Consider the following 72,089-nt stretch of genomic DNA (forward strand, 5'->3'; position numbering starts at 1 on the left):
AGCTGAAGGCAGGAGGGCTCCAGAATTCATTCTCTAAAAGCTGCCGTCGGGTAATAACGTTATACCACAAGATCAAAAAGGATTTTTCAAAGGTGGTTACAGTACTACAACGAAAAAATAAACCGACTCATTACAAATTATCCCCATTACAACCTGATATCCAATTTACAGAGAAAAATCACCACTGTAACATAAAAAACAAATACTGAACAGGAAGTCTTCATCTCCACAACTAAAACCATGATCATCATCTGTCCGTGTAAAAAATTAAAAGCATTCATGGATATGATCAAAATCCTTAGCCAGATCCAAGCACATTTTGGAGGCAAACACAGTTATCAATATCCTTCAACTTCGGCCAATTCACCTCAGTAATCCGGCCTCTTTAAGAGCCCCTTTATAGTTTTCAACACTTTTTTCTTGCACCTGCATCCCCAGTGACATTGATGAAATAATGTTATGTAAGATGCATGTGTTCATAATTCCACAAGTATACTAAACAAAGTCAAAATCAAAATTTTCAGATTCAATGTTATGCAGCATGGTGCATCATAATCCAAGAACCATTATCAAGTAGCATACCTCAGAAACATGGGTGCCAAAATGGTTCTCAATCTTGGACATGATCTTTTCATCCCTTTGATCACATATCAGGTTAAATACAGCCCCTGTGGGATCAAAAGAAACAAGTGGCAAACAGCTTTATTATTTTGCATCATTACTGAAAATATCATGCATAACTTTATGAAGAATAAAGTTTTGAGTTTACTTCCTTAGGAGTACAATGATAAAATTAAAAATTTGAGATCGTATATGAAGTGGTTGTGTGGCACAACATATTAGAGCACAACCCCATCCGAGCAGGATCAATCAGCCCAACTCAGGGTCTGCTTGGTTGGGTAGGGGAAAGTAAAAATGTATTTAGACACAATAAAGTCCAGAACTATAGATTCATAGTCAATTTTCACGTTTCATTTTTTATATAAATTTTATTGAGCCCAAAATAACATTCACTATACAAATACTCAGCTTGCTTGAAATATTACTAGTTCCATCACAGGTCAATTTTTGAACTAATGATATGTGACAACAAAATTGCCCCTAAGGAAAATAATGCCAACCAAACAGTTAGTGCTCAGATTCAGTGCCTGTTTGGATCCTCTTATTTTTAAGCTAGAAGCTACTTATAAGCATAAGCTAGGCCAAACAGGTTTTGGGAAAAGCTCTTATAACGAAAAGCTCTTTTTTTTATAATGAAGAAAAAAGCTGAAAACTAAAAGCTCCTAGGAGGAGCTTTTTTTTAAGCTCTTATCTATTTTTCTTGAATTGTGTGCTTTTTTTTTAAATGAAGAGTGATAAAGATAGAGAGAAAGATAATTTTCTTGAAATATGTGATTTTAAGTAATTTTTAAGCTAAAACTTTTATGTAATTTCCAAACAGCTTTTAGCTTATTTTTTTAAGCTCTTTTTTTTAACTTTAGCTTATAAGTAGCTTCTAGCTTAAAAATAAGAGGATCCAAACAGGCTCTTACTCTTATAATTATAATACAATGGAAAGCATGGCTAAAGCTAGCACAGTGATTTGTTAGAGATAAATAACCTTTTGTTTAAAACATGCAGAAACTCATCTAAGCAACTTAACTGAGCTACAATAGCAACATATTTAAAAACTAACATGATGAAACCCACTTATTACAACACTTACAACAATTTATTATAATTACACAACAGTAAGCAGACAATGCAAAGAGGCATGAACTAGGATCATACCCTTGCGCCCGAAACGTCCAGCCCTACCAACCCTATGCAAATAAATTTCATAATCAGGCTCAGGTTCACGGGTATACTCAGCAGTATATTTCACTGGAAGATCATAGTTGATAACCAGATTAACCTGAATAAATATGCAATGGAAGGATGTCATCGCATTGAAAAGCAAATGAGTACATACACTAAAAGGGAAGAGAGGGAGATTCAGCACCTGTTGCTGATCAAAGCCACGGGCAAGAACATCAGTTGATATAAGAACCTGAGTCAAACCATCTCTGAATTCCTTGACAACCTTGTCTCTCTCTTCATTCCCAAGAGCGCCTTGTATAGAAGTAACCTCGTAGCCCAAATCAACAAGTGATTTATGTAACATTTTTGCACTATTTCTTGTGCGCACAAATATTATAGTTTGCCCCACATTCTCTCCTATTTCGAGTATGTAATCTTTTATCACTTCGATCTTAGAGAGTTCATCAGGACAATACACTTTATATTGCTTTACAGCATCTAAAGATAGTTCTTCTTTCTTCACAAAAAGTTTATTATGATCCTGCTTAACTGTCCTCGAAACAAAATTCTTGACAATGTCATTGAATGTAGCAGAAAACAGAAGAACCTGGACATACACAATTCAATCAAAATCTTCTTAGATAAGAAAAAAAAATAAGGAAAAAACAACTATCATTTTAAAAGTAGTAGATTGACACAGATATCATGTAGTTATTTAAGGTAAAATGATGATGTGTCAGTGTGTACTTAGCTTAGGCTATGCAACTTGTAGACTAAGTCTATACCAGAATTTCTTGGATGGATGAAAATACCATGCACACAAGCACACAAACACACTACGCAAGAAAGAGTTCAACAAACCTGACAGTTAGAATTGAATTTTTCTATTCCTTTCATTATCCTCAGGGAATCATCTTTAAATCCATCCTGCAAAGTTTACAATAATTAAGCAAGTTAGGACACAGCATATTTAGCAACGGAACTGTGGACACCGCTGCTTTAAAAAAGTATTCTAATTCAGTAAACCATAACAATTCCCGAACCTAAAACTAGGTCCTAGGATCTCTAGAATACTAGTAATTAGTAACTAGAAAAGGATATATATTGTCAAGAGTTAAAACACGCAGTCTACTAGTGCCCTCTTCCCATTTGTCCATCATTAAAGGAGGAGAGTCACAACTACCACTTAATTGTAAGTTATTCTATTAAAAAACAAGGGTGTTGCTAACTCCCCAAAAGATTGTAACAATAATAAGCTCAGGGTGAATGACAAGGCTATGTGCTTGCCTAGTCCAAGGACAATGAAACCTCAAATTCTAAATAAACAACATTTCATTATCACGATAGAATTACCTCAGCAAGCATTTGATCAGCCTCATCAAAAACAAGAATCTTCAACCTTGTCACCCCAAGTTTCTTATAATTCATCCACTTATTAATCGTGCCAGGGGTCCCAATAACCACTTGAGCCATAATCGGTGCCCGTTTCGCTATCGGCAAAGCATCTCTACTGTCTGCTGGTATAGCACATTCTGAGCTAATCCCCGTGTACTTTCCCATCTTTCGGAGAACTTCAGTATTCTGCCACACAACACAATAATCATCAAGCTACAACTAACACAGTCACAATGTTCAATAACAGTGATCAACAAACGAATAAATAAATAAATAAATAAATAAATAAACACAGAACCTTACCTGAATAGCCAACTCCCTGGTTGGGCAAATGCAGAAAGCTTGAGGAGCCTGCAACTTTGGATCAACTCGACTAAGCATACCAAGAACGAAACACGTGGTTTTTCCGGAACCGTTATGCGCCTGTGCGATCAAATCCCTATTCGGAGGATTCAAGATCATAGGCAAGGTTATGGCTTGGATCTTACTAGGTTTCTGGAACTTCATCTCCACGTACAGTCCCTTCAAAAGCTCCGTTGAGAGATTCAATTCTTCGAAGGTGGTAGCTGACGTGTACGGAGTGTCGCCGGACGAAACCTGCACCGAAATTCAAAAACCCTAAACTGTCAATTTCTCGCCGAGAAAGAGGGAGAAGAGAAATTGGGAATGGGGATCGAACCAACCGCTTGGATGTTGGAGTCTTCAGGCTCGTCCAAGAACTTTGGAGAAGGCTTCTTGTTCTCGTCGATCGTTAATCCGTCGACGTTGAGCGACGAGGTTGCTGTCTCGGAGCTCGGCGTTGCGTTGGTTTCTTCGTCTGCTTCGTCGGCCCAGCTCTTCGGCGAGGAAGCCGGCGCCAGCGAGGGCGGAGGAGCATCGCTGGCGGAGGAGGTGTCGGCGGTGGATCGTTCTGCCATAGCAGTAGTAGACGAGACTGAGTGAAAAGTAAAAAAGGAATATAAAATTCGCAGAGGGAAGTAGAAGGTAATGGATTGAGCTTGGCGGCTGTGTGTGAAGAATGATTACATAAAATAAAAACATATACTACTAATATATAGAGAGAGGGGGGTGCTGATTTGGGTTTGAAATGGCGGTGGCCCATAAACCAAAACTAAGATCGCACAGTTAGATGCGTAAACCCAACGCAACTAATTTGGGTTTGAAATGGCGGTGGCCCATAAACCAAAACTAAGATCGCACAGTTAGATGCGTAAACCCAACTTAATAATAATAGGAAAAAATATTTGTTCTTTTAAATGACAGAATTTATATTCTTTTACTTTCACAAAGAAGTGAGATCTATATCTTTATATATATTTTTTTCACTTTCTCTTCTCTTTTATCTATCTCTTTCTCTCACTTAAAATGACACAACTTTACTTCCTGTAAATCGATACACAAACACAATTTTCCCATAATAATAATTGTAACAAGAAGATTTTATATTAGATTGAAATTTTAAAGGATCTCATAAATTCAACGCAAAAAAAATTTACTGATATTTAATTATGATCTTAAAAGATTGAAAAAAATTACTTGATATTCCATTAGGAATTTGATGGTATTCAATTAATATTTTAAACAAAGAAAAAAAATATTGTGTTATCTAAAAATCTGACGATTTTAGTGAATTTTCTAATAGTGTAGATTTCATGACTTTTTAGTGAAAAATATAAATATGATGCCTCTCTCACAATCTCATACTAACCTCTATGATTTCTTGATATTTCTAATTGCAGTGTCTTCTTCTTCATTTGGTGGGTTTACATGCTCGAAATCGGGTTTCGCTATGAGAGCTTCATCAAAACTTAAAAAATAAATTTTTAAACGATTTTAATCATAAAACAACACAGAAATAACAATCCAACAAGGGGGTGTTTGGTTCAGGAGAAATTTTTTTTTTACTACGAAAATGCAATTACAAGAAAAAACGTAGGAAAATAAGTTTGGTAGGAAAGTTTAAAAAAAGTTGTTTGGTACCGCAAAATATTACTAGAAAAATTGGGTTAAATATGCTGAGTGTATGTTTGGTTGAAAATAAAATTTTGATGGAAAAATGAACAGAAATTACGAAAGTAACCTTTTAATAAAATTTTGAATGTTACAACATATATTTTCGAGTCTGTCTTCGAAATGTAGGATGTTCTTTCTATAAAGCCTAGGGCTTCTAATTCAAGGGAATAAATAAAATGAAATGTTTTTCTCGTGTTGAAACAAACAAAAAGTGGATAAGTCCTACTTTTCTCTCTCTATTCTCCTTAGTGGAGTCCACCTATTTTTGTGTGTGTTGCATGAAACAAGATTGTCTCATGTAACATGAGAAACATATTCCAATAAATTAAAGGGGAATGAAAGGGAGAAAGTGAGATGCAATATTATGCTCCTATTGTTTAGAAAGTGAAATGAAAAATTCTTTTATAGTATAATCACATTCATTTAATCTTGTATAATATCATGTATGATATATTTTAAGGGTTTAATCTCTCTTACGTTGTAGGAGATAATTTTATTCCCTACGCACATAAAAATGTATGAGGTTCATATATTCTTGTTCTCTCTTTTATCTTCTTATAACCTCACATGGGTCCCACATAGTTTATACAATAAAAACAAAGATATTAATATTTTAGTTTTTGAAAAAATCTCTGTCACTCTTACATAAAAATAAATAGGTCCTACTAATCTTTTATCTCCTTTCTCTTTACATTGGGACCCACTCACTTTTATGTAAGTGTGGTAGAAAATTTTTTATGTTGTAACTAAAAACAAAAATATTTTTCTCAAAAACAAATTCTTACACACTATATATACTCACATGGGCACACATAGTTTATACGATAAAACAAATTCTTACACACTATAACAGTATTTTTTTTAGTAATTACAAGATTTTTCTTTAATTCCTCATGGATTTATATATATATATATATATATATATATATATATATATATATATATATATATATATATGTGGGTATAATGAGTGTACAATGACTGGATACAAAATTTGGTCCAGTACACTAAGTTCTCACACGAGAACACAGTTATAGCGAATATTATAACTATGTTCTTTCGGGAGAACACCATTATAATATTTAGTGCACTAAATTCGCACGGGAAAACTTAGTGCACTGGACGGTCCAGTGACTGAATTTTCATTTTTTCCTCTCTATATATATATATATAAAAGTAATTTTAGAATATTTTCGAAGCAAATGCAAAAGGTGTTAAAATTCACAAGTGTCTAATTGGTTGTCTCCTCATATTCATCGTAGTTAAAAGTTATCGGTTATCTTAACCTGAATTAAGAATTGCTCACCTCATAATCATCCTATTTTGCCTTTTATTTTTGTTAAAAAAAAAGGAATAAAAGAGGTGTATAGTTTATCATTTGTAATTTGAGAGAATTATTAAATGGCTTTATACATTCATCAGTGAGGTCCACTTTTTTTAAAATAAAAAAATTATGACACACAGTTTGATAAATTTATAGTAGAAGATTATATTTCTGCAAGTATAAATCCCTAAAATATATTTAAACTTTCATATGCAGCGCTAAATCTTTAGAGGCACGTTGAATTTTTATCTCGTTCTTGTTTAGTTGTACCCGATTTATTTATTTTTTATGCTTAGGGTCATATTAGGAATGAAGGATTTCTAAAGAAAGAAAAGAAATATATAAATTCTCATATTATAATAACATCTTATTTTATTCCTTTTATTTCAACTTTCAAATAATGAGCCATTGGGCAACTGTACAGATAGTGACCAGTCTCGCATGTGGGAGAATGGGGCTTTTTTTTTTCTTTTAAAATTTACTACTATTAGTCTATTATGGTTTGCTTTTTTACTTAAAGCAAATTTTGACATAAAATAATGAGTAAAATACCTTTTGGTCCAATTGAACTGAATTTTATTAAAAACTGAATTGAATGGTTTGGTTTAGTTTAAAATTAGTTCGGTTTAGTTTAAAATTAGTTCGGTTCGGTTCAAAATCGATTCAGTTTAGTTTAGTTTAGTTTGGTTCAAAATCGATTCGGTTTGGTTCAGAACCGGTTTGGGGCGACTCTAATATGAAAAGAAAAAAAATTAAACAATTAAAGAAATAAAGTAATAAAAATCACTTCGATTCAGATTAAAAACGGTTCGGTTCGGTTCGTGTTCTGGACAAACATTAATGGGTTACTTTTCTATCTAGTGTCTGTCTTAGAGAGTTTTTCCCCCTTTATATATATACCATATTCGACGGTTATAATAGAAGTGTGCTGTTACTGGTAAAGCCATTATTAAGATCATGGTAGGGTCCATCTATACCAATAACGCTTGGGTTGCTGGCACGTTCCGGGTTCCTTGGCCGGGTTTCGTGCTTAAACAATACTCCTTACCCATTTATCCTAACTCTAATATCGACTTTATTTGGGCTTGCCTAAGCCCATATGACCAACCCAGAATAGTTCGAAAACAGTTGAGTTCTTAAACTGGTTTTAAAAATCAGTTCAGTTCATGAATTGATTCTTTAAAAATCGATTCAATTCATGAATTTGTTTTTAAAAATTGGTTATTTTTTAGTGTAATTCAGTTTGATTTAATTTTTTAGTTATTTTGCACATCTTTACCTTTTGGGTCCTCAAGAAAAATCACAGGACCCATTTTAATTCCTTAGAAAAAAAAGTCGATTTGTGGTCCCTATAAAATTTAAAATAGACTTATTTAGTTGAAATCATGATATATCTAAAATTCAAAGAAGATCCATATTAGTCCCTTAAAAAGATTAACATAGGTCTATTTTGAATTTTAGAGAGACCATGAGTTGATTTTTTTTCCTAAAGATTAAATTAGGCCCTGTAATATTTTTTGAGGACCCAAAAAAATACTTTATTCTAAAATAATCATGTACATGTAATAAAAACTAAAATGATTTTTATAACTCAACACGATTAATACGAATCATATTAAAAAAGAAGAAGAAAAGAAAACTGTGAGATCACTATAGCAAAGGTCATGTTCTTAGAGCCCGTTTGTTTTTCCTTTTTTAAAAAATAATTTTTATCTCTTTCTCATTTTAGGAGTGTTTTTTATAAAAATTAAAGTTATTTATATTTTTATAAAAATATTTAGTTTTTGAAAAAAATATTTGATTTTTGATTTCTGTTTTTTTAGATGTTAAAATTTTTAGCTTATGAATAAAGTAAGTTTTTGATTTTTTTGTGACTTTTTCTTTTTTTAAAAGTAATCCAAACGAACTAAAAATAAGAAGTGCTTTTTTTCAAGAAAAAAATAGCTTTTGAAAAAAAAAAACCTATCCAAACGAGCTCCTAATATTAAAATACTGATGCATTAACAATGATAAATACACAATTCTCACTTCATATATAGTTCATATACCAATGAATCATAGATGTCATAATTCCAAGAAGAAGAAAAAAAACAGAAAACAAACAACCACTTTTTTCCATGTGTTCTTGATAATATTATTAATGATTGGAAATAACACATGTATGAATTAAAATTTGTTTGTCTTCCTCTATTGCTGAATGACTTCTAACTCATTTGTAGTTGTTCTTTTTTGTTGTTTTTACTTTTCATTAGTATCCAAAAAAATTAGTGTTTCTTAATTTCTTTTTTCTGTCCTTCCAACTCCCTAGTCCCTATTATTGAATAAAATCAATGTATGTTTTCCCGCATGTCTCTTTCTATGTTTTACGATCTTGGTATGCCTCAATGGACGTTGTTGCAAATTTCAATCCAAGTTCGTGTAAGGCCCCACAATCTCTTTGCAAAAGATAAATCATATGTTATTGGACAAGTACCCCGTTATATTCTCACTGTGATCCACCACACGAATAGATATTTGATTTAGATCACTTTTTTGGTATAGACATATAAGATAAACAATAAAAAACAACCAAGCGTTAAAGGGTCTCTTTTCATACCTTAATATTTTCGTGATTCATTTCCTTCGTTTAAAAAATCTATTTGTCTATAACATATAAAAGTTATAAATATATAAATGTTCAAAAACAATAGACTCTCCCAAGTTTCAGTAAAATAACGAACAATATATGATTTAAATACTATTTAAAAAGCTTTAATATTTACCACCAAATTTAGATCAATGTTAAAACTTAACACGAGTCCTATATACATATCTGTACTAAAAATTAAGATTTAATGTTTCTTATATAGTAAAAGATAAAAATTATCTTCTATACACATATGAGGTTTATGTTTTCTCCTTCTCTCTTTTTCTTATATGAATCCACATAAATTTCATATATTTTTATATATACGTAAAGATAAATTTATTTCCTAAATACGAGAGGCATTGAATTCTAAAAATTAATAGGAAAATTTTTACAATCATTTTATTTTTACTTGACTTGGTTTGACTATATTAGTTGAATAATTTATGAATGAGGAATATTATTCCCATGTGAAAGAAAAATTCTCTTATTCATTCATAAGTTAAAGGATAGAAAATACAGGAAAGAGAAAAAATATAAAGTGGTTCTTATCTTTAATTTGTGAGTGCGTGAAAGAATTCTTTTATCAGGTAACATGAAGTAATTGTTGTGAAATTAATAAGAACTAGAAGAAGATTATAGAGACAAGAGAAATATGAGAATGAATTCTTCTTCTATTCGTGCTGATAATGTGTTGTGAAATTAATAGAATATAACAAGAATTCATTTCCATGTTTCTCTTGTCTTTATAATTTTTTTTCTAGTTCTTATTAATTTCATAACAATAATATTTTTTCTTTATAAAAAAGGGATAAGATATTGTGATAACCAAATAATGTTACTATCAATGTTATTACCACATCTTAACCGTTGATTTCCGCCAATCAACGGTTATCATTTTTCAAATCAAACTCATTAATTAATTATTAATTCGCAATAAATGATAACCGTTGATTGACGAAAACCAACGGTTAAGATGTGGTAATAACATTGATAGTAACATTATTTGGTTATTACGTTATCAAAATAAAAAAACATAATAATTATTAGGAATATTCCTGCACTTTTGAAAAGTTTGACAGGCTTATGGAATGTGTCACCGTTCATACAACATTACACCAAATAGCTTAAATTTAAACTAAAAATTAAAACAAAGCAAATTATGGTGGGGTCGATATGTGGTAATAGCATCCCAAGTCACAAATTGTTGCCTTATTGTTAATCACTTAATCTAAACACGAGTTCAGCTGATTGACAGTAATCAGCAACTATCATGTTCTGAAGGAACTGTAACTCTCTCTCTCTCTCTCTCTCTCTATCTTTCTAAGTTTAAACTTTTCGATGCACCAAAGCCACCAGCAACGGTTCCATTCCCATTCACATTAGAGAAAACCCAGATAGGAACGAGAATGCGGCGTTGCATTCCGACGTTGTTGGCCTTAGCCACGGTGTTGGTGTCGGTGGCGTGCAGCGGTTTCCTCTCTCTGGAACGGGGCATTCCTCTGAGCCACCGTGTGGAGCTGGAGGCGCTGAGAGCTCGCGACAGAGCCCGCCATGCTCGAATCTTGCGAGGTGTGGTTGGTGGCGGCGTCGTCGACTTCTCAGTCCAAGGCACCTCCGATCCATACTCCGTTGGGTACGGGTAATCCTCAACCTTCATTCTCTTTCTGGGTTCTCTCCCTTTATCATAAAGTTTCTTTTTTTATATGCCCCTTCTTCTTGGTTCCTTTCTTATTTTCATTCTCTTTCCTTTTGTGGGATGTGCATTTTTTGTATTAGAATAAATATGTTACAATATTGTAGTACTGATTTTTTTTTTTTTTTTTTTTTTTTCTGATTGCCCATTTGAAAGTGAGATCATATTTTTATGTTGTCTTGCCTTTAATTGATTGGTTCTGGAAGTTTTATGTTCACATTGTTATTTTGTTTGTTTGAGAATTGCACTATTCTTCTTCATTGTCTTTTACAATCTGTTTAAAGGAAATTAATATGAGCTACTAAAAGCACTATGTATGTGCTCTTTGAACATGGGGGTAATCTTGGTTTTTCTTGCTCAGGCTGTATTTTACCAAAGTGAAGATGGGATCTCCTCCTAGAGAATTTAATGTTCAGATTGATACTGGAAGTGACATTTTGTGGGTTAATTGCAATACTTGCAGCAATTGCCCTCAATCTAGTGGACTAGGGGTGAGAATTTTGAATTTGATGCTTGTTATCTTGCATACTTGTGGTAACTTGGGAAATAAGGTTCTAATTTTTATCTTTATGCCTTGCTCTTCTTGTTACTTGTGTTCTGCACTGTACAGATTGAGCTCGATTTCTTTGACACGGTTGGCTCGTCCACAGCTATGCTGGTTTCCTGCTCAGATCCAATATGCACTTCTGGGGTTCAAGGTGCAGCAGCTGAGTGCTCCCCTCAAGTTAATCAGTGCAGCTACACCTTTCAGTATGGAGATGGAAGTGGGACATCGGGTTATTATGTTTCTGATGCAATGTATTTTGACATGATCCTGGGACAGTCTTTGCCGGCTAACTCTTCGGCTACCATTGTTTTTGGGTGAGCCCTTATGCTTATTATTGTGAATAAGATGCATACATTGATTGTGGGATCGGGAACATATAAAGAATATACCAAGATGGGAGGGTCAGAGAGGAGTCTAGCTTTACAGAGGGAAACCTGGTACATGCTTGGTAGGCGTGAAAATCAGAGGGAATGGGAAGGGGTAGTTAATTGGTAATGTAAGATTTGTCAATAGATTGATTTTTTAATGAAGGGAAGAAAAGGTAAACATATGGGGTTTGCTTGTCATGTTGTTAATTTTTTTGCCTATTGCTTCCCTTTTGGTTGTCTTTGCATTTACTCCCTCCTGTGTTTATGCCAATACTTAATATGGATTTCGGTTTGAAATGAAACATTTTTGGGTGGTTGGTTTGGCAATAGGTGTAGCACCTATCAGTCTGGAGATTTGACTAAGACAGATAAAGCAGTTGATGGAATTTTTGGGTTTGGCCCTGGTGCTCTATCTGTTGTATCACAATTGTCATCACGAGGAATAACACCCAAAGTTTTCTCTCATTGCTTAAAAGGAGATGGCAATGGAGGAGGCATCCTTGTTCTTGGTGAGATTTTGGAGCCAAGTATTGTTTATAGTCCACTCGTCCCATCACAGTATGTTCTCTTAGGCACTTCCTCTCTCATTTTCTTTCCTTAGTTAGTGGACAATTTTCCTCTAATATTACATAAAATTCTTATGAAAGGAATCTACCTGGCATTTCTGAAAGAAACTGATGGAATTAGGTATTTCCATTAGTATCAATTGTCAAACATTACTTTTTAAGTAATTATGATATTATCACTTTGGAGTTTGGAATTTGGTATTATAATATACTAGTGTGGATGACAAGAAATGAAAAATCAGTACTGCCATTTGATCATTTGAAAAGTTATCTAATTAATCATTTTTTTATATCCGCAGTTTATACAAAGCTTATCATTTTTGTTTTGTGCAATATGTTAATGTTTGATGTCTTAAAATTATGTCAATTTTTTAACCTCAGTTGATAATTTCTGTGGGGTGAATTCTGTTTTATCGTTTTTAGCCTAGTACCCTGATTTTGGGTAGTATTCTTGTTATAAAAGTAGTGAGTCTGGAAGATGTTGATATATTTGGGTTCATGTGTCTTGGGGAGAAGAAACATCTTTTGGTTTCTCAAGATGATATTGTCTTAAAGGGATTTGTCAAATCCTCTCTGTAATAATCCCTTTGGTTTCCTTTATGTTTTCTCTTGCACAAAGTTACATTACATACCACACCCTTGGTGAGTATGTGTGAATGAACTTGGTAACGGAAAACCATTTCAAAATTTCTTTTCTTGAAATTAATATTAAAATGAATATAAATGGAAATATAAAATGCGTGTTATGCTATTATTCTTGTTATCTATTAATTTGCAGTTCTAAATGAGATGTATTGCAGTGTATTTGACTTGTTCCTTGATCAAATCTCAGGCCTCATTACAACTTAAATCTTCTGAGCATTGCTGTCAATGGGCAACTCCTCTCAATTAATCCAGCTGTATTTGCAACAGCTAACAACCGAGGAACTATAGTTGACTGTGGCACAACATTGGCATATCTTGTTCAAGAAGCTTATGATCCTCTTGTCAATGCTGTAAGTTTTCTTGTACCTCGTCCAAAATTTTGAGACATTGTACTGTATTTTCTCCTTTGACTTCTCCACGATGAGGATTCGGGCATTGCAAGTAAAATACGAGGATATTTTCTTACACTTTGGCTTGCATGTCTTTTGTTTTATCTATCTCCTGAAATCACAATTTGACATGTTTATTGACTGAATTCTTTTGGATTCTTATACTCCTGTCTCATTTGATCTATATAAAGTTTTATTATGTCAGTTATAGATTAAGTTTGAACCATGCATTGATCTAATTGATAATTGCTTTTATTAAAAATATGGAAATGATTTATTGAGGGCTTGCATGCCGTAAGATACTTAGGCAACCAAACACCATACTGAGGTTTACACCCTCTTTCTTATATTATTATTATGATTATTCTTCTTATTATTATTTTAAAGAAGGTTTGGAAGGGAGGCAAACAAATTCTTCCTTTTGCATATCTATCTTGTATTTTAAGAAATGATGTTTACCTAACCTACAACATATACTGAGTTGAATTTCTAAATGAATGTGTAGATAACTACTGCTGTGTCACAATCTGCCAGACCCATTATTTCAAAAGGAAGTCAGTGCTATCTGGTCTCAGCCAGGTTATTACAAATATGATATTTGTTAGAGTAAATACCCTTTTGAGTCCCTGACAAAAAATACTGTCCTCACTTTAATCCCTCACCAAAAAAATACTCGAGGTTCCTAAGAAATTCAAGGTGGCATTTAGTTGAAATCGTAGTCCCTCACAAATTCTAAAAAGACCCACATTAGTCCCTCAAAAGGACTAAAATGGGTCCACTTTGAATTTCATGGGGACTAGATGACTAATTTTTTTTTTGTAAGGGACTAAAGTGGGAACCGTGTTTTTTGTTAGGGACTCAAAAGGGTATTTATTCTATTTGTTATAAAGATCTTTAAATTCTCTTTCATCTTAAAAAGGTAGTTTGTCCTATTAGGATATGTGATTATCTCATTAGAATTTATGTTTGTTACATATTCAGTGTAGGTGATATTTTTCCTCCGGTCAGTTTAAACTTTGCTGACGGAGCAACAATGGTTTTAAAACCAGAACAGTACCTTATGCATAATGCTTTCCTTGTAAGTATGTCCGTTACACTGTTGGTTATATTCTTACAGAAGGAAGTTATTATTCGGAGTTGTATGCCATTGATAATATGCTGATGTGCCACTTTGCTGTAACAGGATGGTGCTCCAATGTGGTGCATCGGTTTCCAGAAAGTGCAGGAGGGAGTCACAATTTTAGGAGGTTAGATGCTGGATAAATTTAAACTGACTAAAATCTTCAAGGAATTAGAAGAAGTTTAAACTTTCTCTCATTTGATTATGAAATGAGTACTTTAATAAATAGTAAAAAATTATTGAATATGTCTTCTGTATCTGTGGTAAACAGCTAGTGTACCATCATTTCATTGAGAACTTCCGGTTGTTACTACTTCACAATTTCACATAACCCATTATTCTTGGTAGAACTAATAAATGGAAAAACACCCAGTTGTGTTACTAAAAATCTTCAAAACAATAGTCAATATTGATTTTCAGATTTCAGTAAACATTCTAATGGAACTTTAAAATTAACATCAATATCAATATCACTTTTATCTCAGACTAGTTTATTCAGCATCTAAAGAACCTTTAAAATATGAGCTAAAAAAAGGTTAGATTCTCTCATTATTTGTCAATTGTCCCAATCCAAATTCCATAGAGATGCCGGTGGACTCCTGCTCTTATCTTCATAAAGCTAGGCATTCTGATAAAAGTTGATTTTGTTTTTGACTTGAAAACATCATGAACAAGTATGCTAATCTTAAATTAGCCTTTTCATTTTATTTTGTGTAAGTTATGCATCAAATGTATCAGATCAGCAAGTGATCAACTATGTTATTCTGAGAATTGAGTGTATCAACTTTGTTTTTCCTTCTTTTGTAGATCTAGTCCTAAAAGATAAGATATTTGTCTATGATTTAGCACATCAACGAATTGGGTGGACTAACTATGACTGTAAGTTCACCACATGAACTCTCTTTCCTACAAGGAGTATATATGATCCTTCCTTCACTTTGTCTTAAGTTTTAAATTGCTACTAGGTTCCATGTCTGTAAATGTCTCCTTGTCTTAAGTTTTAAATTGCTACTAGGTTCCATGTCTGTAAATGTCTCCGTGACGACAAGCAAGGATGAGTATGTCAATGCCGGGCCGCTGAGTGTCAGCAGCTCAGAGATAGCCATTCTCTCCAAGTTACTACCTGTAAGCATTGTGGCTGTCTCTATGCACATAGTAATCTTCATGAAGTCCCCATTTTTGTAAGTTAAATCCAATATTCAAAAGCTCATTCTTTTTCACCCAACTTTGAGACCTACTTGAGTTGGCCGGTGTTTTATTTATTACTGGTAACCCTTCTCATATTTGGATCGGGAGTGGTAGCTTTTTCTATTCTATATTTATTCTGAATGGCATGCGGATTCATTGTAAAGGGAGAACTGGCAGAAATGTATATTAGTGTATCTGTAGTAGATAAATTGTACTATTTATGTAGTGCTTTGAGGGCATAGAACAGTTCAGTTATGACTTGTGGTGTATAGGAATCTCATATTTGATGGTATTCAGGGAATTTTATGATATTTAAAGATTAAACTTGCACCACAAAAAAGATTAATAAATTGTCACCTTTGTCTGAGAATTGAATACTTTATATTTCACAACAATATGTACTTAAAGTATGTCATTTTGTTTTGTAGAAGAAAGTTGTCTAATGATAATACCCCTTTGCAATCTCTTCCATTAGAAAATAAAGTGGTGTTCTGGATGAAATCGATTTATCAGTTATCACGTAGAGAATTTATACCAACTTGTTAATTCAATCTAATCCAACACGGTTAATCAATGATTGTCACCACTACTTCACGTTTCTTTAATGGATGATGGGCTAGCTGTCGATGTTATATTTCATTTTCATTCTTTTTTTTTAGTAGTGATTTCTTCCATTGATAATATCATTATCGACACTGAATTAATTTAGCCATTCCGAACGTGCAGTTATAGGTTGTACATAAATTCATTTTAAAAGAAAAAAGTTCCTGTTAAAGATTTATGTTTTATCATAAATGTTTTTATTTGTGGTCAAAATAGATAATTGTTGGGATACTTAAGATGTGCATGAGAGTGTATTTAATAAATAATATGTATTTATGCTGATGATATATTTTATGATATTTATACCTAATAAACAATGTATTAGAATAAATTCATTTGAAAGAAATAACTTCTTGGTGACTATTTAATTTGCAATATGGTAGTATGTTACTTTTTTATACTAGCCGAAGTTTTCACCCAATCAATAATATTGTTATTTTCACTAAACTTTCTTAACTTTTGATGCTAATTCCATTTGTCATATGTGCAACGCGAAGTTATTTCCCCCCAATGTTTTTCCTTAGACCTATAATAAGTATAGTAATAAATTATTGCCATTATTTTCCTTGTTCTTTTCTCAATTGAAAAAAAGGTTATGTGTTTTTATAGGTGATACTTTCTACTTATAAATTCTATTGATAATTCAGTAATACTTCATCCCTATCCTCCCAAGTCGGATTTCTGGGAGTGGTTTTTCATTAATACTTCAATAATTAACCACATAACACAAGAAGAAAAGCATCAATTATATGAAGGCTCATATATGAAGGTGTACAAGACTCCAAAATGAAATTTCCCCTTTGCCCTTTTTGGCTTCAATGTTGATAGGATTATATTTTCCGAATCCTCTCTTCACAAAAGATCCATTTTACCCGGTTGTAATGTCTATAATGGAGTGTACAATAGGAGCATTTACCCTAGTTTTCACGTCTCAATCGCCACTAATATGACTAGAGAGAAAATGGGGATCATAAAGAATAAAGGCTCTCGTGTGTGAACAAATTTTCGGTGCACTCGTCACACTAAAGTTCAGTGCGACGATAGTGCATTTTTATTATATGCAGATCATGCATAAATTTTTAAGACTCCAAGATCCATCTACATATCCTAATAAAAATGCATGACCGTCGCACCGAGTTTAATGCGACGGGTACACCTTAAATTTTTTCCTTGTGTGAGCTGTGACCCTAGCCCCACTAATTTCACCATCTTCTCTCTTAAAATACTATAAATATATGTATAACTTCGCCTTATCCTTTACATGTTAATGGCTATTCACTTCACGCGTTATTTCTTCATTCATTCATGAATGCCATGTCATGCTCCCTATAATAACCCTAATTGTATAATTTTGAAATTAGATGATTATTAGGAAGACCTTAGGGTCATAAATGGAATGAGGATGGAATTCTAAGAAGTTTGATATCCATATTGAAGATATTTTACACAGGTAGATTTTCATCTGTTATTTTTGACTGTTGACGCAGTAACAATCAGTAGAATAGTTTCAATTGAGACAATTTGAGATAGAGAGCTATTTTGATGATATGATTATCATAGATGAGTTAATATATGATTTGATGAAGTTTGATACCCATATTGAGGTATTTTGGAAAAGTCACTTATGTCGGGTATTTTTACTGTTGTAGAAGCAGCCGGTAGAATCCCAGAACGGAAAAAAGATGAGAAAATGGAAAGAAAGACCAATATATGCCTAACAAGTCATAATTAGACCAATAATTTTGAAGTTAAGAAGATTATGAAATTCGGGTATAATTAAGAATACCGGTAAAGACTATAGTGCAATTAAACAGCAGTAAGTGGATCTGTGATCTACTAATCAAAATTTTAAGTTATGAACATGATAATTAGACAATTTAATATTAATTACTAAAGTTAGAGTCTTGGGTGTTTTCGGGTAGAAATTTGATAATCGTTCAGAGAAAAATTACACTAGGTGTCATTAAATGACAGAAAGTCACTTAATGACATGGCAAAAACCCTAAAAACATAAGGAGACCCTTCCCCTCATTCTCATCAGCAGCCCAAACACTTCTCTCTCTATCTTGGAGGTTTTCAAATTTTCTCCTCCTTCTCTCTAGATTTCCACATCCAAAACTCCATCAAATCACCAAACACCCTTCACAAAACTTGTTCCCCTCATCCTCCTCTTCAAGAACATATCATTTTTGTTCTTGAAAACCAAATTTTCGTGGTGAATATCCCTCCATACAGTAGCGATTTTTGAGTATGTTCAAGTTATGGTGATGGTGTTTTGAGTTCTCTTTGAAGAATACCACTTTAGTGCTTATTCCCTTGAGTTCTAATGTAAGTCTCTTGAACTTTGTTCTTGAAAAATTCTATCTTTGAGTTGTGTTCTTGAGTCCTAACATAGTGTCTTTCTTAAAGGTGTGTTCTTTGTGGAAAGAAAACATTTTTGCTTGAGAAAGATGGGAGCTTGAAGCCTTGGTGCTCACTTGGAGAAGTAAGCATAAAACCTTGGTGAAATGGTGACCAAAATTCTCCCCCACCCACATGCACAATTCAGCCAACATGTGTTCATCATGGGGTTGATGTTTCAAATTAATAAAAATTGGTTCTTGATGTTCTAAAGTGTGGATAATCATAAGTGGGACCAAGGGAAAGGTTAAAAATGTAACATTTAATCTTAAGAACACTAATTATGATTAAGGAATGTATTTGAACCCTAATAATACCACTTATTCAAATCTGCCCCTTGGAGAATGATTAGGATTTTATGTTCAAATAATTCATGGAATAATGGATTAGTGGACTAATTAAGTGTAGAACTTAATTAATTAAAGAAATGGAGAAGTTGAAGAGTTAAAAACCTTGTTTATAGCATTTAAACAATTCGGTCAATTAGGGTTAGTATGTCAAATATTGGTTCAAGACCTAATTAGGATAATAATCTAAGTTTTAAGTGAGGTGGACCATGCATAATGCACTAATTAATTATAAAATTCTAAAATTGGACCTAATTAAGGTTTAGAAGCACTAACTATATAATTAGTGAAATTAATGAACTAAGACCTAATGTGACTATGTTTGAATGCATAACTGACCTAATAATATAAAAATATTAAAATTAAAGTAACTTAGGGTTTCCAACTAAACCTAATTAGAAATTGCTAATTAAACATACTTTGGTTAAATGACCAGTTTTTAGGCTAAATTTGGGATAGCACATCTCCCGCCACAGAGGTCCAATAGGAATTTACCATATATAATTTTGAAGCTATAGATGTCATATATGTTATGTCAAAATTTGGTACAATTTGAAGATGTGTAGCGTTTTGTAGGTCCGATTGAGTGGAGACTACCCAGGGAGGTCATGTGCAGGGGCTGTACATGTGTGCATCTTTCACGAATTTTTTATCGCTCAGTTCTTAGTGAAATTAGGCTCATGATATATCAAATTAAAAATGAAGGTTTCTATTTTTCTGCATAAAAATTTGAGAGCAATTGGTTTAGTAGATTTTCTAGAATCGTAGAAATGGTGAGGGATGTTTGGGGCTCTATTTGGAGTTGGAAGGCAGTTTTGCTTGTCCAACTTCAAACGGTGATTACTAGATCTAGAGAACTCCAAATGAGGCATGTGATACCTTTTTAGAAAGGTAATTGAGTCTAGATTAACAGAACAAAGATGAGAATTTTATAACAAGTGGGTTGCGCACAGTGACTAGAAAAAAGAAGCGTGTACAATTATAGGAAAACCGTAAAAGTGAGATTTAGGCTAAGTGGGTTTATGGGAACCCCTTAGTAACTTATAATAATTAATGTTCAAGGTTTATGTTGATGATAAATGTCTTGATTATTTTTAAGTTAAGTGGGAAAGGCCTTAATCTAAAATAGTTTATTAATGGACTAAGTGTTTAATGAGTTATTGTGGACTTAGGGAACAAATGAACACCTTATGTACCCTATGTGTGTTACAACCATGAAAGATATATATGGCTAGGATGGGTTGAAAATAATACAAGTTATCTTAGTTGTCTTAGAGTGTAATTCTAAGTTTATGTAAAGTGCTTAAGCTATATGGTTGATTGTGTAACAAGTGAACACTTCATAATGCACTAAAAATATGTAAATATGGAATAAATGGTCTAGACTTGTAATGGGTATATTATTGGCATATAAGTACGAAATGTGGAATCATTAAATGGTTAAGTCTTGTATATGACTTGATTAATTACTATGTATTAATGATATGAATGATTTGTTGGGCAAGTGGCTTCTTACACAGGACGCTTACGGAACACCTACAGGGGGGTGAATAGGTGTTCTAAACTTTTTCAAAAACTTTTTGAATTCAGTAAACAATTACAAAATTTTTCTTCAATCCCTATATGCCCAAAATAATTTTTCACAATGTTAAGAACAATGAAGTAACAGAAAGCGTACCTTAGCAATTTATAGAGTATAAACGCAGCAATGTAATTTTCTTAAACAAAACAGAAAATGATTAATTTCCAAATACCAGAAAATAGTTTAAGTGCTACAACAATTATAATAGAATCAGTATAACTGTCAGTCTCTAAACAAAATATTCAGAAATTAAATCAGAGAGACAAGGGACACACGATATATCCTGGTTCACACCCACTAAGCCTAAGTAGGGTACTACGTCCAGACTGAAGTAGTTGCAGATATTTTATTTATCACAAGAGTACCTGTTTTACAAACACGCGTCACACAAGCAATCAAATAAAATATCAAAAACCTTCCTAGTGCCTACAATGCTCCAAGCTCTGAGTATACTCTCAAGCCGAACCTACGAAGTTCCCCAACTCCTCTCACACAAGACCTCCACTCTTCCTAGTGGATTCTTGAGGCTCCAGGCCTTGAGACACACTCTCAAGCCAAGCACAAGGTCGCCAACCCACACGGTTGCACCCACACACCGAGGACAGATTTACCGCACACAACTACTCCACTTTAACAACCAATACAGAATTTTACAGAACTGTAACAAGTGAAATAATCCAAAAATACAGTGTCCTATCACACCAAATATATCAAGATAATATCTAACTAGGCTCCACAAATTTATGCCATATGCAGAAAACTAAACCAATTACATATGTATCAAAATATCTAAAATTAATGCACCAAGGAGCTTGAATATTACACAATTAATTTTCTAATCAATGGACACCAAGAAATCTGATTTAAACAGAAAATATAACCATTATAACCAGAAAAATCAGATTTGAAATTTATCTCAAAATTTCACAAAAATTAGAATTAGTTCTAGATAAATCTTTTGATAATAAACCACAAGAAATCTGAATTTTAATCACAATATACTTCAATTAAAACAAAAAATTCAGATGTAATATTCCAACAACAAAATTTCTAGAACAATTCAAGATATTTAATATTCAGATTAAACAACTCAAAATCCCTAAAGCATTATGAAATAATAGATCTAGAAATTTCAGATAAAATGCTTCAAATAAATATCACAAAGGATTTGAGTTGATTAGAAAATACCACAATGAAGCCCTAAATTCTTTATCAAAGATCCCCAAATTTTTCTCCAAGAAAATATGCAGCCACCAAAATAAAGTTGAGAAAGGGTTCACGATAAAAAAAAAATCCAGAGCATTTTTCTTTCTTCACTCAAGGAGATTCACTTAAGAGAACTCGATCTTATTTGCAAGAAGAAAAGTGACAAACAAATCTTGAAAATGCAGAGTAGAAAGCAAACGCTGTTTTTATACGAACGAAGACGACGATGCAGTTGAAATCTTTTCTTTTCTCTTGGTTAAAAAAGAACGTTGTGTATATATGAAAGATGAAAAGTGAAGTTTGCCTTTTTATACTATTATTATATAGCTTCACCAAAGAAACTCACGTAATACATTTTTCAAGTTAAAATTGAAAAGCTATTCTTACTTTCCTTTTTTTTTTTATAAATAAAGCTGAACCTTTTCGTATAGCTTTTCAATTGGTAAAGTTACTTTATTTTTTTATTTTTTTTATTATATAGAAAGCAAGGAGTAAACTAACGTGACAGTGTTAGTATACAATTTAGCTTGATATGCAATAACATGTATTGGCATGCAATGGAGCTTAGGTAGATACTATATGATATAATATAATGTGTAACAAAAATTCTAAAAATACCTATCCACTTGTGTCTTCAAACTCCAACTTCAATTTGAGACTTTTTGTAAACTCTTTGTCATCATCAAAATATGTATTCCATTATGCTTAAGAGGTCTTCAATCTCCCCCTTTTTGATGATGGCAATTTAAACTCAAATTGAAACAAGTAAGGGTTAGTAGCATAAGATATTTAAATCATGTAATCACATACTCCCCCTACACAATGTATTAGAATAAATTCATTTGAAAGAAATAACTTCTTGGTGACTATTTAATTTGCAATATGGTAGTATGTTACTTTTTTATACTAGCCGAAGTTTTCACCCAATCAATAATATTGTTATTTTCACTACACTTTCTTAACTTTTGATGCTAATTCCATTTGTCATATGTGCAACGCGAAGTTATTTCCCCCAAATGTTTTTCCTTAGACCTATAATAAGTATAGTAATAAATTATTGCCATTATTTTCCTTGTTTTTTTTCTCAATTGAAAAAAAGGTGATGTGTTTTTATAGGTGATACTTTCTACTTATAAATTCTATTGATAATTTAGTAATACTTCATCCCTATCCTCCCAAGTCGGATTTCTCGGAGTGGTTTTTAATTAATACTTCAATAATTAACCACATAACACAAGAAGAAAAGCATCAATTATATGAAGGCTCATATATGACGGTGTACAAGACTCCAAAATGAAATTTCCCCTTTGCCCTTTTTGGCTTCAATGTTGATAGGATTATATTTTCTGAATCCTCTCTTCACAAAAGATCCATTTTACCCGGCTGTAATGTCTATAATGGAGTCTACAATAGGAGTATTTACCCTAGCTTTCACGTCTCAATCGCCACTAATATGACTAGAGAGAAAATGGGGATCATAAAGAATAAAGGCTCTCGTATGTGAACAAATTTTCGGTGCACTCATCACACTAAAGTTCAGTGCGACGATAGTGCATTTTTATTATAGGCAGGTCATGCATAAATTTCTAGGACTCTAAGATCCATCTACATATCCTAATAAAAATGCATTACCGTCGCATTGAGTTTAATGCGACGGGTGCACCTTAAATTTTTTCCTTGTGTGAGCTGTGACCCTAGCCCCACTAATTTCACCATCTTCTCTCTTAAAATACTATAAATATATGTATAACTTCGCCTTATCCTTTACAATGGCTATTCACTTCACGCGCTATTTCTTCATTCATTCATGAATGCCATGTTATGCTCCCTATAATAACCTTAATTTTATAATTTCGAAATTAGATGATTATTAGGAAGACCTCAGGGTCATAAATGGAATGAGGATGGAATTCTATGAAGTTTGATATCCATATTGAGGATATTTTACACAGGTGAATTTTCATCTGTTATTTTTGACTGTTGACGCAGTAACAATCAGTAGAATAGTTTCAATTGAGAAAATTTGAGATAGAGAGCTATTTTGATGATATGATTATCATAGATGAGGTTAGTATATGATTTGATGAAGTTTGATACCCATATTGGGGTATTTTGAAAAAGTCACTTCTGTCGGGTATTTTTACTGTTGTAGAAGCAATCGGTAGAATCCCGGAACGGAAAAAAGATGAGAAAATGGAAAGAAAGAACAATATATGCCTAACAAGTCATAATTAGACCAATACTGTTGAAGTTAAGAAGATTATGAAATTCGGGTACAATTAAGAATACTGGTAAAGACTATAATTTTGATGCATTGTTTAACTCAGGAGCCACCCACTCCTTTATTTTGAATTTTGTTGCGAATGGTTTGAACTTGCCTATGTATGCATTTACGCCTCCTATGGTAGTGAAGACTGCCAAAGGATACTTGGTTTCCACTTCTTTGATGTGTAAGGAAGTCGAGTTCAGTTATGAAGAGAAGTAGTATGTGGTTGATCTGATTGTGCTGCACACCATTCTAGGCATGGATTGGCTAGTCAAACATGGAGTTATGATTGATTGTTGTAGCAGGAAGATTTATCTCTCTACTAAGAATGAGAAGACTCGTCATATTTATCATTGTTGTAGATGATTAAGGCTTTAAATGCGGGAGATGCAGGGTATATCACGTTAGGAGGATTGGTTGGTGTCTCTATAGAGCCAACTTCTAGTATCCCGATTACATGTGACTTTGAGGATGTATTTCCAGAAGAGATCCCACAGTTTCCACCAGAAAGGGAGATTGAATTCTCCATTGACCTAGTGCCTGGTGAGGGGCCTATCTCTTTAGCTCCATACTGGATGTCACCAGTGAAACTTGTAGAGTTGAAGAAGGAAATTGAAGATCTGTCCAGAAAGAATTTCATTAGACCTAGTGTGTCTCCTTGGGGAGCACCAGTTATCTTCATGAAGAAGAAGGATGGAATTATGAGGTTGTGCATGGATTACCGACAATTGAACAAGGTGACTGTGAAGAACAAGTACCCCTACCTTTCATTGATGATTTGTTGGATCAGCTTAGGGGTGCTTCAGTATTTTCAAAGATTGATCTCCGTTCAGGATATCACTAGATCCGGGTAAAGGCAGAGGATATTTCGAAGACGGCTTTTCGATCAGATATGGGCACTACGAGTATTTAGTGATCCCATTTGGGCTTACTAATGCCCCGACAGTGTTCATGAGTTATATGAACCAGATCTTCAAACCACATCTAGATCAATTTGTAGCAGTATTTATTGATGATATTCTGATCTATTCCAAGAGTAAAGAAGTGAACGCAGATCATTTGAAGATAGTCTTGCAAATTTTGAGGGAGCATCAGTTATATGCCAAACCATCCAAGTGTGAGTTCTGGTTGCATGAGATCCAGTTTCTTGGTCACGTCATTTCATCTGCAAGAGTGACTACTGATCCAAGTAAAAGAAAAACGGTGTTGGATTGGGAGAGAACTCTAAGACCAAAGTTTCTGGCTAGGATGTACTTCATCAAAATTTATTTTTAGCTGAGGTCGCAGTCAATTGAAGGCTTTAACATGGAGATGCTACCTGTTTGGAGCTTAGATCATGATGTTCTTGAAGCTTCCAAGTACCTAGATGTCTGATACTGTGTTACATGATTTTTGACATCTATGAACCTTATAGTATTTGTTCTACAGTGTATTTTCTTGTGAAAATTTGCCTTGGTATTGATAATGAATAGTGATGATAACATTTAGTGATAAACTTGTTTTGGATATTGAATAAATGGATTAACTTGGAATCTTGGATGACATTAAATTCAATAATTTTCTTCTTTTATTCATATGTTGATAATACAAACTTGTCTTTTGGTAAGTGTATGTGCATTAGCAGCGACCGATGTTGAGGCACTTACTGTTCTGAATTGTAAGCTTTTATCGTAGATAGAACTGACCCTCTATACGCAACGGGTGTGATTCCTAGTGTACTGTGCCTAAGATTTGTCCCCTCTTACTAGGCTGTGCTTTTGCAAGGAGTACTTCATAATCATCCAATATAAAATTAAATTAATTTCTAATAAGAATTATGATACTTACACATTGTTTTATGCTTATCTCTTTTGAATTTAACTAGATTGACATTTAACCAAACTACAACTGAACACATTTAAGTAAATGAAAATAGCTACCCAAGCCACTCTCCCAAAATTGGTGGGATAGGTAATTAATTTTAAGATTTGCTTCACCGTGTCTTTATTACGTTTAACATAGCCACCACTCGCCTAGTTATGTTTAAATTTTGTCGACAGTTCTGAGCTACTCAGGCTCATATAAATACAAAACCAAGGCTACACACTGCACATGCCAAAAACCAAGTTGATACGGTTAAGGCGAATAGTTTGGTAAGGTATTTGAAAGGAAGAGACATATACTTGTAATTGTTGACTCACAAGGAATTAGTTAGGTAAATATTTTAGAGGGCTTTACTTTAGGATATCTTGGATTATTCTAAAATTTAGATCTGGGAGAGAATAAAGCATCTTATTTTGCTTTGATATTGTTTCTCTCTCTATCATTTTTCTTTTTTCCCCAGATCAAGTGTAATTTCTTTTGTAATTCAATACTTCATCTACTAGTTTGGTTGAATCTGATTTGAAAACAACTCAATTCAATATAAGAATAATGTTTTCTTTCTCTATTGAGTGTCCTTTTATCACAAGTACTACTTCACAAGTTGCAATAGCCTAATAAGTGGTGAAGCTAGAGAGGGGCAATCATGCAAACATTTGTTTTAGACCTATTCAGACTTAAGAGAAAGATAGTATAATATAAGTTCATCCCCTTCAAGCTCAATCATCGAATTTTTATCCTTATTATTCCTAATGTACGAAGAAAACTTGGAGAGTTCTTTATCTCGTATTATCCCATTTTTCGTCCTTTCTCGCAAATTTTTTTGACTCCACCATTAAGTCTAATCCTACCCTAGTAGTTACAATTTAATACCAATTGGGACTCAAAACTGCCAATTACAACATCAATATCTTAGTAGTTTAGAAAACCCAAACTTAATATATAGTGTTTATTTGGATCCTCTCTCTTTTTAAGCTAGAAGCTACTTATAAGCAAAAGCTAGACTAAAGAGAAAAACTCTTATAATGAAAAACTTTTTTTTTTTTATAATTAAAAAAAAGCTAAAAGCCAAAAGCTCCTTGGAGGAGCCTTTTTTTAAGATCTTATCAGCTTTTCTCGAATTGTGTTTTTTTTTTCGAAATGAAGAGCTATAGAAATATAGAGAAAATGAGAGTTTTCTTGAAATATGTACTTTTAAATGTTTTTTAAGCTAAATTTTTTATGTAATCACTAAACAGCTTTTAATTTATTTTAGCTTTAGCTTATAAGTAGCTTTTACCTTAAAAAAAAATTCAAACATGCTCATGGTCACATTCTAAGTGGCTATATTTTGTAACTTACATTCTTATTATTTGATGGATATGACCCAACTATTAGCTATATTTGTATCTTAATATTTGGTATACAATTTTTTTTTTAATAATGCTCATGATTAAGTTAAATATTGAACTTTCTTTTTTTGCTATTAAAAGAGAAAATTAATTATTATCCAGGGCAACAAGTTGGGCTGCCCAGCCCACAACCAGTGCATGACTGAATTGCACTTTCACCAACAAATTATTAACTTGGACCACATTTAGTCCTACCGAACCTATCTCGGCCCGTAGTAAGCTAGTAAGAATGAATTGGGTCAGTCCAAACTTACATGAATTATCCTAATAAAAAGAAAATCCAAACAAATAAAAAATTTTAATACCTAAGGGCATGTTTGGTGTATAGTACAGGATAAAGCCTGATAGTATAAGACCTGATAGTATAAGGCCTGATTGTATAAGACCTGATTGAATTTTAATACTATCCAGCGTTTGGCACGATATTGTATAAAATAATATACAGTATAAGATAATAGCATCTAGTATTTGATAATGCACTCTATGTAGCACCGACACTGACACGGAACACGTGACACGATACGACACGATACCCCGACACGTTAATTCTAAAAAATGTTAGATTTCGACACGCTAGGACACATTTTGATATTAAATAATATTTTTAATTTATGTAGTGTATATTATATTTAATATTCAATAATTTAACAAAAAAATGAAACTAAACTTATAATATTCATCAATTTTGCAAAGAAACATAAGATATCTCAAATATTTATATTAAATTCAATAAAATAGTAATTGAAATTCAACGAATTTAATAGTTGAAACTAAAAACTCACCGCAACACAACCTTTGAACTTTTTTTTGAATTTCTATAACACATGTTAGAGTGTCGGGGAGTGTCCGACACGACACGTCAGGATTTTTGAAGTGTCGGTGCTTCATAGAATGCACTGCATAATACTATATATGATAAAAATAAATATTTTTAATAAAAATATCATTTAATAAAGAATTTGTATAATTCTTCAAAAAATGTCACATGATATTAATTTTTATAAAAATTTATTGATCAGTGTGTCCAAAATATAAATTAATTTTTATAAAAATAAAAATATTCAATATTTTAAAAATTAATATATTGAAAAATTAATTTTTATTTTAATAGATTAATATTAAAATAATATATTAATTTTTGAGAATTACATTAGTCAACGATGTTAATACATCAATCTCTTATCAGGTTTTATCCCTCACCCTTAGACCGGATTAAGTTATACATCGTTTTGATGTATTAAGGAATTATGTTGTATAAGCTTATACTATATGATGGTCATATCAAACAACTGAAAATGTCATAAGGTATAGTATAAGCTTATACTATCATGTCTTATACGTCCCACAAAACAGGCCCTAAGTCTCACATAATAAAATCTAGTGCTTGTTTGAGAGATTTTTTTTTCCCTTATAAGTAAAAGTTAGGCCTTTTTACAAAAGCTCTTATAATTAAAAGAATTTTTTTTTTAACGAAGAGAAAAACCAAAAGTCAAAAGCTCATAAGATGAGTTTTTTTTTAAGTTATACCATTTTTTTTTGAAATGTGTGTGTTTTTTTTAAATAAATAGCTTTTAAGTAACTTTAAAATTTTATATAATCATCAAACAACAACTTATAGATTTTTTTTAAAATTTTTATTTTAACTTTAACTTAAAAGTAGCTTTTAACTTAAAAAAGAAGAAGTGCCAAATAGACTCCTAAAGGTGTGGAAAAAATGAGGATGTTTAAGATGTGCTTGATTCGTAAAAATAATATTTATTTTTATTTTATAAACATGTTTCTGTTCTCAAACATTTGTACTGAAAATGATGAATTTTTTTGTTTCCACCATTTTCTATACAAATAATTAAAAATAAAACAATACAAACAAAATAATATCTTTTTTTTTTTATATTACATGGGAATTGAACACACACCACTACACTACAAACACCTAACACACACCCCTAACACACACCACTAGGCTAATCCTAGTGGAACAAAATAATATCTTTACAACATCAATAAAAATATATTTTTTATACGAAAGGAATAAAAGTAGGGTTTTCATTTTATCCTTTAACATAACACAACAAACTTTCCTACACTCACAACATTTTGTGGGGCCCACACTTTTTAAAACAAAACAATAAATAAAAAATTAAGGCACGCAAAACGAATCTCTATAACATTACACAATCACTTTTCCTACAACATAACTCTTATAAAACCCATAAAAGTATGCACTTAAAGACTTAAACTAAACATATTTTTTTTGGTACAGTAACTAAACATTAGTATTCATAGCTTTGTTCTTTTGATTATTGGGCTTAGGCCCATTTATATTTATGAACTCGAAAAGGGCAAAAAAAAAGAAGAAGAAGCAAAAAAAGCAAAAATGTGAATTGCAATTTGCAATGCAGAGGGAAAGTGTCTTGTTCTTGTCCGGTATCGAACCACCGGCCGTTCATCGGCACCGCCGTCTTCATTTGCCAACTGTCTTCATTTGCCAACCGTCTTCTCCGCCACAGGTTTCTTGTTTTTGGTTCAATTATTACTTATATTTATGCAAATTTTCCTGCTTTGTGATTGAACAATGAATCATATTCTTCATGTGATTATCCCTATTGCTATTAATAACTTACCTTATTGCATATCCTATACTAGACAGAAACTCTTTTACTGTTCTGCAATATAGTTGTTACTTTATGTTATGTTCTGTTTATTCTTAGCATAATAATCTGAGCAGAACAGAATTAGTAGAATAGAATGGGTAGCAAGAGTGGGAAAGAGAGAAGAAGAAGGAGATCAGATGATTCTGCATCAGAGTCCTCTTCTTCACAGTCTGATGATTCGTCTCCTGAGAGGGGTTCTGATAGAAGCCGGAGAAGTAGCCATCGCGGCCACAGCAGCGATCGTCGGTCGCGGCGGGGGCGGAGCCGGCAGGACTCAGATAGTTCCACTGATGACAGTGGTGTTAGGGGTGGGAAGAATAAAAAGTCCTCCAGGACCATCACTGAAGAGGAAATAGCACATTACTTGGCGAAAAAGGCTCAAAGAAGGTTTTGAATTCGCTTCTTCATATATATTTGATTTTTCTTGATATGAATTCAAGGGTGCATGTTGATGTTGCAATCTATTCGATTTTATGCTCAGGCATTGAAAGTTGCTAAAAAATTGAAGACTCATACAGTATCAGGGTATTCGAATGACTCAAATCCATTTGGTGACACTAATCTTAATGAGAAGTTAGTTCTTCTCTTTTCCCTGATTTTTTTCTTTGTCTTGTGTTTATTTTGTTCTTAATTTTTTTACCTAATGATTAAATTTATTTCATACTCGAGATAAATTTTCCAGTAAGCACCAGGAGCTTATATGCAGAAATATAAATAAATATATATATATATGTATGGCTTGAAGGAATTTTAATTTGTGGAAAGGGGACTATTAATTATAAATATGTTGGTTCCCAGAAACCACTTGATTATTGATGGATTAATCGATTAGGTTCCTCCATGATTCTGTTTTTCAATTTAGTTAAAATTTCAGATTGTGCAAGAACATATATAGAAAATTATTTGGAAAGCTTTGCGACAATTGTGTCATTAGTTAAATAATTCATTGACAAAATGATACCTCTTGCAGGACCATTCTCTCTCTGTCTGTGTCTCTCTCTTTCTGTAATTTGAATCTTTGGGGATACTTGCTACAAGTGCTTAAGTTGCTAAGATTAAGACATTAAGTCACCATGGGATAGATTGAAGTATTATCCATTAGGAACCAAAGCTGCAACTATTTGATTGACTATTATACTTGTTTATCAGCTAAAATTATTCCAGAATTTCTGTGGCTGACTGTTGGACAACTTTATTTTGGAGGACTATTGAAAGGAAAACAATTAGATCACCTTGAAATGGAAATTGTTAGTATTGTAATCTTTGATGTTTTTAGCTCAACTCTCATTACTATTTATGTTATGGTCAGAAGATTAAGCTTTCTATTTTATTTATGTATTTTTTTTTTTTTTGTGGGGGGGAGGGAGGGGGGATATATATCAGCAGGTATTGTTCTTAGCTAACTTTGATATATCTGTATTTTGTTTGCCTTATTTAATTCCAGTAAGATTCCCACTATATTTACATTGTTATGTTTTACAATCGGTCACTAATTTCTTGACTAGAAATCAATGTATTAGTAGTTGAGTGATGACTACCTATTTCGCCGTAATCCCAAAAATGCTATTGATAGGTTTGTTTGGCGCAAGAAGATTGAGCGTGATGTTGTTCAAGGTGTGCCTATTGAAACATTTTCAGTTAAAGCTGAGAAAAAGAGACAGAGAGAAAGGATGGTAAGTGTTTTTCTCCAAATTGTTTTTACTAGTTTATATATCAGGGACGGATGTGCATGGATGTTACAATCAATTTAAAAAATTCCTACTTATATTATATAGGATCTTAATATTATTACTAAATATACATTTGCCATCACTAGGTAGTTATTTTGTGACTGATATTTACACTTGTTTTTGGTAATAAGCCCCACGAAACCTAGGGGGTTTCATCATTGGAGTAGGACTTAAGGGGTGCCCTCTAAAGGACCCAAGGGAGGGGCAAAGGGGATGGAAAAGGGGTGTGCTTTCAGAGTGATTGAATGCCCCTGGCCCACCTACACTTACACATCAAGATGCCCACTGCTTATCGGCTTAAACTATAATTTTTAAGTCAATAAAGGGAAGAATAATGCAATATGTTAAGCATTAGAATTTTAATATCTATCTCCACCGTTATATTTTTGTTTATGTATGAATAGTTTGTATACACTTTTCTAAAGAGAGGACTCTCACATAGTCCAATTCAAACATTTTAAAATAAAAAATTCAAATAATTATATATTTTTTTGGCCTTTAGGGAGCTAGCATTTTGTTTTTGTATAAAATTTTTTTAGGAGAATGGGAGGTTGCCCCATTTCAATGTCAAGGCATATGTCACAACCCTTAGTGAGGGGCCGGCTGAGGGCATAGTGTGGTACATGTACGCTGGTACTCACAGAAAACCTACCAATGAATGTCTACTAGTACTGAGAGGATTTGAACCCAAAATCTTTTTATTGATGATGTTTGATCTTTCCAGTTGAGACAACCCTTAATGGCTTAGTTAGCTAGCATTTACTCGATAAGGGAGGGGAGGATCTGAACATAGTCTCCATCTAAGGTGGGGAGCCAGGTTATCACCCGAGGTATTACCCAAGTGATATTGGTGAAATTCTGGGTCTGTCATTGTCGTATGCAGTTCTTAGTACCATGTTTCTTTCCGTCTTTACAGGGACTTACTACATGATGATTTGCTACATTTTAGTTGAATTGTGCACAAGTAGGCACATAGTGATATTTTATATTTATATCTATTGGGTGTGAGTCTGTGACTCATTGAGAGAGGAGGAATGGTTTGGACTTTCAAGGATGGCACGTGACATTTAAGTGACTAACTTTTTCTCCTAATTATGTCCCTTAGAAGGACTGCAAGCCTCAAGCCTCATCTAATAAGTTTTTATATATCATTACAAGTCTCTATCTAGTCGGAATATGTTTCTCTTTTGTGATGTTCCTTGTAAATATCATAGGGGGAAGACTGTGACAATGAATGCATCTCTGGTTAAATTTTAAATTAGAATATGCCAATTTTCACTCAATGGGAGGTCAATTTAACTGAAATTCGTTATGTTATATTACGTGGTTATTTGTTTCTTTTTGAAGGAAATTCAATGATGTTGCCTGGTTATATTTACAAAAGATTTATCTGCTTGCATGGATTCATAGGATATCTAGAGTTCTTCTGAATTTTAATATCAAGATCTTGATACACTATTCAAGTTAAATCCATTAAAAAAAAGAAAAGAAAAAGAAATCATTATCTTCTTTGCTTCTTAGTGCTTGTTTGTGAGGTCTTTTTTTAGCTTCTCTTCTCCTTATAAGCAGAAACTAGGTCAAACAGGTTTTTACAAAAGCTCTTATAATAAAGAGTTTTTTTTATAATGAAGAAAAAAGTCAAAAGCTTATAGGAGGATCTTTTTTTAAGTTGTATCAGCTTTTTTTTTTTTAAATGAAAAGTTTTTTTTAAATGAACAGCTATTAAATAACTTTTAAGCTAAAAAATTTATACAATTATCAAACAACTTTTAGCGTTATTTTTAAAATTATTTTTGGGATAGGTTATTCTACCTACCATTTTTTTTGCCTACCACTCTTCAACACCGTTAGATCAGAGTCTCAACTATATTTTTCATTTCTCTATCCTATTGAGATTCTGATCTAACGATGTTGAATGGTGGTAGGCAAAGGTAGACAGAAAAAATGGTAGGTAGAATAACCAATCCCATTATTTTTTTAGATTTAGCTTAAAAAAGAGAGGTGCCAAACAGGCTCTTACCACTCAAGCTTTTATGATGACATGGTCAAACAACTACACGGTCTCACTGTCTACCATTAAACATTCACTAAGTTCTTGTTAATAATTATAATACAGGCAGAAATTGAAAAGGTGAAAAAAAGAAGAGAAGAAAGGGCACTTGAGAAAGCACAACACGAAGAAGAAATGGTAAGTCGATTCTCATAATTTGTTATTAGTTGTCATTTTGATACGTTAGCAGCAAAATTCTATCTTACAATCATGTTCTGCCAGTCTGACATGGCTATATTCTAATATGACATGCCAATTATTCCCAAGCCTTTTTAGTTCATAAATAAACTATGTTATCATTTTTGGGGATTTATGCACAATATCTCTCGCAGGCACTGTTAGCTAGAGAACGTGCTCGAGCTGAGTTCCAGGACTGGGAAAAAAGAGAAGAGGAAGTATGATTCCTTGAATTCCTTTCATTTCTTGTTATTGAATATAGTATTGGCAATCTGATGAATAACATGATTCATAATATATGCAGTTTCATTTTGATCAAAGCAAGGTTAGGTCTGAGATTAGATTGCGTGAAGGGCGTGCCAGGCCAATTGATATCCTAACCAAGCACCTTAATGGCTCTGATGATTTGGATGTAGAAATAAATGAGCCATACATGGTCTTCAAGGTTAATATTAAGCTTTATAGCAATTTGTGCCTCCTTTTCCTTTAACTATTCTAAATAGTTATGGAATACAGCTCTAAAAAACTGTGTCCTTAGTATGACTAAAGGTTTCCAGCTTTAAATGTCAATATTATTGGACAAATTATGTAATGATTTGACATATACGGTGCAGGGTTTGACGGTGAAAGAAATGGAAGAGCTTCGTGATGACATCAAAATGCATCTGGACCTTGACAGGGCCACCCTAACCCATGTAGAATATTGGGAGGTATCAACCTTTTTTCATTGTTTATTTAGTTAATGTATAATCCTTCAGAGAGTACTTATTACTTAATAACTTCTACCTTATCTACTTTATAATATCCGGTTAATGATACAATTATCTTGTTTTATTCACTTCAGGTAATATTGGGTGTGACTATTACTTTGGATCTTACCTTGTTGTGATATAAAGAATCACATTTCTGACATGATACAGAAATCACCGTTTTAACAAAAAATGCAAAAGACCGAAACAGCTGAAATTCAAGGTTAAAAGTCTTTAAAATTCATGTCTATATGATTGTTAGTAATTATATGATATCATTCATCATATGTATTTGGGTACTCAAATTATAGGACAACATGAATGATTTGGTTTATCATATACATGAAAACAACAAAATGAAAGTTGAAGGCAATATGCTAGATAAAGAATATGCTTAATGCATAAGATTTCTATTTGTTAATATTTTTTGTAGCTTATTTGTGTATAATATGTTTCTTTGTTATGATTAGAGTATTTTGCATTGTAGTTAATGCATTTATTGTTGTGATATATCCTTACGTATCGATATAAACTAGTACTAATATAATTGCATTAGCAAAAATAAGAAATGTAGAGTGACATGCATGTGAGTTTCTATTATTGCGCCAATATGTCATAGTTTAAATTGTTACTGATTACCGAGCTGTGTGGTGAGCAGAGCACAGAGCGAACTATTGTTTCGCCTTTTACTTAAAAATAGAATAAAATTTGTTACTGATTAGTATATTTATTTATGATGAGGGTTTTTTTTTTCAAATTGTTTTTGTTTATGTATATATATATATACACACACATACATATTCTTAAATTTTAATTTTAAATGTGAATGACATCATCTGGTTCAACTATCAGTTTAACCGGTTGAACCAATTGACCCCTAAACTCAGCTTTTTCATGGTTGTTCTTATTCCAGGTTTTAAAATACTTTCAGAAAAATATTATGGAAATTATCTTTAGAGGAAATATCATGTCCGTGTTCTTACTCATGCTTGTATACAGTCATGTCAAAGAACTGATAGTTTCGAATTTAAACTGTTTTGGAATAGCATAGGGATTATATCTTTTTAATTTCTAAATGAGCATATGCACAATGTCTTCTGTGCATTTCGTAGTGTCATTGAAAATAACTATTTGCAAAGGCATGACCTTAAAAAAAGTATAGACTGTTTAGGTTTGAATTTTTCTTTTTAAAATTGGATTTCGTACTATAAAGCTCTTCCCTCTTTTTTTAATCTGGTGGGGATATGAGAATTATGAAAGTTTTTGGTTTTTATATCTTATAAGTTGGAACTATTGCATTTATTGAGTTGGAGCATTGGGGTGTTTCCTGGTCAAGATTCTGATGAGATCCAGCCGTCAAAGGTCTACAAGAGGGATAAAAGAAGGAAGATTTGGGCTCCAACTGCTGAAGCCACGGTTGCTGACTCAGCAAGGCAGTTATGACTGTTTAACTGTTTGCAACTAAATATAACAGGCTTTAAGTAAGACTGGGGGAGATTAAATAGGAATGAAGGGAGTAGAGGGGGGTTAACTGGATTCTTAAGTGAGTCATTGGGACTGGAAGAGCAGGGAGCCTCTCAAATTGTTCTTCATCATTGTTTCTTTCCCAATTTCATTGTATTTTCTGCCATGGCTGTTCCACTGGGATTTTCGTTCATTTGATTTTATAGTGCTGAGTTCTTGTTGTCAATTGAATACGATTCCTGTACTATTGTGAATAATTTCAGTAATAAACATTGGAATTTCTCCTGAATACATTGTTGTTCGCGGTCATCTCTCTGTATTGGAGTGGGTTGTATCAGATTCAAAGACAGATAGAACTTCTGGTTGCTTGCATAAAGTGGACATGGTCTATTAAAATGTAATTTTTTTTTTTGTTTATTCCTTTGCTTTATGGAATTCCCTATTTGAGGTAGGTAGCAGAGTATCACTATACACTGTTATATTTTGGATAAAATGGAGGCAGGAGGATTTTCACTTTTCTAAGTATATTTTTGGTATTGTCTTCTCTTTTAATAAATTCTTCCTTTATTAAAAAAAAGTTATGTGCTTGGTAGAAATATAATGAACGGGGTTTCTGACTGTATCATGCATAGCCTACATGGGAATTGAGGGGTTATATTATATTTCTTTCAATAACAATGTGCGTGGGAAGGACTTCTAGCACGAAGAATATTCAATTATACCGTGAGATTGCTTTTCCCTTTCCACTGGTTTTCCCTGTTTGAATTTATTCAAGTGTCCTTTGACTCCTTTGTTTGTTTACCCTTGTCTGCATATGCATGCTGGTATTATGTCTTCTGGTATGTGGTGCCTTTTATGTGAATATATATGTCTTGTTATGTTTATGTCTTATATGCACATAGAAGCATCATTACTCTTATGAACTGGAGCCCAGATGAATTAGTTGCTTTCTTGATCTTTTCCTCTTCTGTTTCAGTTAACTCATATGGCCATTGTGGGTGGCTTCCTTAACATGTGATGCTATGGATCTTGGCACCAAATTAGTTTTGTCATGATTCATGTACAAAATTGAAGATTTATTGGGCGATATGTTCATACAGGCCCTCCTTTTGCTGTGTGATTGGGAGCTAGCTGAAGCTCGCAAAAAAGATGCATTGAACCGAGCTAGGGTGCATGGAGAAGAACCTCCGGCTGAGCTGCTTGCAGAAGAAAGGGGTCTGCATTACAGTGTTGAGCCAGACCTGAAGAGGCTTTTGCAGGGGAAGACACATGCAGAATTGGAAGCATTATGAGTGCATATTGAGTTAGAGATGCGTAGTGGTACAGCAAAGGTGGTTGAGTACTGGGAGGCTGTTTTAAAACACCTCCACGTATATAAGGCTAAGGTAATCTCCATCAAAAAAAATTTATTATTTTTTTTATTTTTATTTTTATTTTTTTGTGTTACATGCCTTAAAACAATGGTTGGTTCACTCCATAATGAAATTGCTACAAATGCAGGCTTGTTTAAAGGAAATTCATGCTAAAATGTTACGCAAGCATTTGCAACACCTTGAACAACCATTGGAGGGTGAAGATGAACTGGAAGATGCTCATGTTATGAAATCTGAGGAAGTTACTGAAGATTATGTTAAAGGTATAAGATGTTTATCATTGTTTAGTTGTTCTTGAAACATAGACTCTTTTATGTGCTTCCTCCATCGAAATTTCATGTTGATATTTTTTCTGTAGTTCAATCTGCTGATGAATCATTTTCACCAGAACCCATTAAAGGAGAGGATCAAGAAACCGAAGATGAGGCTGGGTCATTTTCGCCAGAACTGTTGCATGGTGATGAACATGAGGAAGCCATTGATCCTGAAGAGGACAGAGCTCTACTGGTAATCTTTTTAAGCATGGTTTTTAATGATGATCTCATACGTGTTGTGTATTTAAGTATGTAGACTAACTCAACAATGAGGGTACATTCATAGGAGCGAAAACGAATGGCTGTAAAGGAAGAGCAGCAGAGACGAATTCAGGAAGCAATGGCATTGAAGCCTGCTCTAGCTGAAGATAATTTTCAAATGAAGGCCATGAAAGCTATGGGAGCTATGGAAGATGGAGATGCAGTGTTTGGCTCTGGCGCTGAAGTGAATCTAGATTCACAGGTATCCTCTCTTGGCTATTTATATAATTTTAATTCTGTGAAATGGCATCAAATGATTGTCGCTTTCCATGATTCTTAGAAATTTGCATGTTGATAGATTGAAAAATATTTCCTTAGTAGAAATACAAAATTCTGGATTTTCGGAAAAACTATTATGAAGGACGTGGGTTATCAACTTATCATGGAAGAGAGCTTTGTGCATCTGTATAAATGTTGTCTTATCATACCCTTTGGGTTTTAGTTTCTTCTCTCCAAAGTAAAAGTTGACACTGGAGGGGGTAAATATACTTTCAATGGTATATTTTGTTTTTTTAAGGAGAAATAGAATGCTTGTTAACTATATTATGCTTATACTTTAAAGTTTCTTATGTAATTGATAAATGTGTTGGAGCAGGTTTATTGGTGGCATGACAAATACAGACCCAGGAAGCCAAAGTATTTCAACCGTGTTCACACTGGATACGAGTGGAACAAATATAATCAGACTCACTATGATCATGACAATCCACCTCCAAAGGTTGTACAAGGCTATAAATTTAATATTTTCTACCCAGACCTTGTTGACAAGACAAAAGCTCAATTAAGTTAAATGTAAAAGAATACGTTGTGTATTGATCTGTGTCAGGGAGTTACAATATATAGAGACCCTAATGGGCTTAAGTGTAAGGCCCAAACCTAATCCAAACCTAATCCTAATACAGTCAGAATACAGTCAGACTATTTACGGATAAGACAGAATCCAATCATATCTAATCAAATCTAATCATATCATATCTAATATTCTAACACTCCCCCTCAAGCTGGTGCGTATATATTATGAGCACCAAGCTTGTTACAAATGTATTCAACCCGAGGACCTCTAAGAGCTTTAGTGAAAACATCTGCTAGTTGATTAGACGAGTTGACAAAAGCTGTCTTGATTTCTCCTGACTGAATCTTTTCCCGAATGAAGTGACAATCAATCTCTATATGTTTGGTCCTCTCATGAAAAACAGGATTAGAGGATATATGTAGCGCAGCTTGATTATCACAGATGAGTGTCATGAGTTGTTTCTGTTCACAAAGATGAAGCTCCTGAATCAACTGCTTTAACCAGATCAACTCACAGGTAGTATTTGCCATTGCACGATACTCAGCTTCTGCACTAGATCGGGAAACAACAGGTTGTTTCTTGCTTTTCCATGAGATTAAGTTTCCTCCGAAGAAGACACAATAACCAGAAGTAGAGCGTCTGTCCGAGGGTGATCCTGCCCAATCGGCATCTGAGTAACCACAAATTTCTGTATTTCCCTGATCTGAATACAACAAACCTTTTCCTGGTGCTCCTTTGATGTATCGGAGGATCCTCACAGCAACATCCCAATGTGAATCACAAGGGGAATCAAGGAACTGACTGGCCGTACTGACAGCGAAAGAAATATCTGGCCTAGTCACAGTAAGATAATTGAGCTTCCCAATCAGCCTTCGATAACGTCCAGGATCAGATAACGGCTCCCCCTGTCTGGGCAATAACTTAACATTAGGATCCATTGGTGTATCAACTGGTTTACACCCCAACATACCAGTCTCTTCTAGGATATCCAAGGCATACTTCCTTTGACAGATAGAAATGCCCTGTCTAGATTGCGCCACCTCAATTCCCAAGAAGTAACGCAGCTTCCCAAGGTCCTTTGTTTGAAATGCACTGAATAAATGTTGTTTTAACTGTTACGTGTACCTTTTCTTTGAGCAATGGGAAGAGCCTCTGGTGAAGGATCCGGAGGGGAAAAATCAACTGCAGAGGGCAATGAGTCAGCAGGGGTCGAGTCGACTGGAGGTACTGTCTTACGACGCTGATAAGTGAGAAGTGGACGGTCCTTAGGTACTGGAGCAATAGGTGATGGCTAATCTGGAGTAGAAGCACCTGCATCTGGCAAAGACAAGTCAAGAAAAGGAACAGGAAGAACATGATCAACCTGTGACAATGGAGATGGGATAGAATTAAAGGGTTGTTGATAAAAAAAGGTGACATCCGCGGAAACTAAGTAACGCTTGAGGTCAGGAGAGTAACAGCGATAACCCTTTTGAAGACGAGAATAACCAAGAAAAATGCATTTAAAGGCTTTGGATGTTAACTTATCCTTACCAGGAGTGAGATCATGAACAAAACAGGTACAACCAAAAACATGTGGGGATAGAGGAAAGAGAGGAACATCTGGAAACAATAAGTTATGAGGAATATCATTATTAAGCACAGATGAAGGCATGCGGTTGATGAGAAAGCAAGAAGCAAGGACTGCATCAGCCCAGAAGTGAAGAGGAACATGCATGTGAATAAGAAGAGTCCTGGCAATCTCAATGAGATGTCTATTCTTACGTTCAACTACTCCATTTTGTTGTGGAGTGTGAGGACAAGTGGTTTGGTGTAAAGTACCCTGTGTGGCTAAGAAGTGAGAAAAGTCAACAGAAACATACTCCTTAGCATTATCACTACGTAAAATACGAATAGAAGCACCAATTGAGTATGAATTTCAGCAGAAAACTTTTGATAAATAGAAAACAACTCAGAGCGGTTTTTCATTAAATAAATCCAAGTACAACGGGAGAAATCATCAATAAAGGTGACAAAATACCGAAAACCTAAAATAGACACACTACGACTAGGACCCCAAACATCTGAATGAATAATTGAAAAAGGAGCATCAGCTCGTTTATTGACTCGATTAGCAAAGGAGGAGCGTATGTGCTTTCCTTGCTGACATGACTGACAATCTAAAGTTTGAAGACCGGATAAAAGAGGAACCATCTTCTGCAATTTCGCAAGACTAGGATGCCCGAGACGACTGTGGATGAGCTGTGGAGATTCTGTGAGAGAACAAGCAACTGAAGGACTCGGCACATCAAGGTAGAACAGACCCCGTGACTCACGACCCACTCCAATCATCTTCCCCGTACCCAGGTCCTGCACAGAAACAGAATGGTTTGAGAATGTGACAATACAATTAAGAGAATTGATCAATTTACTAACCGATATTAAATTATAAGGGATGTGAGGAATGTAATAGACAGATGTCAAGGTCAATGAGGAGGTTGGACAGATTTGTCCAATCCCATGAACGGGGGCCTTAGTTCCATCAGCAAGAGTAAAAGAGGGTAAATTATTAGAATATGTAAGGGAAGAAAAGAGTTCCTTATTACCACAGAGGTGATCAGTAGCACCTGAGTCAAATATCCAAGGACCAAGTGATGCAGAATGAGAAACACAAGCAACAGGATTACCAGTTTCTGAAGCAGAGGCCTGAGATTGAGGAGAGGACTTCCTGAGAAGGGCCTGGAATGCTGCATATTCTTCAGAGGAGAGAGAGACTGAACCATTTGAAGCAGTATCCGATTGAGCTACATTAGCAGCAAAAGAAGGTCGCATGTGAGGATACTTGGTGTAGCAGCGTTCCTCATAATGACCAAGTTGCTGACAGTAATGACAACGAGGTCGCTGACCACGTCCGACTGGACCTCCTGGGCCACGACCTCCTGGGCTACGTCCTCCTGAGCCTCCTGGGCCCCGGCCTCCTGGGCCTCTACCACGACCACGTCCACCTCCAATATGCCCGCGAAAATCAGTACGGGAAACTAGAGCAGTAGAATCAACAGCAGAAGACGATGCAGGAGCAGATTTCTTATTCAAATTCAGAAGACGCTGATACGTCATGGATAGATCAGGCTCCCCACTAGTCAAGATAGTATCACGAACATTATCATATTCTTCGGGAAGGCCAGAAAGTGTGGCAACCATAAAGAGACGTTCCACCTGTTTCCGATATGCAGTAGCATCAGTAGGGTAAAGCAGCATATCCAAATATGCCTGCATCAAAGAGCGACTCTTGCCAATATATGTCTCCATCTGAATGTCGGATGATTTGCTCAATTCCATAAACTGAGAGATGATGAAATAGAGCTGCTGAACATCATTAGTGTAGAGGTTTTTTGCTTCCTCCCACACTTCAGTGCAAGTTTGAAATGAATAAAAGATATCCAAGACAATCGGATCAATGGATTGCCAGAGGATACTCAGAAGTTGGTTGTCAATCTTTTCCCAATCAGACTTGTCCTCCTTAGGGACATCAGTAGACTTAGTTGTGAGATGGTTCCCATATCCTTGTCCAAAGAACTAAACTCGAACAGAGGTGGCCCAGTTCTTGTAATTAACAGATCCCTTCAATTTTGAAGAGGTAATGGACCCAATATTGGTAGAGATGATATTGGGAGAATTTCTCAAAGGAGGAGATGAAGACTTGACCTCCGAATGAATTGGAGGGTTTGCTGCCATATCAAATCACAAAGATACAAACCGAATAAAGAGAAACGAACCTGATCACCAATCAAGAAGAGGTGCGCACAAAAAGTCAGACCCACAAAGAACCAACCACAGATCCAGAAAGAGGAGAAGATGAGCTTCTCTGTCCAAGACCGGCCGGAAAAAGCCGCCGGAATAGTGCTCACGCGCCGGCAGAAGGTGGCGCGTGAAGCCCACGCGCAGAGAAGACTGGAGGCGCGTGAGAGCGCGTGACAACTCCGATGGTGGCCGGACTTCCACAGAGCAGGTCGCCGGGAGGAGAGGGTTCTGTTCGCGTTCGTTCCAGACTGAAAACTCGCCGGAAAAGTACTCCGGCAGCCTGAACAGTGGCTGACGGTGGCTGACGGTGCTCCGGTGACTGTGGACACGTGCAGAAGATGCCTGGAGAGGACTTACAGCCTTTGATATCTTACCGGAAGGACGCACGACAAAGAAAAGATGACTCCTAAGCAGTGGGCTTAGGTTTTAAAGCGAAGAACAAGATTTCTAAGCGGAAGCAAGGGTTCCCAGAACGAAATTGCTCTGATACCAAGTTAAATGTAAAAGAATACGTTGTGTATTGATCTGTGTCAGGGAGTTACAATATATAGAGACCCTAATGGGCTTAAGTGTAAGGCCCAAACCTAATCCAAACCTAATCCTAATACAGTCAGAATACAGTCAGACTATTTACGGATAAGACAGAATCCAATCATATCTAATCAAATCTAATCATATCATATCTAATATTCTAACAAGCTCCAACTTACACTATTGAGAAGGATGACAGCAATGGTGAGACTTGCATTATAAGATTCCATGCAGGGCCACCACACGAAGATATTGTAAGTCTACTATTCTTGATGTTCTGAAGGTTTTATAATTTTCTACCAAATTACTTATTTCATTGGTCTTCCATGACAGGCTTTCCGCATTGTAAACAAAGAATGGGAATATTCTCATAAGAAAGGTTTAAGTGCACGTTTGAACGTGGAATTCTACATGTGTACTTCAATTTCAAACGCTACCGCAGATAATTTCAGGCACTGGTGAGTTTTTCCTACAAGTTTGAGGAAGGATACAAGGCTGCCATTTTGAAGAGTCAAAAGTGTATGTGAAGGAGCCGGCATTAGAGTTTCTTTAGGATATTTGGAGGAATTATCCAAGTGTTACTTCAAGCAAAATTTGATTGGTGTACTTTTGATGAAACATATGACATGAAATTTAAAAGTTGAAAGAGTTAGCGGTAGTGGAAATTGGTCGAACAATATGTATGAATCACGGTCTCTCCTTGGAAACAATTGAAGGGGCCCAAGGATACAGAAAAAGTGAAAACAAATTGTTTTCTTTTTTCTTGTGTTTCTTTCTTTTTTTGGTTATTTCTTTCTTCTTTTTTGTTTCTATTTTTCCAGTCACAGATAATGAACTTTATGACTCCTAGCAAACACAAGTCCTGAAATGAATACAGATGATCAAGTTTTTCAACTAAATTTTCAATCTTTTTCGCTGTTTCTTTGCCAGTCCAGAAACAGATTAAATTTTATAGGGTTCGTTCACATCAAGAACAAAACAAGGGCCATTATTTGGGTGGGAGGACATCATTGTCTTATCATATATTTTACCAACTTTGCACTCTGGATATTAAATCATTGCATTAACCTTCAACGATCTTTACGGAAGTCCTGCACAACCCAAAATCATCAATATTAACTACAGGCTTACTATAATATAGGAATAAAGAAATATTCTGGGAACATTACTTACCCAAATGGGCTTTGTTTGATAGCAAGCAGTTCAATATCCAACTGCAGTCCCAAAGTAGCAAACAGTAAAAATGTATATTGAAATAACTCCACTTTTGAAATCCAAAAAATAAAAAATAATATAAATAAATAAATCACTTTAATAGGAGCATATCAGAATAAGGACTGCAGCAATAGATGGACAGCCCTACTGATAAATGTAGAGAAACTACAAAATGGTCATTATGAACCATCAAGAATGGTCTTTTTCTTTTTTGGTTAATGATTTCCCTTTTGATTACAAAACCTGATATCTAGTTTAGGAAGGGTTAGCTTAAAGTGTAGGCAAAAGGGCTCGGTTAGGATAATTAATTAGTTCCAAAAAACCTTGGTGCCAGATGAGCACTGCCCTTGTGCTGGTTAATGGGTTTTCATGGAGTAAAGAATAGTGAAGTTACTGTTACACAAGAAATCACTTTTTAAGCATATAAATGTAACAGATGTTTAGCATCCTCTAAAGTACTCTTCAAACATGGAAATGGTGAATACAACATTCCTACTACAACTAGTTTCCAAGTGTTTACTTCTTATTCTTCAAACATGTCTTTGAACTATAGCAATTCATTGATTGCTCGTGAATTTCCGTTAGACAGGAGAAGAGTTCTTAGCAAGATTACGGGTTCATGAAAACTTGTACTTTACTGAGAAAGACCAGCTGATCAACCCAGCTGATTAAATTTTGATTACATTGTTTAATCTTGAGATGGTTCCAGTCAAACCAGAGATGAAGCCAGAAGAACCATTCTGACTTTAAGTAAACAAGAATAGGTTAAAATCAGTATTGCTATAAATTGAAATGTAGGAGATCAAAGATGTTAAATATTTCATATTTCACCAGAACTTTTACCATCTAAGACAAAATTTGGATCTTCACAGATTTTGTTGACCAATGAAAACCTAAAGCAAGCATTTTTCATCCTTAAAATTCAATTCTGCCTTCAGTTGAACTGACTGAACCTCAATCACCTTGGTGTCCAAAGGAGATCTTGCAAACTTAGACATGGAAATAGTAATTAAGCGTAAGGTATCAATGGAGTTCTGGAGGTGGTGATAATGGGACCCAGGAATTTTATAATTCAATCTAGAATAATATTCAATTTATGTAGATGCATAAGTATATTTAACATGGGTCATGTGATATGGACCTAAAATGTTAATTGTAGCATCAATTTACAGGAACAAATCATAACAAAGAGATCAGAGAAATTCACCTCTATTGTTGCATTTGGAGGGATTTCTTGGACTCCTTTTCTTCCATAGGCAAGTTCAGGAGGAACAATTAACAGTCGCTGCAGAAAACTAACTAAATTACTGCTTGATGAAAGCCTATGATCCAACCCAAAATCTAAACAATTTCCACCCCTTTTACACAAAAGTTTTAATGCAGATGCTGATAGTGAGTTAAAATAATTTAGTGAGATGTCAAAACCCTACCCAACTTCCTTGTAAATTTATAATCTTAAAAGGTCTAGCTGTTTAGGAGCTGAGCAATAAAAACCTATTGTCTAAACATATAAATAAAGCAAAACAAAGCATAATCTTTAGTATAAAGTTCAATTCAATGTTGTTGCTCAGTAGTGCTATAAGTAGTGGCCCATTGAAGCTTCCCATCAAATGGATAGAAGGATTCACACACTTAATTATACTGATTATCAAGATTTTCAATGACATTTGTAACAAAACACAGAGACCTGCTCCTAGAATTTTTTCTCACCTGGCCTCCTACTCGCATGCCCTGTACTCCTAAATCCAACCCTTTAAGGACTGTTCCCCTCTCGGATTGGCCTACATCAAATCCATAAGGCTGCAATAATTTAAGCATGTTCTCATCAATCAACTAGAAAATTTTCCAACAAAAATATATCATAGGTTTATGTATTTCGACAGACCAGAATTTTCTGCAAGTGTTATCATTATGTCACAAGGAAAAGACATGGAATCGAAGTTCTTACTGTCAGGAAACCAAGTGGACATACGTTACTTGTAATAAACTTATAGATATTTCAGCATGACTGAGTGCTTCTGCACAAATAATATTTAAAACCAAAATACATTACCCAATGGATGTAGCTCAGTTGTCAACACAAGCTGAGTAGGTGAGAAGAAAAAAAAAATACATTACAGTAGGCCTACAATTGCACATTGCTTAATTGTTGTAAAACATATACCTACTAAAATTGAAAAACCCCCGGTACACGAGGCTCCTTGACTTGTGAGGGTAGGGGTGATAAAACATATATCTACTATTAATACTAAATAATAATGATGACCAGAAAAGGAGGTAGGATGCTTCTTTCTGATACCTTTAAATGTTTGATGTCAAACCATAGTCCCAGAAAGCAGTGTGATTGGATGGTGAATGAAAGGGGGATACGTTACAATTACACAGCTAGTAAGTAGTAATATAATTTGCTTCATTGGTTAACAAAAACTATAATTAGACTAAAACAGTGATGCATTTTGGTCAAGAAGAGAGAGTACCATGAGCTCATCTAATTTCGGAACTTAAGGTGATTCGAGGTTGAGTTTTTATATCAGATCAAAACCAATTAGTCTGCTAGTCAACATACTTCACATAAATGTGGACTTTTGTTGTAAGAGGTGTACAAGAGGAACTGTCTCTTTTATACTAAGAAGAACCTGTTCACTTGGAACAACCAATTAAGGGAAAAATAATTTTTGGAACTGGGAATCTTGACAGAAATATTAGAAATAATGGTGTTCATTTTCTCATGCCACTGCATTTGCATTTGATGTTTCCTAACTGCTAGACTAATTGAACTAATGACCTTAATAAGGTAATATAGAAATAGGTGTGAAATTTGGCTGAGTGACTTGGATCATACCGTTCCTCCTCCAACGCCCATTCCTTGTCTACTAGTCATAAAGGTGATACCCTTCCATTTAGCAACATAGTGAACCTAAAATATGATAATCTGGTTATTTCTAAATTCTGAATAACAGTTAATCACAAATAAATTGCATGTGCAAATGAAAATCAGGGCTTTGGGGGGTGGGGAAGGAGAAGCTGGTAAGATCAGTATAGAAGGATGCACAAGCCAGCCTATGCCTATCAGAATTGGAGAGAAAAACAAATATTAATGTTCTGCTAGAATGAATCAGGTGCAACATAACAAAAGTTAATGGCCAACAAATTTAGGTATCTGTTAAATCTTTTAATGATTCTTCTCATCTCTCAGGTTACATATTGTTGTCTTTTGGTCCAAAATTTCAGTAGATATAAAATTGACAATCCATGTTATGAAATTTTCAGTCTTCTGTATATAATGGTACATGCATAAGTAACACAATACGCATCTATCAGTTTCACTAGTAAAAACATTGACAAGCTTTGAATAATGTTGCAGTTTCCCCTCCAAAAAAATTCTAGAATTGAGTTGGTGCTAAAGACAAAATTAAATGGTAAACCCTCACATTTGGTTAATGACTTGAAACTTGAAAGGTGAGTAACACGAACCTTGGGAAAGCCCTCACCCCAAAAGCTAGTTCATGAGGTAGGAGAACCCAAAGTCGATATAAACCCCACATGAGTCACCCATATAATCAATGTGGGACTCCAAGTCCCATACCTTGGAGTAGGATCATAACAGTGAGAAGGCATTTAGACTGTGTATCATATTGACACATCTAGAAGCTCTTATAGTCTATTCTGTATATAACATGCAAAAGCACTAATGAGTGAAACATATTTAACTGGGTCACAACCGTACTGCAACACGGGATCCTTTCACAGCCTCAGCTCCACTCCCAACCTTCAAATCATAGTACCTGAAGATATCAAAGTTTCATCAGACACTGGCCTCCAACTACTAGTATACACGTCTTAAAAATGAAATCAACAAAAAAATAGTGTTGTTAGGTTTAACACATCAACACCAATAACACCTTTATCACAAACTAGTTAGGTTCGGATTAAGTTTAAAACATGGGGGGGGAAAATTCAAACTTAGAGACTACTCTATGAAATGCTGCAAACCAAAGAAAATTCACAGATTCTGTTTCTCTAGGCTGAAGAAAACTTAAATATGCACTAGATGGGGGAATTCCTCTGTGATCATATCTTATTTGAAGGGGTTTAACAAACTTTAAGTCTACAAGTCATTAATCATCTGTATTTGATACAAAAGCACAAAGTAGAAAGATCCACAATCAAAGGGATTTCAGAAGTGATTAACATATACTTACTTCAGACCACTAGGCAGTGTTTTGTAATCACTTTCAGGAATTTTCGCTCCTCTAAGCTTCAAAAAACAAAAAAAAAGTGCACAATTTCAATTAGTACTCAGATTTCAAAACCATCATTTTTTTTTTGTTTCAAATAACTAAAAACAATAAAAAGAGAATAATGGGGACACATACAGCTCTTCTACTTGTGCTAACAGCTTCAGCCACATCACATGCATAGACTCCAGCAACTACATAAAGATAAAACATTTAAGCAGGAAGCCACATAAAATGGGACATATAAAGAGAATCTTGTAAGACAATTAACTAACCAGTTGTGAGAAGACAACTGAGTAATTCTCTTCTTCCTTCAATCTGTAAAGACACTGTGACTGGTTCTGTAGCAGTTTTGTTCGATGAAGAATATGAGCAGTGGCATGGTATCCTACATGAACTTTTGTTGTTAAGCCTTTTGTGTGTCCCTGTGGAGTTAACAAATTTCCTTAGCTTAGTTTAAATAAAAGCTGGAGTATATAAGGAGAAGAAGAACAAAAAGAGAAGTTACTTGTTAAGAGAATGGAGGGAAGAGGGCAATGAAGAAGCATAGGGTGGTGCTGATGGTGGAACAAAGAGAGTTCCATGATGTTTGATTGCTGGTTGTCACTACAGTGTGAGACCAGAATCTAGTTTATTTAGCTTTTTATTTTTTTATTTTTTTGAAGTTTGGTTCGAGATGAAAGAGAAAGAAAATATAGAGAGGATAACGTGGTTGATTCCATCCACAACTTTGAAGCATTGAGAAATCACAGGACTTGACCCACTTAAGTACTTACAAGATTGGATTATTGATGTAATGACATTGATGTGTCACGAACAAACCATTCTGGGGATGGATTTGATACCAATATGCTTAAAATCTTAACGGGTTCTATAATTCTATATAATAAAAATTTTGTAACATGCTCCGGAGTAATGTGAGGTAAATTAAAATATGATGATAATAACAATACGAAATTTTCTTATTTCAAAGATCGAAACAAATTTTGTTTAAAATAAGGGAGAAATTTATATAAAAGATCTCATATAACAAACGAATGCAACAACGTGAAAATTAGAATTTGAATCAGCTGATATATAACAATCTTTTTCTTTATTTAATTTTTTACGAGAAAAATACTTTTCATGTTGCATAAAAAGTATTTTTTTCATGCTTCAATTTGTGTATAATTTTTTTTTTTTTAATAAATGTGAGGCCCACTACTAGTTGAGGTATAACATGAAAATTATATTTTCAAGTAACTCGAGAAAATCAAAGTCTAGTTTTTTTATATATGAAATGAGTCAATTTTACATACCATTTTTACATTATTTCGTTTTTAAATAATAAAATAAGAAAGACACACATTTTCTCTGCGTTTACTTTTTCAGTAATGTTGTCATTTACACATTTTTTTACATCATTGTTATAGCATTTCGTTTTTTATGATAAAACAAGAAAAACAACGTTCTAACACACTATTTTTATTTTTATTTTTATTTTCTCGACCAAGAAAAGTGAAAATAACGTAAAATCATTGTTTGCAAACAACAACACTCCTATTCAAACAATCAAAGTGTAAAAGTGATATGAATATTTGATGCAAAAATATCATTTATTTCATACATTAATAGTAATATTCATGTGTCCAGAATTTAAAATTTATCATTGTTACCTAAATCTACATCCCTTCTAAGTGTCTAACTTATAATTAAGATTGTTTGTTCTTTCAATTAAACTGAAACTAGAAAGGAACCCTTCCAGCATACCAAATCTAACAACAAAGCTGGACTACTTTATACATATTTGGTCATACTGTAAAAGTTTACTTTCAGGTCTCACAATAAGGTATATGTTTAATTTCTGCCTTAGAATTAATTCTAGACTAGAATATATTTCATTCCTTCTGAAATTTAGAACAGATTGATGCATAATTAAAGTACAAACTATAATGTGAATCAAGTTTAAAATGAAATGGCATCATTATTTCTTTTGCATCAAATGCAGTGTCACAGCATGTATACCAACACTGAAGTTTCTTTATTGGTTAGCTAGTATCAACTATCAATAACTACATGGCGATCCATGAGTTGGTCTAATTATGTTTTGACTCAAGCACTAGAGCAAAACCTTGCAGTTTCAGGAACTTCAGGTTCCATTGATCCGTAGGAAACAGAATGCATATCAAGACACCTGATTTCATCACATTTTTTCTCCTCTGATTTCACTCTTACCTTTTCACTTCCTTCCACCCATCTCTTCAGCCTTTTAAGTAAATTTTTCCTTTTGGAACCAGCACCATCTCTATCAGCAGAACCAAAGCAAGGCACATTCTGATGCCCCATAAAGGAATAATGCAATTCATGCTCAGAATCATAATGCATAACTCTTCTACTTCCTTCAAATTCAAGTTCTATATGGTCACTATACTGATCCTGTTGTTGTTCTTGGTGACTCATTAACTCATGCCTTAAACAAGCATTGGTCCTCCTCAAGTGAATCAGTTCTTCAACTTCAGCTGCACGTTCCTTCTTGACATGTTCCAATTCATTGAGAAGCTTGTCGTAATCTTCCTTACCTACACCTCCTGATTCAACCTGCAAATAATATTTCAGTGGTTTTCTATGTATATGTTCCTTACATACCTTAGACTCATATGCTTTTTCTGCTGTGTCAAGCTTCTTCAAAAGTTCATTCTTCTCATCCTGCAATTGATCCAAAACCCTTTGTAGCTCTCTGATTTCATCCTCTAACTTATTAATAACACTAATTCTTGTTTGCAAGGCATCATGGTTTCTCAAGATCTCTTCTTGTGCTTTGGTCTTCAAAGCCTGCTCCTTTATCAACCCTGATTGGGCCTTTGATTTCCTAAGTAGCTTCTGAACCTTCTTCTGAAGGACCCTATTCTCTGATTTCCAATACTCAAGTTGTTCAATAATCCCAAGGTATTGGACTACAAAATTCTCAAACATCACAGTCTCTCTCTCTATGGATGAAACCTCTCTATCCAAGAATTCAACGCGAGCAGTCTCTAATGACATGATGTTTTTCATTTCCATAAGCAAAGATTCTTGCTCTCTCATTTCACAGTACTGTTCAAACTTCAAACTCAAGGCCAATTCTCTCATTTGCATACCTTCAATTTGGCTTCTTAGGCCACTAATCTCTTGTTCCAAACATGGGTGGTTGTCATGGATTACCAAGCTCCCAGAAAGAACACTGCTATCCATGGCACTATCATGTTCTTCAACTTCAATAGAAGAAAGGTTGTGAAAGCTTTCTTCATGTTTAGTTCCCTGATGACAATTGGTTTCAGAAGAATCAACCTCATTTTTTGATAAAGAAGAAGCTTTAGATAAGCTTTTCTTTGCCATGATCCATGCATAGATCAAACCAGCCAAAGTTGCAGCCAAGGGAACACCAGCTTTGAGGATAACTACCTTCAGTGTTGTGTTTTCCATCCAGAAGAACAAGAGAAGTTTTCAGTTATTTGGTTAGATGGTTTTTCTGAAGAAAACCCAATTGAAAACTAAACCAGGAAAATCTGAATTTGATCCTTTTTTGTGAACTTGGTTTGGCTTCGTTGAGAGGAACAGTGATATGTAGCTTTTTGACTACTCAAAGAGACCTTCTACGCAAACATCATAGCCCCTACTCGTGCTCTAAGGAATCTGATTCCTTTCTGTATTAATCAATTGCACTTCAAAATTGATATTTGCCATGTCGGGCTTCTTTTCTTCCATGCCATATTTATCAACATTATATTCTCCACACGTTCAAAAATATGCAACATAAAGCACCTTTTGGAAATTACTATTGGGAAAGAGCACTCTACAATATTCATGGTGCTAAAATTTCCATCACCTTAACAAAAAATAAAATAAAAATGTTAGTTTAAATACATCTATTATGAAAATTGTAACCGTGCTAAAAAGATTTGGCAACATATTTACACACACTGGATATAGTTTCTCATTTTACTTCGAAAAAATTTATTTCATGCAACACATAATAAAAAAAATGGATTGAATTCATAAAGAAAAGAAAAAATAATAATAAGTGGATCTGCTTATTTTTTTGTGACAAGAGAAACTATATTCTCTTACACATAACATCGTAAAGTTTAACTTAAAAGTTCGGGTATATTTAGAATGAGGAATGGTTTTCCTAATCTAAGGTCAAGGCAAGCTTCGACGCATAAACTATAAACTAGTATAATCAATTTATCCAATGTTGAACAAGACGTAAAGGCATAATTTATTTATTTTTCAAACCGATTTTAATTCGATTCGAGCCCTCCCAAAACTATTTTTTCAGGATTTGAAACCTCTTTTTTTAACACCGAAAGGAATTTGTCTGTTAAGCTGGCTATTCAGCGTTACGTTACAACTCCAAAAACTATCCCTACAAGGGGAAGTGCGCACCCAACAAAGTTCTCACAAAACATTAATACATGAACATTTCCAAGCCTAGTTAGTCATCCAAAAAAACGAAATAGAAAATGGGACAGAATATATTTACCACCAAAAAAATTTATCACATTTACAACCAACTTAATCATAATTGATTTTCGTCAATATAACGGTTATAATTTATTGAATTTATTGAGAATTAATAATTAATTAATAAATACGACTCAATAATTTTCAATAAATTATAATTGTTAGATTGATGAAAATCAACAGTAATTAAGTTGGTTGTAAAAGTAATAAGCTTTTTCGGTGGTAAGTATATCATTCCCCATAAAAAATAGCCATTGGGATTAATTGTCTAGCTAGATCTTTGGTATGATCAATTACTGATTAGCTTGAAATATGTTACGGACCAATTAATATAAGAAAACAAATTGGGGATGCAATTATAGACTTATAGTGACTGGTTGACTAGATATAGCTTCCCAAGATCAATTATTAATTAATTTGAGAAGGTTATATTTACAATTTTTTTTGTTTACAAACTACATTAAGTATAACCGGTCATATTTTAATCAATAGTGTATGACAATTAGGGGTGTAAATGGGTCAGGCTGGCCCAGCCCAGCCTATAGCCCGGCCTACATTAAGCCTCGCTTGGCCCAGCCTTTCAGAAAAGTAGAGTAGGCTTAGGCTTTTAAGAAAGTTTTTTTAACAAATAGGTTGTATGCCAATTTTGTCAAGCCTGGCCTAAAGCCTTGTAGGCTGGCCTATTTAATTTATTAAAAATAAAATAATATTTATTTTATGTGGCATGGCAAAGTACCAATACCAACCTTAATTTTTAGATGAATGACATTCTCTTATAGACTTTATTTCAGCACCCAATAATTGTATTTTTCTTATTTTTCCCATTTCTTTGACTCTATTCCTCTATGATATACATTCTAAAATTGAGGTATTATGTTGACTCTTTCTTGTTTGTTATTTTTTTTTATGAGAAGTACTAGTGCGTTCATGGATAAAACTTTCTTTACTCTATACAATTATTTTCTTTGCTTAGTATCTACAGTGGTAGGCTTACAAGGCCTGTAGGCCATGTCGGGCTTTCTTATTTTAAAAAATAGGCCGGACTTGGCCTACAAATAAAGCCTTTGATAGACCAGTAGGCCAGATAGACTGAATTTTTTTTTACGTAGGCTTGAGCCAGGAAGGCCAAAACCCAGCCCAGCCCATTTACACCCCTAATAACAATCAATAGTGTATGACAGATTATATTTAGTGTAATTTGTAAAAAAAAAAATTGTAAACGAATTCTTCATTGAATAATTTAGGATGAAGTTAGACAGGACATCAACATAAGAAACAAATTTTGAAGATTAACTAAATTGTAATTATTTATTTAGATTACTAATTGTGCCTAGCGTTTCAAGGTCAACTTATAACAAACAAGCTTGTAACTTAATTGGTATCAATCTAGGTCATAAATAAGACTTGTTACTTGTGACTTGTGAGTGATGTTAATGCCCACCGCCCCTCAAAAAAATAAAAAAAATCTAAGATAATCCAAAGTTAGTTTTTTATTTTTTATTTTTTATTTGAAAAAAAGGAAAAATACGTATGGGTTTTGCAAACCAAGATTAAGCCCGACACTAGAGCCCAGTATTATCTTAAGATCCAAACTCTTTTTTACTATATACAAACCCATATCCTTCATGAAATATCTTAGAAATCAATATTCAAGTGGTGGAAATAAAATCATTATGAGCTCCCCAAGGGGATCTGCCATACAAGTCTCAACTCAACTTAAGAAATTATCAAATCTATACCTTTTTCTTTCTTTTGTGATCCAGTGATCACAAAAATTATTAGGGTATTGTGGGATTTATCTTTGTTACTTGTATGTTAGTTCCATCCACATTCTCCAAGGTTTTATAGTCACAGGATAAGGTAAAGCTAATGTTGGATCTCACACTTGATGGAAGAATATTAGAAATAATTAAATGTGAGTAGTGATAAAATTCCACATCAATTAGAAATATTTCAAGTAAATACTGTATAAGTGCAAAAAAGATCCATACAACTTGAGCTTTAAGATTTTGGGTTGAGATGTATTGATCCACTTATTGTAATTTATCATTTGACTCATTAGTAAAAGAATCTTTACAATGGATTTTGAACTTCCTCGTACCATTCTTAACAAAAGCAAGCCCTTGCTTTAGGTCCAAACTTATTTTAGACCCCATAATTTTTAATTTTTTAATTATATATATTTAAAAAATTGAAAATTATTTAAATAATAAGATGTTATCGAAAAACAGAAATATTTTCTCTTTCTTTCATCTTATTCAATTTTATATATTATCTCTTTTATTTGCCAAATTATTAATGTTAGCAATACTTTATAATAACATTATATATAAATTATTTATCAATTGAGAATATTTAACTTGGAACCTATATCATATAACTATTATTGTCAGCAAAAATTCATTAATTGAACTCTCCTATTAAATTTTATTAGCCTTATTTGAAGAGAATCACGTACGTATGCAGGGAAAAAGAGACAGAGAGAATAAGTGTTTGAATATTACTGTTTTAAGTTTAAATGCAACTCTGTTTGGATGAGCTTTTTTCAGTTAAAAGTTGTTTTTTTTTTCCAAAAAAAAACACTTTTATTGTAAAGTGCATTTGGATTACTGCTTTTAAAAAAAGCAGAAGTCATAAAAAAAGCCAAAAATTTACTTTTTTCAAAAGTTAAAAATTTTAGCTTCTCAAAAAAGCAAAAGTCAAAAGCCAATTTATTTTTTCAAAAAAAATTTTTTTAAAAAAAATCTAAATAGTTATAACTTTTATAAAAAAACACTTTTAAAATAAGCAGAGCATAAAAGTAACTTTTTTCAAAAGGTAATCCAAACGAAAAGTGCAATTAGTTTTGCTTTAAGAGAGCTAGCTTCATCATGATGTGAATATTTTTGCTTGAATAGAATTGTTTCTTGTAGAGGATACCTGTGATTTATAAAGAAAAATACAATTAATTACCAGTATGCAAATTCTAATCTTAATAATATATCATTCTGGTTGGTCTAGTTAACAGGCCCAATAAGTTGGGCCCACTGTTAATAGTTTATATCTGGAACATTCTAGAAGACATCCCATAGTGAGCTATAGAGTCTCGCCATATGGATCCCTGTCCCCCCTACACTGACAATGGGTGCAAAATCTCTTGTCTCAGAGATAAGGTCAAGCTACAGTGGCAAAGCTATGTCCCCTTCATTCCCATATTCTCTCTCTGACGCCTAGGGAGTCTAACCCTACCTATAAATACCCTATTTCTCCCTTCGAAGGGGTATCAATTTTATCACATTTGTATAAGTTGTTACTCTGTGGAAATAGAGAGCCACTATAGCCAAACACCCCCCTGTGTTGCAGTGAACTTGGGAAACTCTAACAAAGCCTTAGTCTCTACCTGCTACTAAAAGTATCCTAGATTAATGTACTTTACCCATCATGGGATACATCAGTGGCTTTATCAAACACAAAAGTTCATTAGTTCTGTTTGTGAGAAATGATAAACTCCAATTCTCATTTCTCTACTGGGAACTCCATAAACATAAAAAAAACCCTTTTTTTCTTAATCTTACAACTCAGAAAAGTGGTTCGAACTAGAAGAACCAACCAAGCGAGGGCAGCCACCCTCGATGGCCATGTCCAGACTCTTTATGAGGACTTTGTACCCTCATTACCATCTGTTCAGATTCTACCTCACGCAGGCCAAATCCTTCCTCTAACTCCCCAGGTCATCTTAGTCGCAGGGGGACCAATCATGGTTGTCCCTACCCTGTTCTGGACCAGTGTATTATCATACATTTGATATTAAGCATAGTTACAATAACAACATTTGAATTAAAATACGGTAGAACTTTTTTTTTTAAACGACATTTCCATTTAAAACAACTATATTTCAAAACATTTTCCATAATATGATCATAACCAAAAACAATTGCGTAATATAAATTTTTACAGCTTAAATATCACATAATACATATACAAAGATTGCTAAGTGGTTCCCATAAACCAACAAAGCTTAATTACACTCTTACGCACTTTACCAACCTTATATAGGTTCGATTTTTCCAAAACTTCACTTGACTTGTTTATAAATAATTTCTCGTATTTTAGTATGTTAGACTAGACTCTCCAAGCTTTCCAACAAGGTATCATAAGCTTAATTTTATAACTCCAGATATATTTACCGTAAGTTAATTATTCAAAACTATCAACATATGTCAACAGCGAGTTTGGGTTATCTCACTGCGTTCAAAACTGCAGAGAAAATACTTGTCTTTTTGCTCTCAATTTTGGATATGTTATAGTTGACATATAGACATTAAATTTAATATATTATAAGTCTTGTTTCGATAAGAAACGAAGGATAAATGAATTTTCTAAGTTACCCTACTTTTAACGTCAACTACACTACAAAATTGGGCAGCGAACTTAAACAGAAAACTGCACCTTATCTTTCTCTCATTACAGTCCTAAAATATAGGACATCACATCTTATATCCTAAGCTTCAAAATGACAGCTCACACGTCTCTTTGATTAAGTATTGAGAGAGATATGACTCACCCAAGTCATACACACTACACTTACGTTTTCTTATCAATTTTGACAGCATCTCCGTTGTTTATTCAACAACAAAGAATTTCACAATTCCACTAGTTAGCAACACCTGATTGACACAATACTCATTCCATTCAAACTATTAATAAATATGGCTTTGTGCCACTTATATTAACCTACCACATAAATATGTACATACGAATACATATCTCTGTTATCCTTTACAAAATTATTTATATAAGCAACATAAGCCTCTCTAAACATTGTTTACACTAGTCGTACCACATCAAAACATATATACAGATAATTTACAAAACATGTAACTGTTTCAACTAGCAGCTCTATGCATAACTCTAGTCTTCACATACCAGCTTCTTACCCTTATCCTTATCTTCAACACTAGAAGTACCGAAATATATCCCTATAACTTGGGGTGAGATAAACTCAATAAGTTCGGGTTTATGGAGAAATCTCCACCCACGAGTTCACTTCCTGCATTACATGTTAAATTCCCAAACACAGATAACACCATATATTTTCAAATAATACAATTAAGTATTTTACATCATTTTTACCATTCATTATTCATACATAATTTTACAAGTTATAGTCTCATTAACTACTTCACAAACAAATACTTCACAACACATACTTTACAATCTCATTCTAGAAGTTATAGTAAACTAGAATATACTTATTTCACACAATCAGAATTTACTTCAGAATCAGAAACTCCTATCAAAATTATCCACAACACACCAATTCTCATAACCAAATAGATCAGTACTTGACACTAATCAAATTAACCAGAACCATCAGAATACACATTCATCACAATCATCAAAACACATCCAAATATTATATATCTTTGTTTTACAGAGTAATTGGAACCGGATGCATTCACGGTAATACTTAATCTCAATAATTCCACCATAGTTATCCTTTATACAGATACACTTAACTTGTACGAACAAATTATTAATCGGCCTTGTATTGGAATTCTTTTATATATATATATATATATATATATATATATATATATATATATTATGTACATATCACTCTTATTCAAACCACAACTCTTTATATCAGTGTACTATAATTATACACCATGCATAAATCTGTTATCATATTAATCACAACATAGCATTTCCTATGCTGCCAACCAAATTACAACAGTACATTAAGTACTCACAACACAGAATTTCTAACACAAAACATAACTACATCACAACACAAAATTTCAGTCATATACACAATCAATTAAACATATCAAATCAAATACATCATATTAATAAACACATCAATCAAATATAACAAACAACTACCACATATTATTTACAAATTCATGTTGAACATCATATATTAATTGTAAACATCAAATCATACATATTGCACAGTCATGTTAATCACAACAAATCATACATAATTCTCATGTTATCAAAACATAAATCACTTGCATATTAAACATGACAAATCATATGGTTACACACAAATTCACACATCAATTAATTATATAACAATTACAACAGTAAATTAATTTACATAAAATTACATTATTTAAAACATTCAATGTTTGTGTCAGCAATGAATGTGTTTAGCATCATCGACCTTGTTTGCATCTTATTTGTTCTAAATACAAGGAAAGAGAGGATAACCGATGTGACCTCCAAAGGTACATTTCATATTCAATATCTTCACAAAATAGAATTCTAAGATTTATGGTGGGATTATTAAGCTTCAATTAATTTTCTTGTTTGTTGCATTTTTACTCTGTTCAATTAGCATTTATTTAGTCAGATGATGTCATCAAGTGTAAATTCCTAATATCTATGATACGCGGGTTCAGGGAAAAGGAGAAACTCGGGAAGGGATAGGTATAATAACTTGCACTAGTAAAATGAGAAATTAGAGTTTTGCCAGGTATAAGAGAGATTAAGTAGATAAGAAATCTAATTAATAAGATAAAGTCACTTTTCATATAAAAATGAAGTTTCAGTAATTTTCGGTAAAAATATAATAATTTTATAATTATTGAAAAATTATAAATGAGATAAGGAGAAAGTATCGTATGATTTTAGAAGATATTAAAATCCATGATAGACAAGTAAATTCATGGGTTATGAGCTAACACACATGTATGAGGAAAAGTTTAAGTCATGACTAGAAATAAGTAAGAAAAGAAAGGTAAAATAGAAAGGTACTATGTTTAGTGGGTTGGCCAAAGTACACTACCCACTTAAGTGAGCTTATGAGGCATAAAAAAAGACACCACACCATCAGCCCCCACTCAATCTTCTTCTTATTTTCACTAGACACCATAGGTGAGGAAGGAATGTTTGAGAGAAAAATTCAAAATTTCATAACTTAAGCTAGAGTTGATGAAATTGAGTGATTTCAAAGCCAAACTTGTTTAGAATCTCGCCCTCCACAAATCCCTACCTTTATTTTCGAGTGGGAATCAGTGTGGAAAGAGATCCTTTCCCTCAAATATTTTAGGATTTTGGAGAATTTTTGGAGTTTTGGAGGAGTTTGAGCTCATGGGAGCTTGAAGTGTGCTTCCTCATTTATTCTTGGGTGTATTGTGGTAACTAAGTCACACACTTTTTAAGTTTTTATGGAGAAATGAGATTCTAGGTTTTTGATGAATAGTAATATGAAATTTGGGATTTTTGGATGAGTTTTAATGATTGTTGTTGTAATCTTAATGTTGTAGAATTGCTCCTAGTGGTGCATTATTTAACGCCCGATCGCTTGCAGGATCAATGTCTGTCTCCAAGAAATAACACGAGAATTTTCAGCATGTTTTGTCCTCACTAACACACTTCCTAGAAAAACTTCCTAAGAGGTCACCCATCCCCGAATTGTTCCAAGTTAAGCACATTTAATTATGGAGTTCTTCCATTCCGGGATACCGAAAAGTATATGCATATTGTTAGTATAGGCTGTACTAATTAATTCTTATAAGTTATCCCAATCGTACAATCTCATACTTGCATAGTCTCTAGAATCCCTCTTTTTTGGGTGTTGATTCGATTCATTCTTGTACCCCTCAGCTGCAAGATTTGGCATGAGCCGCTCATTGTCCGTGCCACTTTTGCACCGGCGATCACTCTCTGCCCTTACCAGCCCTTGGGATGTTACATATTGATTGAGAAAAATCCATTTGAAGATTCAATGGACAAAGATTAGTGTTCTTGGAAAATTTATCTAGAGGGTAAGTTAATGAACATGAGTTAAAGTTGAGTTTATGTAGAATTTCTAGCCATGGACTTAATGTGTGTTGTGTTTATGAAATGTTGATCACCTTTATACTTGTTGCATAGGTTTCTTTGTGTTGAAATTGGTGATTGAGTACACTTAAGGAAGAGAAGAGCTTGGAAAAAAAGTATAAAAAGGGTAAACTTTTGGACCTTGGGGACTATTGTAACACCCCGTTCTAGAACCGGTTTGTTAACATCGCATTATGATATTAAGCGCAGTTACAATCACATTGGCTCAATTAAAAATTCGGATAAATTTTTCTTTTTAAAACGACGCCGAATTTAAAATATCCAATTGCGTGATTATAACCATATTACTTTGCGAAATCAGATAAATCAAGCTTAACATCATGTTCTTATTTATTTCCCAACTTCTACTATATTGTAGATCTCTACGTTAACTACGCGTGGCTTCAAACCGCTCCTCATTTGGAGCACCGTAGCCCAAGTTATGACCATTGGAAGCAACACAAGAAAGTGTTGATCACAGGCCCCGCGCGCTTCAGCGCGCTACCGGGTGCTCAAGCGCGCGTTATCGGGCGCTAAAGCCTCCATCTGGGTGCTTAAGCGCACGGAGGCAGGAAGCATCAGGTCTTTCAATATAAATGGGCGCTTCAGCGCGCACCAGGGCGCTCAAGCGCGCTATCCTGGGCACTTAAGCCCTCATTCGGGACGTTTTAGCGCGCACCAGGGCGCTCAAGCGCGCTATCCTGGGCACTTAAGCCCTCATTCGGGACGTTTTAGCGCGCAGAGGCAGAAGCATCTCCTCCTTCAGCGGCTAAGGGCGCTCAAGCGCGAACCAGGGCGTTCAAGCGCTCAACCCTGGGCGCTTCAGCCCCCACTCTGGGCGCTCCAGCGCGAGGAGGCCGAAAGCATTGGCTCTCACAGGGGCAGCAGGGCGCTAAAGCGCGATGCCAGGGAATTCCATTACCCTCATTTTTCAAGTCCAAGTCTAGGGGAAGATGCATCCCCATTCCAAACCCCAATGGTTCAGCCTCAAAGCTTAATCCTAGCACTCATCCAACCTCTCCTCATGAGATTTAGCTAGAATTTGGGCAGCATAACCTTTGTTTTCTCAACGTTTCCCCAAATTAAACAAAAGGTACCTAATTGATTCTCAGCCCAACTAATTCAATAACTCAATACATAACAAGCATGCATATATTGAATTTCAAGTAGGCATCATTTACAGTACATATTCATTACAAATCATGGAACTTAGCTTACAAAACACTATGATCATTCCCTTGGCTCCCATCAACAAAAGAGATGACCAAAGGCATGAGTATAGGCTAAGTCTATTCCAATATACAAATCATAAGTCTATCATTGCCTATCAATTACATTTCTATACATGTGAGCTACAAATCAACATGTATAATCTCAAAAATGCAACACTTCATGCATATGCTAATCCAGATATGGCCACTTGCCACCAGAGGCTCCTGCACCATCCTTACCTGAAAGGGGGTCCCCACAACACGGGGTGAGATATATGAATATATCCAGTAAACCAGGGGTCCTTGGAGCATCTCTCCACCCCACAGTTCCATATCAGTGTAATAGCAATAACAATAATAATGCAGTAAATACATATCTATGCAAAGTGCAATAACATCTCCAGGAGAAATCCCTCGAGCTCTCAAGCTGTCCTAAGGAAACTCAGATGCAAATAGTCCTACTGGTCAGCTAACTACCAAGTATGATTTACGCATCGTCATGCAACATACCAACATAGGGAAACACCATCATATGCCACACCAAATGCATACACATACGTATAACAAAGCATTACACTATTTTATTGCATTTATATACACAATCACAACCTCTACCCTTTCAGGGCTTCGTGGAACAGTCAAGGAAATTACACCCAAGGTCCGAAGGCTTACCTCAAGCTTCAATTCGACCTTTGTTCACCACCCACGGATTCTACAGCCCGTTAATTACAATACTCCACTTCTCAAACAAAACCTACACAAGGTTTAATGCAATTAACACATATTGCATCCAATAACATCTCATAGCTATCAACCAAGCTATACAATTCATACCAAACATAAGCATGAACTCACATATCCAATGGAGCTAATCGAGCTCCATAGCTTGCTCCAATGGTAGATCACTTACGGTTGGTCCAAATGCCTCAATCCTAGACATCATTAGGACACAATCATCAATCAACCAAACCATTGAGTACAATTGCAAGAAAGTCCAATATCAAGCATCATATTCTTGCCATTTTCCAAATATACTCATTTAGCTATCTAAGCTCATTTTCACCGATTAAACGTCGTTCCTAGCATTTTTCACAACATGCTCTAAGCTCCATTCTTCCTAGAACATAGCTAATTTAACAACATTTCATCAAAACCCTAAAACATTATTCATAAACCCTAACTCATGCGATTTCAAGGAATCATGAGGTTCGAGGGGTAGAATCTTACCACCAACGGTTGCACAACCAAGGATTGATGGCTCCTCAAGCTTCAATGGAGGTTGAAGCACTCAAAACCCAAAATTTCACCAAATGTGCGAATTTTTGAGAGCCAATATCTCACCACACGAAGCTCCCCACTAAGAACTAAGCTAGGATTATGAAAGAGGAGGAGATTCTAAGCGATTTAGGCTTTTGAACGGATAGATTTGGTCAACGTTTGCCTCCCCTAGGTTCTCTATCTCCCTCTTCTCCTTCCTTTCTCTCTTCTTTCCCTCCTGTTTCTCGACGGGTTTCAGGGCGGAAGTGGGTTCTTTTTCTCTTTTTGTCACTTAACATATGTTAAGTGGTAATATGTGGGTATTAGTTCGTCTATCTATTTAACTCCAATAATTACCAAACTTCACCCAAAAGTCTGGAATATTATTCTAGGAATATTTCCACTTTTATTTTTATATTTTGGGTACTTTTGCCTACACCCATTTATACCCCTTAATTTTCACTGAGTACACTTTTTAACTCAAAAGTGACTCAGATTCACTTAATTAAGCCTTATACTTAATTTTACTCACTAAAACATGCTTAATTATTTACTTACATGTAATTTGCTAATTAATTAGGTTAGGGCTATTATAGTCTCCCCACCTTTTAGCGATTTTGTCCGCAAAATCAAGAACATACCTGTCTTTAAACTCAGGATACTGACGGAGAAGCTCGTCTTCCCTCTCCCAAGTGGACTCTTCAGGCGTCCTTCCTTCCCATTGGACTTTCACTATAGGAATAGATTTATTTCTCAGCTTCTTCTCATTTCTTTCGAGTACCTTCAGCGGCCCAGTAGGAGTCTTCAAATTCTCCCAGATCTCAACATTATCAGGTTGAACCACATGAGAAGGATCAGCTACATATCTCCTCAGCTGAGAAACATGAAACACATCATGCAAATTTGATAATTGAGGAGGTAATGCAAGCTGGTAGGCAACCGGTTCCACCCTACGAAGAATCTGGTAGGGTCCAATAAATCTCGGACTCAGCTTCCTCACTCCAAGGGCTCGTCCAACACCCGTAACCGGTGACAGTTTCAGGAATACATGATCTCCCTCCTCAAACTCTAGAGGTCGATGCTTGAGATCATAGTAACTTTTCTGACGATCCTGAGCCCTTTTCAGACGATCCCTAATCATTTTGATCTGCTCAGTAGTCTCCTGAACAAAATCCAGTCCAAACCGCTCTGTGTCTCTAACCTCTGACCAACAAGTAGGTGTCCTACACCTGCGACCATACAAGGCCTCATAGGGAGCCATACCCAGACTAGCATGGAAACTATTATTATAGGAAACCAGCGGGAGATATCGATCACATGCAGTACCCTGCTCCAGGGTGCAAGCCCTCAGCATATCCTCCAACGTCTGAATGGTCCTCTCAGTCTGACCATCCGTCTGTGGGTGATAAGCAGTGCTAAGTCTCAACCGAGTGCCAAGAGCCTCCTGCAATGCTCCCCAGAAGCGAGAAGTGAACTTCGGGTCCCGATCACTAACAATGCTCTCAGGCACCCCATGAAGCCTCACAATCTCCTTCACATAGAGCCTAGCCAATCTCTCAGCAGAGAAATCTACCCGAACTGGCAAAAAGTGTGCGGATTTTGTCAATCTATCCACAATCACCCATATAGAATCATAACTAGCCTGTGTTCGCTGCAGTCCCACTACGAAATCCATGGAGATACTCTCCCATTTCCATTCAGGAACATCCAGAGGTTGCAACATACCAGAAGGCTTTTGATGCTCAATTTTGACCTTCTGACAAATGAGACACTTAGAGACAAATTCAACAATGTCTTTCTTCATACCAGGCCACCAGAAATTAATCTTTAGATCCTTATACATCTTTGTAGCTCCCGGATGAACTGTGAAATGACCCTTATGGGCCTCTGTCATTACTTCTTCCGCCAACTGCCTAGGTACAACTACACGACCCTGATATAATAGTATACCCTCATCATTGCAGGATACGCCACTCTGACCTTTCAGTCGTTTAGCACTTTCATTTTGCAGTTGAGCTTCTTTAATTCTGGTCATCAGTTCATTTTCAATGCTTGTGATTTCGACGCCACAAATTTTACATGTAAAGATTTTAGATAATTGCATATCTCTGAACCTCTCAATCACATCATAATCTCTAATCATCATGCTTGATATGCTCACATATTTACGGCTCAGTGCATCAGCTACAACATTAGCCTTGCCAGGATGAATTTCAATTCAAAATCATAATCTTTTAGGAACTCGGTCCACCGTCGTTGTCTCATATTCAGCTCCTTTTGATCAAACAAGTATTTCAAGCTCTTGTGATCGCTGAATATGGCAAACTTCATTCCATACAAGAAATGCCTCCACTGTTTCAATCCAAAAACAATTGCAGCAAGCTCAAGGTCATGGGTCGGATAATTTTCTTCATGCGATTTCAATTGCCTTGATGCATACGCTATCACTCGCCTATCCTGCATCAGCACACAACCCAGTCCCTTTTTAGAAGCATTGCTGTATAACTCAAATTCACCTTCCGGATCGGGAAGTACTAATACCGGAGCAGTCGTCAATTTCTCCTTAAGGCTCTGGAAACATTCTTCGCATTCCTGCGTCCAAATGAATGGAGTATCCTTCCGGGTCAAACGGGTCAAGGGCAACACCATGGCCGAAAATTCTTTAATGAATCTCCGGTAATAACCAGCCAAACCCAGAAAAATTCTTATCTCTGTTACCGTCTTGGGTCTCTCCCAATCAATAACTGCCTCTATCTTGCTAGGATCAACCGCCACTCCATCAGCAGAGATAACGTGACCCAGAAATTGCACTTGAGAAAGACAAAATTCACATTTAGAAGGCTTTGCATATAACTGTTTCTCTCTGAGAATTTGCAACACAGTTCTCAAGTGACTTTCATGCTCTTCGTTACTCTTGGAATATATCAAGATATCATCAATAAACACAATCATGAATTGATCCAGAAACGGCTTAAATATGCGATTCATGTAATCCATAAACACCGTCGGAGCATTAGTGAGTCCAAATGGAATTACTTGATACTCATAATGTCCATATCTAGATCGAAAGGCAGTCTTCGGAATATCTTCCTGCCTAATTCGGATTTGATGATAACCCGACCTCAAATCAATCTTTGAGAAAACACAAGCATGGAAGTATAATAGTAGATTTAATTATGTATGAAGGCAATGCTTTCTATGGGCATGGTAAAAATGACCTCCATGAGTGAGTATGGTAGTATGACCTCCATGAATGGGTATAATAAAATGACCTCCATGAGTTTGCATGTATGATCTTTCCATTGGTGTGGTAGTATGACCTATATGAGGGTTAAGCCTATGAGACAAAGGAGCTCATAAAAGGACCATACTAGAGAGGAACTTTCCATGGGTATGGCATTATGACCTTCATGATGGTAATTCCTAGGTGGCCAAGCACAAGTCTCTTGGAAGTTCATTGGTTATGAGATGATGTATAAGATTAAAAATATAAAGTATGAAAGGGACTTCCCTTGGAACTAGCCTTAGGGACCTCCTTGTGATAAGATATCTAAAAGATATAGATTTCTCTTGGAAGTTCCGTAAGATATGATAAGATGTATACTTTATATGCTATTTTACTACTAATGCACATTAAGTGAACTATAGGGTGAAGTGATCCTCCAATGACCCTTAATTTACTAAGATTTTTATCTCACCCCATATTGGGGATATCATTTCAGGTACTAACGAGGTGTTGGAGCATCACATGGCAGGAAGCCAGCATAGAGCAAGGTTGTATAGCATGTAGATGTGGATTTCTGTTTGATTTATATGTACTCAGATGCTTTAACATGAATCACATGATATGATGTATTGAATAAGTATATAGCTTTATTATCCACATCGTATAATCCATGTAATATGTTTGATTGAGGATAATTTATAGATGAATTCTCAATTATAATGATGAACAAGTATTTGAGATTGAGATCATGTGTAATGAGGCATGTAATATTTATATATTGAAGAGATTATGATGAGATATATGTTGTAGAAAAGAGATACTCACAAGGATGAATGTTATGATTAGAAATGATGCATGAATATGTATATTTAGTCTTGCTCAAGATGTAAGCATATGATGAGAACCTATGCCAGAGAAGTACTAGGTGATTTCATGAGATATGAAGTAAAGAGATTGTTAAGGAATGTATGTCAAAGAATTTGCTTGAAATGCAAGAAAGAATAGATTAAATGGCTTGAAACCTAGATTATGTTTATGTTATGAAATCTTTCAAGGAAAGGTGTTGTACCTATGTGTATTGGTCCTAGAAGTGTCAAACATGTCAATTGTGTGCATTTAGTGGGATGGAAATGTCCATAGAGAGCTTGCAACCCAAAAGGAATATTTTTTGTCCTATAGAGCGTGCTAAAGTGCCCAAAGAGCGCTAAAGCGCACTAAGTGGAATATAAATACCAGAGTGCTAAAGCACACTAGGAGGGCGCTGAAGCTTGTTATAGAAAAGAAAATGGGCTCGAAAAGCCACTACTTAGAATTAAAGGGAACATGCTATAATAAAATGGGCATAACTTAAGCTACAAGGCTCTAAATTGAGTGAGATTAGGACCTATTTGAAGTTAACACATAGGGATATAACCCTGGAAAATCTTAGTCACTGGGTAAGCAGATTATGAGTAGTTTTATTTGAAATTTGTTACCTTATTTCCAGAAATCCGATTTAAAGCAGTTGCTTTACGAGTTCATAAAAAACAGTGACAAACGTTTGAGAAATTCCACAAGTCGTGAAGAAGTTATAGTATTTTTCGAAAGACGGTGTTTAATATTAGAGTGAGATACTCAATTTCAATATCAAAACGAGTAATTAAAGTCTGTTTATAAGTATCCAAAGAGATAAGAAAATCACAAAAAAATGTAAAATAAGCAATTTTACTAAAAATAAGATACAAAAACCAATGGGGAAATGATTATTTTATGAAAATTTTCACTTCAACCAACATGATATTAAGTTTACAAAATCAAAGAAGAAGTGGTAGGAAATGAAAGTTCATATAACAAAGGTTCGTCTCACACAACAAATTTTAATCAAAATAACAACAATGCTGGAATTTTTATGATGGGGTTGAAAATTAAAGATTACAGCTACAAATATTATTAAGGCTAATTAATAAGAGAAATTAATTATTACAAATATTTTTCTGGGAGTTTCTAATTATTAGGATCAATAGCCTATTATTATTAAAAATTATCATTATATATATATATAATAAACATTGAAGTTTAAGGAGGGATGATCATCGACCCTCGCCCCTTCTTTGGATCCACCATTAACAAGAAGGAAGTAAATTAAACTAATGAGAATGCTCACCAACTACATGGGTGGTATGTCATGTAAGAACCCGCACCGTTAATTAAGGAATGTAATTAATAATTTATTAGAAAATAGGAAATGATTCCATAATTGACCCTAATAATTATTATGAGGATTTAATAATTATAGTAAGTGAGTAATAATGCTGAAAGTCGCTTTTCGGAAGAAAAGTGCAGATACCAGTTCTGCTAGTCGGTATAAATGCGTACCGAAAAAGTGTCCCGGAAAATTATAATAAGTACATGATAATTACTAGAATGATATGTAGGGCTTGTAAAACGAGTTTCAAGTCCAAATAATGAGAACTGGTGCTAGAAACCGGTACTGGCTTTGAAAAGCGCGTACCGAAAAGGTGCTCAGAAAATTATAAGAAAAATATGATAATTCTTGGAAAAATGTGTAGTTTCAGATTCCAAAGTTTGGGATTAAAATGCTAAGCGTAGCAATTAAAGTTAATATTGTGTGTTAATTGGGTAAGTGGCTATAAATACCCTTGTTAAGGGCACAAAACCCTAGGTTTTCTGTTGCTACGTGAATGCTGGAGTGGCTGATCAGTTGCTACTGTTCCATTGAGCTTTCTTCACCATTTTGGAGATCAAGTGTCACTTTTGCTTAGTTTCTTCACCTCCAAACACTTGAGCCTTGTGTGAGTGGCCTTTGTGAGTGTGTAGAGAGTTTTGGTTCTGAGTTGAGGGACTGTTTGAAGTCAGTTTGTGGGCTGAGTGGCCTTGTGTGAGGGTGAGAGCTTCCTACTTGGCTTGTGAAGCTTCAAGAAGCTTCTTTGTGAAGAAAGGACCAACCTTTGTGTTGCATTTTCGTACACCTTATTTCCAAAACCTGTAGAGGCAGTGTGGTGAGCTCAATGAGCCATTGATCCTCTGTTTTGAGCTTTGGTGAGTTGTACCTACCTTGAGCTTGTGTTTTAATGGGTTAAAGGTGTGATCTTTGCATGTTTAATGGGTTAATCAAGTAACCAACTGGGGTGTGGACCTTAATCAGTATAAAGATGTATGCTTTAACATAATTAAGTGTTAAAAATGGGACCTTGGAAGGATATCTTCACGAAATGCATTTTCTGCATTCTGTCGTGAAATATCCGGATATGGTCCCGAGGAATATCCTGATATTCTGGGATTTCGTAGAACAGTAGTTGTGTTGTGTGTACAGCAAGGAAGCACGGACACTTGTAAAAATAGGAAGAGTCGAGTCCGACACGCTCCGACACGGCGACACGCTCCGACACGGTGTCGGACACGCGGTTGATTTTTTAAAAGTTAAAATATATTAATAAAGCTTCCACCTGATCATATCAATTTTATCTTTTATTCTTTTATCTCCTTAATAGATAAAAGATCATCTCAGCATCATTGTTGTCAATTCCTATCACGCTCTTGTTGTATCTCCTTCTCTCTGATCTCTCTCTCTAATATGATTTGATCCCTCTATCTGATATTATATCTTTCTCTCATCACAGTTCTTATTTTTTTTATTAAAGCTTCCATCTTTATAACGTGTTGATGGATATTATTAATTTAGTTTCATTCTTTTGTTAAATTATTAAATATTAAAAAAAATATACACTATATAAATTAAAAATATTATTTAATATTAAAACGTGTCCCAACGTGTCGAAATCCATAATTTTTTAGGATTGACGTGTCGGAGAGTCGTGTCGTGTCGTGTCACGTGTCGCGTGTCGTATCGGTGCTACATAGGTGTACAGTAGGCTATTGGGGGTTTGTGGACCCTAGATTGATGAAGTTGAACTTCTGTAATTAATGATTTAAGTCAGAATCGTTGTAATTAAGGACTTATGGCTTGGTATGGAGCCTTAAGACGTAAAACGTAAGGAAATACATTGTCTTTAAGTTATATGTTTGTGTTGCATTATTATTGATATAGTATTGGTCTATAACAGATTGTGAATCTGTTGTGTTTGGACTTTGAGCTGTGGACTCTTGGCTTTTGGAGTTAGCTTGCAAGGTAAGCTTTCGTGTCCTCGGTTTAGCCATGTTGTGGTTCCACCATGTCCCATGGGGGTGTGGTTGTATGCATGCTGTGTTACATGCTTTGAATATTTGAAATGTTGTTGAGCTTTTTATGTAATGGCTTTTAATATGCATGTGATGTTTCATCTTGACGGTAAGCCTGAGTATGTAGCGTCATACGATATGGTGATCCGGGGTGAATGCAAGTAGCGTCTTGCACTAGTGTGGGTATTTGGCGTATGTAAATCCTGCATTTCTCTGGCCAGTAGAATAGAATTGACACACATGACATGATTATCTGCTGCATTGCACTATTTTAGAACTGATGATGATATCTGCTTTTAAACTTATATTGCACATGTAAGTGAGCTTGGGGTGGAAGATCCTTGAGGACCCCTTGTCTTACTGAGATTTCTTGTTTAGAGATCTCACCCCACGTTTGGGGAATGCTTATTTCAGGTTCCGGTAGTTTGGTGACTGATGCCTCTGGCGGCAAGAGGCCAGAGCTTAGTTGATGATATTGTTGTATTGTTGTCATGACTGGATTTGGATGCTGTTTATGTTTTCCGCTATTTATGTTTATGTCGTTGTTGAGACTGATGTTGGGCGTGTTGCCTTATTTGAGTGAGCATGAGGATTGTCCATGACACTTTATGTTAGTATTTTAGATTGGAGTTGTATAAACTGTTAGATGGTCCGGTCTACGCTGTTGTAGTTCCGTGACTAGAGCCACACTTTTATTATATATGTTATGAGGTATATTCAGATAGCTGTTTTATTGCAATTACATACAGGCGTTGTTTTTTAATTGATTAATAAGCAAGTTGGTAATGATAATGACATCATAATTGAAAAGAAAAAGATATTCTGCATTTTTAATTAAGCACTGCTTAATACGATAGTATGATAACACTACCAGATATATACGGGGTGTTACATGTCACCTATGTGTGAAACCTAAAATTAGGTTCAAGAGGGGGATTATATTCAGTGCGACTATACATAAAAGATACTCGAGAGATCAAGTATTAGATATACTAATTTTAATTCTTAATCCATGTTAAAAGTTGAGAAATGAAATAAATAAAAATAAATGAAGGAATATTAAAAGAAGTGTCTTTAGTTTTGTTCTGGTCGGCCCCTTTAGGCCAAACAAGTTAAGCTCAATATTAATAACTCACATCTAGAACATTCTAGAGGGTATCCCATGATGAGCTATAAAGGCTCATTACAAGAGATTTCTCTTATCTCTCCATAGTTATCCATTGTATACTGACAATTGGTGCAAAATTAGGCTTGACTAGGTGATACAACTCTGGTCTTAATCTCT

At 34.6% G+C, this 72,089-nt stretch overlaps 4 protein-coding genes and 1 pseudogene across 5 annotated transcripts in view; 2 read left to right on the plus strand and 3 right to left on the minus strand.

The window, feature by feature from the left end:
- Positions 1–4,178, minus strand: part of LOC133284638 (DEAD-box ATP-dependent RNA helicase 38) — a 4,613-nt gene extending 435 nt beyond the window's left edge. Inside the window, exons 1-8 of the mRNA XM_061481702.1 lie at positions 3,858–4,178; positions 3,478–3,771; positions 3,133–3,360; positions 2,641–2,706; positions 1,982–2,386; positions 1,771–1,894; positions 583–668; positions 1–426 (exon numbers count right to left, since the gene is read on the minus strand). The exon at positions 1–426 is cut by the window's left edge and continues 435 nt beyond it. Of these exons, the coding sequence (XP_061337686.1) occupies positions 364–426; positions 583–668; positions 1,771–1,894; positions 1,982–2,386; positions 2,641–2,706; positions 3,133–3,360; positions 3,478–3,771; positions 3,858–4,091 (1,500 nt within the window). The 5' untranslated portion in view covers positions 4,092–4,178 and the 3' untranslated portion in view covers positions 1–363. The remainder of the gene's footprint in view (positions 427–582; positions 669–1,770; positions 1,895–1,981; positions 2,387–2,640; positions 2,707–3,132; positions 3,361–3,477; positions 3,772–3,857) is intronic.
- A 6,336-nt stretch (positions 4,179–10,514) lies between these two features.
- On the plus strand, positions 10,515–15,832 carry LOC133284652 (aspartic proteinase 36-like). Of its 2 annotated transcripts, none has more exons than XM_061481718.1 (10): positions 10,515–10,779; positions 11,195–11,324; positions 11,444–11,694; positions 12,079–12,306; positions 13,147–13,309; positions 13,854–13,927; positions 14,330–14,426; positions 14,532–14,595; positions 15,276–15,347; positions 15,484–15,832. In XM_061481718.1, the coding sequence occupies exons 1-10, from the start codon at positions 10,547–10,549 to the stop codon at positions 15,651–15,653; spliced, it is 1,482 nt and encodes a 493-aa protein (XP_061337702.1). In that variant the 5' UTR covers positions 10,515–10,546; the 3' UTR covers positions 15,654–15,832. The 2 variants fall into 2 exon arrangements, with proteins under 2 accessions (XP_061337702.1, XP_061337703.1); XM_061481719.1 differs by having other exon boundaries at positions 10,515–10,773.
- Positions 15,833–29,682: 13,850 nt separating this feature from the next.
- On the plus strand, positions 29,683–43,733 carry LOC133284632 (splicing factor Cactin-like; annotated as a pseudogene).
- A 349-nt stretch (positions 43,734–44,082) lies between these two features.
- LOC133284633 (peptidyl-prolyl cis-trans isomerase FKBP16-4, chloroplastic) lies at positions 44,083–49,365 on the minus strand. Its single transcript, XM_061481696.1, has 10 exons — positions 49,149–49,365; positions 48,916–49,065; positions 48,779–48,834; positions 48,605–48,660; positions 48,130–48,187; positions 47,245–47,319; positions 46,113–46,202; positions 45,610–45,687; positions 44,361–44,401; positions 44,083–44,278 (listed from the first exon to the last, which is right to left on the minus strand). The coding sequence occupies exons 1-10, from the start codon at positions 49,222–49,224 to the stop codon at positions 44,251–44,253; spliced, it is 708 nt and encodes a 235-aa protein (XP_061337680.1). The 5' UTR covers positions 49,225–49,365; the 3' UTR covers positions 44,083–44,250.
- Positions 49,366–50,600: 1,235 nt separating this feature from the next.
- On the minus strand, positions 50,601–52,134 carry LOC133284667 (protein CHUP1, chloroplastic-like). Its single transcript, XM_061481735.1, has one exon. The coding sequence runs from the start codon at positions 52,079–52,081 to the stop codon at positions 50,732–50,734; it is 1,350 nt and encodes a 449-aa protein (XP_061337719.1). The 5' UTR covers positions 52,082–52,134; the 3' UTR covers positions 50,601–50,731.
- Positions 52,135–72,089: the final 19,955 nt, after the last annotated feature.

Source organism: Gastrolobium bilobum, unplaced genomic scaffold (assembly GCF_033153095.1).
Source record: "Gastrolobium bilobum isolate Gb01-03AN ecotype WA unplaced genomic scaffold, APGP_CSIRO_Gbil_v1 utg8088, whole genome shotgun sequence".
NCBI lineage: Eukaryota > Viridiplantae > Streptophyta > Magnoliopsida > Fabales > Fabaceae > Gastrolobium > Gastrolobium bilobum.

Bases quoted from the DNA above. Each gene is read 5' to 3' on its own strand.
- LOC133284667 (XM_061481735.1), bottom strand. From the start codon at position 52,081: ATGGAAAACACAACACTGAAGGTAGTTATCCTCAAAGCTGGTGTTCCC.
- LOC133284652 (XM_061481718.1), top strand. From the start codon at position 10,547: ATGCGGCGTTGCATTCCGACGTTGTTGGCCTTAGCCACGGTGTTGGTG. The intron at 11,695-12,078 runs GTGAGCCCTTAT...GTTTGGCAATAG, and splicing joins TCGGCTACCATTGTTTTTGG to GTGTAGCACCTATCAGTCTG. The intron at 12,307-13,146 runs GTATGTTCTCTT...ATCAAATCTCAG, and splicing joins AGTCCACTCGTCCCATCACA to GCCTCATTACAACTTAAATC.
- LOC133284633 (XM_061481696.1), bottom strand. From the start codon at position 49,224: ATGGAACTCTCTTTGTTCCACCATCAGCACCACCCTATGCTTCTTCAT. The intron at 48,661-48,778 runs GTATGTGTCCCC...TGTTTTTTGAAG, and splicing joins TTAGCACAAGTAGAAGAGCT to CTTAGAGGAGCGAAAATTCC. The intron at 45,688-46,112 runs GTGAGAAAAAAT...AGTTTTCTGCAG, and splicing joins GCATGCGAGTAGGAGGCCAG to CGACTGTTAATTGTTCCTCC.